This window comes from Bubalus bubalis, chromosome 4 (assembly GCF_019923935.1).
Source record: "Bubalus bubalis isolate 160015118507 breed Murrah chromosome 4, NDDB_SH_1, whole genome shotgun sequence".
Classification (NCBI taxonomy): domain Eukaryota; kingdom Metazoa; phylum Chordata; class Mammalia; order Artiodactyla; family Bovidae; genus Bubalus; species Bubalus bubalis.
The window spans coordinates 100,411,424-100,483,512 of NC_059160.1; the positions used below are offsets into that span (position 1 = coordinate 100,411,424).

At 39.7% G+C, this 72,089-nt stretch overlaps 1 long non-coding RNA gene across 2 annotated transcripts; it reads right to left on the bottom strand.

Moving 5' to 3' along the window:
- Positions 1–9,409: 9,409 nt before the first annotated feature.
- LOC112584635 lies at positions 9,410–53,363 on the bottom strand. Of its 2 annotated transcripts, XR_003108961.3 has the most exons (3): positions 52,924–53,363; positions 17,378–17,495; positions 9,410–10,539 (listed from the first exon to the last, which is right to left on the bottom strand). It is a non-coding gene; the product is annotated as an uncharacterized LOC112584635 (long non-coding RNA). The 2 variants fall into 2 exon arrangements; XR_003108962.3 differs by lacking the exon at positions 17,378–17,495.
- Positions 53,364–72,089: the final 18,726 nt, after the last annotated feature.

Sequence of the window (72,089 nt, forward strand, 5' to 3'; positions counted from 1 at the left end):
CAAAGCCTTCGGAGTGCCATAAATAACTCCCACTGAAAGAAAGCTTTGTTCTTTCGTTAAGACTGATAAGAAAAGGTAGCCCTTGTTACAGTTGGGTAAACAGCAATCGCCTTGTTCCTTATCTTCCTCCCTCCTTTCACATTCATGCTGTGTGCTCTCTCTGGTATCTGCCTCCCCGGCAGCAAATGTGATGAAAACAGAGCTGGAGGATGCACAGTTGAACTGTGCCACTGTCTCTGCGTGGGGAGGGCTTTTCCGTGTGAGACAAAGGTCCATTTCAGAGAGGAGTCCTGCTTCTTCCACAAACTAACTCTGTGACGTTGGACAAGTCACTGAGCATTCTTAGGCCTAGTTTTCTCTTGTTAAAGTCCAGGTACTAGACTAGAGCCTGGAGAGAGAAATGGCAACCCACTCCAGTACTCTTGCCTGGAAAATCCCATGGACAGAGGAGCCTGGTGGAATACAGTCTGTGGGGTCAGAAAGAGTCAGGCACAACTGAGCACACATGCGTTAGAACTGTTGTTCAGTCGCTCTTTGCGACTCCATGGACTGCAGCACGCCAGGCTTCCCTGTCCTTCACCATCTCCCGGAGCTTGCTCAAACTCATGTGCATTGAGTCAGTGATGCCATGCAAACATCTCACCCAGGCGAAACATCCCCTTCGCCTCCTGCCTTCAATCTTTCCCAGCCTCAGGGTCTTTTCTAACAAGTCAGCTCTTCACATCAGGTAGCCAAAGTATTCGAGCTTCAGCTTCAGCGTCAGTCCTTCCAATGAATATTCAGGACTGATTTCCTTTAGGATGGACTGGTTGGATCTTCTTGCAGTCCAAGGGACTCTCAAGAGTCTTTTCCAACACCACAGTTCTTAAAAGCATCAATTCTTCAGTGCTCAGCCTTCTTTAGGGTCCAACTCTCACATCCATGCATGACTACTGGAAAAACCATAGCTTTGACTAGATGGACCTTTTTTGGCAAAATGATGTCTCTGCTTTTTAATATGCTGTGGGTCATAGCTTTTTTCTAAGGAGCAAGCATCTTTTAATTTCATGGCTGCAGTCACCATCTGCAGTGATTTTGGAGCCTAAGAAAATAAGCCTCCTCTCAGTCTTAAGCCTTCATATAATTAATGTAACACAAATAAGTAAAGACAGAGAAGTCAGAAAGTGGAGTAAAACGTCAAGAAGAAATTTGTGGACTTTAATCGATATTTATCAGTAGCAATGGAAGATCAGTAACCAGAGAGAAAATCAGTGTGTCCTCTAAAAAGTGACTTGAACAAGGTCACCCAGTGAACAGAGAATTTTTCCTGCAGTGCCTTGCCTTAGTTTTTAGCTAGGCTCAATCTATTACGTTTGGCAGTTTCTCAGCTGGACTTGTCCTATCTATATAAATTAGGCTACAGCTGTAGCCAGCTGTTTTGTCAGAAGTAACAGAATCTCCAAGCATATTTCCTATCAACCAATATAAAGGCTGAATCTGGTGTTTTCTAAAAACAGCTTTTTGCCCTGAAACCGCAGACCTAAGCTAACATTGCCATCCTTAAACAAAAACGGCAAACACACTGAAGACATTTACCCTGGAAATTTTGAGGGGTGTTACTGCTACACGATCCATATTATGATTAGTGACCCAAAGATTGGGTAAAAATATGTCAGGAAAATTTCTACATTTTTCCTTTCCTCCGCCCCCAAATTGGAAAATATTCGCATGGGGAATCCTTAGAAATGAAAAAAACAGTTTAAAAAATAACCTAATTTTTCCAGTCCTTCACATTTCTAATAATGGTGGGCCTGGCAGGTTCCACTAATGTTTTCCAAACACTACACAGACCACATAACCGATATAAATAGAACTAGGTCTAAACAACTCATGAAAATAGCACTCAGGGCTCCTGCAGAGGCCATCTGTGAGATGATCCTTTCCTAATGAACCTGTGACTTCAGGGAGTCACAGATTCACTCATTTTGATCCAGTCCTTTTGGGGGGATTGGACAACACATTTTTTTCTAGGGGAGGGGACCCAGCAGAATTAGAAGCAGGGGAAGGGATGAGGATTAGAGAGAATGACCAAAAGGGAGCTTGGGTCTAGTTTCCAAAAACTAAATCATTATCAGTGTTTGTGGTTGAATCCTTCTACCACTGAAAACACTCCATTCTTTGGTCTCTTCTCCCTGTAAATACTTGTAAATACTTGACATTTAAAACGTAGTGTTCATTAAGACATCCAGTATTTACTTAGCCATCCGCTCTGTTTATTAGGGACATTTCCTGATGGAATTGGCATAGCATTTTGCTTGCCAACACTGTTTATCATTTCTGGCCACTCAGTGATCAGAGAATAAACCTAAGACCCAAAGGAAGATGGGGGAAAAGAGAGGAGCAGCTGACAGTCTGCGGGTGAAGAGTAATGGGGAAGAGAAGCCACTCAGTTGTGTCTGACTCTTTTTGACCCCATGGACTGTAGCTGACCAGGCTCTTCCATCCATGGGATTTTCCAGGCAAGAATACTGGAGTGGGTTGCCATTTCCTTCTCCAGGGGATCTTCCCAACCCAGGGATTGAACCCAGGTCTCCTGCATTGCAGGCAGACTCCTTACCGTCTGAGCCACAAGGGAAGTCTGAAGCCAGGGAAGGGCTGCTTAAAATGGAGGTTCTCTCCTACAAATTTGAATGGCCAGATCAATGGAGTCACTCAAAGCTAAAAGTAAACACTTGAGTCATCTTCACGGCTGAATCACTATTTTAACCGTTTCGTATTTCTTCATGCATTTGGTTACTCTGTAAACTCTGAGAATTCATTATAAACAATCTCATATCAAATAACTAAATTTATTAATTCCTCTGAAAATGCTGAGTACTTAAAATATCCTTAAACAAGTGTGTTTAATTTCAGTCTTGTTAAATGTTTCTGAAAATTAAACATTTGCTTCTAAATAATATCAAGATGGAACTGTCTGTGGGCATTTCCATAAGGTTTTGAAACTATACACTCAGAGGCACATGGCACTGATTACGGCACCTACTTTATAGTAACATACATTTAAAAACCTAAAATTTTAAAAACTATAGCAAAATCTGGAAAATGGATGAAGAATCAATGAGATGTGCACATACACAGAAATAAATCTGAATTCTCACTACCTTGAAAGGTATTAATAGGAAAGGGAGCCACAGAATTCTGTTATAAACCCACATCCATAAATGTTAATCATTTAAAACCTGAAAAGAAAAACATGGATTCTCAGGAAAAAGGCGCTACACAGACCACTTCAGTATTTTTACGTCTTTTTTAAAATTTTTTTCAAAATTTAAAAATTATATATGATGCTTTTGAACTGTGGTGTTGGAGAAGACTCTTGAGAGTGCCTTGGACTGCAAGGAGATCCAATCAGTCCATTCTAAAGGAGATCAGTCCTGGGTGTTCTTTGGGAGGAATGATGCTAAAGCTGAAACTCTAATAGTTTGGCCACCTCATGCAAAGAGTTGACTCATTGGAAAAGACTCTGATGCTGGGAGGGATTGGGGGCAGGAGGAGAAGGGGACGACAGAGGATGAGATGGCTGGATGGCATCACTGACTCGATGAACGTGAGTCTGGGTGAACTCCAGGAGTTGGTGATGGACAAGGAGGCCTAGCGTGCTGCGATTCATGGGGTCGCAAAGAGTCGGACACGACTGAGCTACTGAACTGAACTGAAAAACTGATTGTATTATAGTAAATTCAACATTATTCAAAACTCTTCCCATTAGAATTATTAAGGAGCCAGGTGGCGCAAAAATGTCAAAATAGAAAACTCTGTGTAGGACTTTCTCTTAATTCTTGTTCAGTCATCCCTTTATAGCTCAATGCCCTCCAACCACTGAAGCACTCTTCCCATCCAGGGGAGGCTTGCCCCCCACTACCTCTGCACTAGCCACATTGCCTTAAGAAATGTGGGGAGGGTCTAGGCAAGCCCAGCATGCCGTCTCAGGTGATTTTGATCTGTAGTCTCAGTTGAACACAATTATATTAATATATGAAAAAGTTCCCTCCACAAATAAGTTTGAGAAATGTTCAATGCTAGTTCTCTTTGATTTGCATAATACACATTGCGAGCATATGACACATTCTAGGGAATTCTGCTTCAATACACTTCTTTAACTTTGATGGTTTTGTACATTGCTTTAGAAAATTTTTAGAAAGTTTAGAATTTTTATCACTTCAGAAAATGTATATGCATTTTTTCAGCCAACCTTTGACATAGGATTAAGAACACTGAGATATAGAAAAATTAGGTGATTGCCTAAGATCTCTGATAGTAAATGGCAGAGTGGTCCAGAACACAATTCTTTTGACTCCATTTTGTCAAAAGATCCCATTGGTCTCATTGCCCCATAGCAGTGATTCAGGCAATATAAGAACCACATAAAAATGCAACAAAGAATTCCATTGTTTCTTTTGTAGTTGTTTGTGTTTTTCTTTTGAAATATTTCCTTTGAACTGATTTCTCTACCACTATGAAGAGGAAGGGGAGGGTAACACCCCAGAACAGGTGTTTGTCATAATGGCAGCTTCCCACCACCAGATGACCCTTATCATCTCCCATCTGTCACAGACCTCATTCAGAGAGAAGGAGAAATAACACATTCTAGAAAAAATTCCTTCTATGTGATATGTTCTGTTGCCTTACTTTATAGACACTTTAATCTGCATTTTTAATAACTGTATAATCTAGATGGTGTCATACAATAATAACTCCAAAACAATTTTAATGGATGCCAAATAGACAGGGGCACAACTCTACATGCAATACTTCAACTCAACGATAAAGCCCTGTGAAATGGACACCACAATGCGCTTCACCTTCTGGCCACCTCTGTGACAGTCATGCAGGCCGGGTATAATTATTAAACCCATTTAAAGGAGGTAGGAGAGTAATTTAAGTGGTTAGTTTTAAAGGAACCAGTTAGTAGCAGGTCTCGTTACAAGCTAGCTAATCAAATAACTTCAGTTGTTTTCAAAACATTTATAATAAATATAGTCTTTTCCAGGAGAAAAAAAAAATCTTTCATATATATATCGTCTCACAATAACCCCGTGAAAATTAAATAAGAGACCCAAAGAAACTCAGTGTCTAGAAATAACTGGTACATCAATACTTAATGCAAGTTCACCCAACTTCTGTCTCTACATTCTTTTATCCCTAGAAGACAGACAAGAACAAGATACCCGATTATTTCAATGCAGATTATTTAGAAATTTGGTGGAGAAGAGAACATTTTTTATAAACATATTTTTATTATGTGTCTCCTAATATTTTGTATACTTGTAAAATATTTTTGATATGTGTCTCACTATTAATACATTTAAAAGAGAGTAAGCCTATTTTGTCCTGTCTCTTATTTGGGGGCTTCAATGACTTCATGTCAAAGAAATCTCCTGTGTTATTATGCTCAGTTTTCACCAGATATAGTGTTCTAAATATGGTCATGCAAAGATATGCTCTTTGAAAGTTTTTGGAAACTTTCAGAAAACTGGATCATATTACAAAGTGCTCTAAAAATGTTTGGTATGAAAAGGAGACTGGTGATCACTGATTTTATAAAGCAATATGTCCTGTTTTTTTTCTGAGAGGTTCTGCAAGACTGACAGCAGTGTGGGGATTACCGAGGGTGTTGTCAGAAGCAGATACAATACAGGGCATGGCATCAGGTTAGCAGAAAAAGAAAGTCAGATAAGCCAATGCTCGTTCCTTGTGAAGCCCAGAGAATGGACCTCACACAAGAGGACAGATAAGGAAAAGAAAGAATTCATCAGTAAGATGAAAGATCTAGCCTCTATTTATTCATCAAGTACTTATTAAGAACATACTGTGTTTTTAGTGGGCGTCCCAGGTGGCACTAGCAGTAAAGAACCTGCCTGCCAGTGTAGAGCCCTAAGAGACTCAGGTTCAATCCTTGGGTTGGAAAAGTCCCCTGAAGGAGGGCATGGCAACCCACTCCAGTATTCTTGCCTGGAGAATCCCATGGACAGAGGAGCCTGACAGGCTACAGTCCATAGAGTTACACAGAATCAGACATGGCTGAAGCATGTATGCACACACGTTTTTGGTAGTGGGCACAGACTACTAGATGTAGAAATAAAGCTGTGAACAAGAGAAAAACAGAAGTTCTGACTTCATGGAAATTACTGTCTTATCCAGTGTTTTTCAGATTTGGAAAACATAAAGATCTCCTTTTTATGGGTAAAAATAAATCCTTCCAGACACCTAGTGTTGATTTAAATTAATTACATTACAATGTTGTATAAAAATATATAAATATAAAACCAGATATGAATGCATTTTGCTCCTGACTCATGCATTTACAAAAATACATCAAAATTACAACATTAATGGAGGCAGAATTTCAACACCAGTAAAATTCAAATTAGTATCAGTGAGTACCCTAAGAGCCACTCTTTTGAAACCAGGAGTGACTCAAGTGGGCTCCAGCACCATAAACAAGTGTGCTCTTTCCCACACATGCTCTCTGCATGAACACCTATGAATCTTTAGGTGGCATAAATGTGAAGCTATTTGATCATTACTTGGCACAAATATTGGGATGTACATGTTGTGATCACCTCTCTTCTACTGTCATTAACCCATGTCAACTCAAGGGCCATTATTTGTTGTCAACATAATTGGAAATATATATATATATATATATATATATATACACACACACACACATATCTGCATATGTATGTGTGTATGGTTATAATCATACGAAAATACAAAATTTAACTAATCATGATAAAAACTGATAGACACCCCCCCCCCCAAAGAATACATCCATTCATCAAAGAAGAGGTAGGATGAGGAACGTAATTAAAAGGATATTGTTCTGATGAGGGTGACAGCCCCTAAGCTGTTAGGGACATGATGGGCTTCACTCACAGGGACAGTATTATGAGGACATTCAGAGAGAACACTAGCCAGGCCCTCAGTGGACGGGAACCTTTTGAAGAAGTAACAGTTAAACTGAGACTCAAAAAAAGAATTTTAACTTAACTGGGAAGAGAGTCGAGAAGAAGAGAGGTCTAATTTTCAACCTGTTAACACTAGGATATCTGTGTACCACTTCAGATCTGTCACTGATCTGGTGGGACTAGTTGTTAAATAATTTGCATTTTCCCATCCACCAAATCTTCATATATGAGAAAAGGGATTATAATACCAATGGCATCACATTCTTGGGCGCATTCAGTGAGTTACATGACGCTGGTACTTGGTATAGTGCCTGGTGTGGAGTAAGCACCTTTAGTTTGGAATTGCAGTCATGTTGCTGACCATAATTAGAATGATCCTTAGTAATTTACTTAGAAGTATATATTGGTAACGGAGAAGGCAATGGCAACCCACTCCAGTGTTCTTGCCTGGAAAATCCCATGGACGGAGGAGCCTGGTAGGCTGCAGTTCATGGGATCGTTGAGTCAGACATGACTGAGCAACTTCACTTTGACTTTTCACTTTCATGCATTGGAGAAGGAAATGGCAACCCACTCCAGTGTTCTTGCCTGGAGAATCCCAGGGACAGGGGAGCCTGGTGGGCTGCCGTCTATGGGGTCGCACAAGAGTCGGACACGACTGAAGTGACTTAGCAGCAGCAGCAACAGCAGCAGCATATATTGCTAAAACTGATGGTATATTTGTTAACTATAAAAGCAAAGTTTAGTCTGTGTCCAGGGCCTGTTGTTCCATCTTCTCCATGAATGAGAAGAGGAAACTGAGGCCACTATTTCAATACACGTCTCAGAACACTCTTATGCAGAATTTGGGAGAGAAAAGTAGAATACGTTTTTGTCTCTTGGAAAACAAGTAGCAACCAGTACATAGGACAATATATTTCTTAATCTATATAAAACAGTTGCCCTTTGTGTTCCCTGTCTGTCTCAAGGGAACTACTAAAGAACTCTGATGGATCAGGACCTCTGTCCTACAGATAACATGTGTCTTTTAGCTAAAGATCCACAATCCTTTACCCTCAAACAAGTCCCTACATGCTGACTGCCAAGAGACAGAGTTGAGGTTCATATACTCAGATCCCCCAGTTTTGGTAGATCTCACCCCTCTGACCCACACTCATGGCAGCCCTCCCTCGTTTTGGTTCATAAAGGATGGTTCAAGGACTCTATGCCCAGATTCTAACCCACACTTAAGAATCCTGGTCTTGAGTGAGGACAAGAGTTGTTTCCACATTTCTAATGCCAATAACATTAGACTGTTTCCTATAGACTGAAGGTTGACAGTCAAATTAATCATGAAAATAAACTCTGACTTCTAAGTTCAACACTAAAAATGAATAAATAAATAAGCATGTAGACGTCATCAGTGGTTGTGATTCCATGGACTGTAGCCCGCCAGGCTCCTCTGTCCATGGAATTTTCCAGGCAAGAATACTGGAGTGGGTTGCCATTTCCTTCTCCAGGGGATCTTCCCGACCCAGAGACTGAACCTGGGTCTCCCGTACTGCAAGCAGATTCTCTCCCATCTGAGCTACCAGGGAAGCATGTAGACGCATAGCTAAATGGGGTTTTAGATATAGGAAGATTTCAGTAACAGCAAAGATGGGACTCTGTTTAGAATCTGAATATGCGATCTATAGTCTATTCATCCCAGAAGCTCATCCTTGGGGAGCACAGCACAGATTCTAATAGTAAATGGGTACTCAAAGTCAGTTGTTATGCAACTATTTGATTGTACCAATCCTTTCATTCTGCCATTGATTTCTTGGTACAAAATGACCTACTAAAGGTCAGTAAGCTAGTCAGCTTCTATACTAGGTTTATATTACAGCTTTTTTGATTCTCAATCCAGTAATCTTTCTGATGCTTATTGTTGCTCCTTGCTTTCCCACATGATTTGACTATAGATAATATTTTAAAATCTTCCATGATTTGTACCAATTTGCATCCAGGAATCTTTCTAAGTTCTGCTACCCAAAACTGAACTCTCTCTATTGCCGTTCCTTCATGACTGGTTACATTCTTGCTTTCTGCCTGCTTTCTTCTGTCTGACACATCACACCTCCCTTTATTACCTGTTTTATCCACCCAGTACTTTAGCATCAGTCCTCTTGGCTCAATGCTCAAAAGCCAAGCACCCTTTTACTTCTAAGCAGGCACAAAAATAACATCCTACACTTTCTAGCCCATTTCTTCCCCCAGAATTTAACTGCTTCATCATAGGATAAATAGGAAACTCAGAGCCCTAAAATTCAATACCAGCCTGAATGGTTCTGGTCAAATTCTTGGCCTTGTACCTAATGTCTGCATCCCATGGTGAACTCTGCCCGTTTCCACTAGAGTTGATTCCATGTCCATTGTCTCCTGACCTTGACTCGGTTCTGACTTCTGCTACTTCCTTGGCAACCTGTCCTCTCCAGAAGGGACATGGCTATCAGAGGAGCCCAAAAGCAGCTGGCACCTGACCCAGGCTCTTGGCAAATGCATTTTCTACTGGCCCACCACACTGGTGCACAAAGAAGCATCTTGGGAGGAGAATGAGGTGGCATTCACAAATGTAAATGTAAGTTATGTGAGTTTGGCAGGCCTTATGCTTCTAAAACACAGACTTCTGTGATAGAATTAGATAAAGTTTTATTTCAAACTTGCATAACTCAGCATTATGCCATGTAAGTCTTCATGCTTTTAATATCCTGCTAAATTTCACGGTCCAAAAAAATCAACAGATGCTGAAGAAAATTACGTTTATGTAAAAGAGCTTCAAATTCAATATGAAAATAATAAAAGAATGAAGATCTACTCAGGCAACTCAAAAAATCTGGGCAGAAGTTGGAAGTCCAGGAACTTCGCCCAGGGCATACTAGCCATGACAGTGACCACGTAATACTGCCGCAGCCCTCCCCCACACAGACACCTCTTCCCCAGCACCGCTCACTGTCTCCACAGCATTCTTCTTCACCCGTTTTCCAGTGATTTAAGTATGCATGGAGCTCTTCCCATCATGGCCCCAACTTTGATTTTTATCCACTCTCAGCAATTACATTTAAGAAAAAATATTTCAGAAACATAGCTACTCCACTGCCAGCCATCTTACAAATCAATGCCATTGGATGCAAAGCAAACTTGTAGAGTATTCATGTCTCTATGGGGTTTGATACATAACAGAGCACTCCAAACTCAGTGTTTAGAACAACCACAGTCATCATTTTCTCCTTAAAGATACTGTGAGTTAATTGCCTCAGCTAAGCGGTTCCTCCACTCCACATGCTGTCAGCTGGGGCTGCTCTCCAGGGACTGGCCTGGGCTGGAATCCAAGATGGCTCACTCACACACCGCTGGAGGCTCAGCTGGGGTCTGTGACTGAGCACCTGGGTCCTCCTCCACAAGATCTCTTCATGTTTCTTGGGCTTCTTATAGAGTTCCAAGAGGTATCATTACACAGCATCACTTCCACCACATTCTGTCACCAAAATATATCAAGATGAACTCAATTCAAGGAGAAGGGGGAAAGGCTCTCTTTTCATGATCCATCACAGTACCAAATTCACCAGATCTATAGAGGAGAAATAAATCAAAGTTTTTATTGTTGGGGCACTAATTCCATTGTTTACAAAGCCACTTCCCTCAGTAGATTCAATCCCTCTAGAAACCAGAGGACCTGACTCCCTGCTTTTGGATCTTCTTCAAGGCAGGAAAAGAGTGAGAACTTATCAGATGCTCAGGTTGGATTCTAACTTCAAGGTGGCCTAGGGTGCCTTGGGACTATTTAAAGATCAGGGGGCTATGTAGGTTTGAAAATACCTGTGGTTTATAACCCTACCAGGGATTTACCTTTAACTATATAAATGTCAAAATAACATAAATAATTTTCCAACAGATTCTTCCAAATGAAAGAATTGTGGGTCTCTTAGGTATAGTTGTTAAGAGAGAGAGGATTGATGTCTCTGTCAAAGGGTTAAAGTTAAACATGATTTCTAAATCCACCACTCATTGATATTGCTCTTATATTTTACTGGAATGATGACTAGAGAGGACAAGATTGTGGATTCAGTTCCCGTGAGAAAGGTCAATCTCTGTTTTCACTATACCTCTAAGGCAAACTGGCCACAGTGAAAACCTGCACCTTGATTCAGAGAAGGCCATGGCACCCTACTCCAGCACTCTTGCCTGGAAAATCCCACAGACGGAGGAGCCTGGTGGGCTGCAGTCCGTAGGTCGCTGAGGGTCGGACACGACTGAGCGACTTCACTTTCACTTTTCACTTTCATGCATTGGAGAAGGAAATGGCAACCCACTCACAGTGTTCTTGCCTGGAGAATCCCAGGGATAGGGGAGCCTGGTGGGCTGTCATCTATGGGGTCACACAGAGTAGGACACAGTTGAAGTGACTTAGCAGCAGCAGCACCTTGATTTACCAATAGATCTGAAAGGAAGAGTGCAGATCAGTGTAACCCCTTCCTTGACCCTGAGAACACCTCAAACCACGGGGCCTTTCCTTGAATGCCACTTAACTTCTTCCTACTTCTCTTTATCCTAACCCCCCTTCCCCATTAAAAATAAAGAAAGGAATTAATCATTATTGAGCACTTATTACACGTCACCCCGTACTACAATTTTTTTTCTTTTCTTTTTTATTAAACTAATATTGTGTCATTCAATCATTATCATACAGGATTTTGCACACTACCATCATTTAATAAATAGTTCTCATTTGACTTGCTGAGATAAGTTATGAGGCTGGTGACCAACCATGACGTTAGCAATGTTTCACTGGATGAAAAATCTCACACATTTTTAGGGACAGCCTCCCTTGGTTCTCAAGTAAAGAAGCTGCATATCCTTGCCAGGCCTAGAGGTATATTATTTTTGGCTAATATTAGCATGGTATATGATATTAATTTACAAAATGTGGTAATAAAACTGTGAAGAAATAGAAGACATTTTCATAATTGTGCTTTAACCTACGTGAGATATTTCATCATGAAATATCTGAACAAAATGCCATTCAACCATGATTTGGAGATGTTGCTTATTGCAAGCATTTTACAAGCTAATTTTGGATGAACCTACTACTTTAGCAAATTTGCAGTTCTCAAAAATAGGAATTCCATCCAGAATGGAATGGCAATTTTCCCTCGGGGCATGAATGATCATTCTCATTTTGTTGAAATATTTCAATATGCTAAATTTAATCAAAGTGGTTTTAATTATCCCCTTCCTCTGCCCCCACTTCCAGTTCTGCCTTCACCCCTAAATCCCAGATTGTCTTTAGCTGAGTTTAATATTCACACATTTTTTTTTTCTTCAGTTACTGCCAATTTAGTCTACCCTTGAGTTTCTGAGAAGTTGAGAAGGATTTTCAAATTAGGATGAATCATCTTTAGAAATCAAAATACATTTTAATGACAGGATGACTTACCCGGCCTTTGGAAAATTTCTTATATTAAAGAAATCTATTGATCAAGAAGACAGAATGGAAGCATTGAAAGGGTATTTATCCCCAATATCAGGATGTAAGTCAAGATAACATGTGAAGAGAGAAAAGGATGAATAAAATATCAAATTACAGAAAGACTTGTTAGAGGTTATCACAAAAACAAGAAATTTGAACCTAATCTTATCTTGGATAAAACATTAACATTATTTGCTTACTTGAATCAAGCTTTTCTTCATAAAGAATTCTGTTGTCTCACTTTTGCGTTTAACAGTATCCTGTCCTCTAAACTAAACCATATATTCTGATTAATATGGATTTTATTTGCTAGGTTTATTATGTATTATTCCTAGGTGATTGCCAAGTGCATGAAGATATTAAATTTACCTCAAATATATGAATATTTTCTAAACAAAAAATATTGCACATGGTGTGTGTGTGTGTATGTATTTATAGTATATCTGAGCTTCTCAGGTGGCGCTAGTGGTAAAGAACCCACCTGCCAATGCAGCAGATGTAAGAGACACAGCTTCAATCACTGGGTCGGGAAGATCCCCTGGAGGAGGGCATGGTAACCCACTCCAGTATTCTTGCCTGGAGAATCCCATGAACAGAGAAGCCTGGCAGGCTACAGTCCATGGGGTTGCAAAGAGTCGGACATGACTGAAGCAACTTAGCACATAGTATATTTCCTGGTTAAGAGTGTTTGAGGGTTGTGTCTCCTTTAAGGGTCTTCCAGCTTTTAATTCAGTATTCTAAACATTCCAGAAAAGTTATCCAGCTGTCCACTCTATCTGTGTCTACAAAAGGTGCTGAATGTCATACCCTGTAACAAGGTGGAACTATCAAATAAGTGACTGAATCGCTATTCAAAGTTGTCTTGCCTCCCAGAATCTGACTTCTCCTGTCATATACTGACACAGGTACATGCCCTGCCACCTGACCGGTGATATTCAAAGTCAGTTAAATTTCCAAGTCCCTTTGCAAAATAGTGTACTTTGAACCCAGCCTATACAACCTGCACATGTGAGTCTACTGAATTTTCAATCAGTTCAGTTCAGTCACGCAGTCCTGTCCGACTCTTTGCAATGCCATGGACTGCAACATGCCAGGCCTCCCTATCCATCACCAAGTCCTGGAATTTACTCAAACTCATGTCCATTGAGTCAGTGATGCCATCCAACCATCTCATCTTCTGTTGTCCCCTTCTCCTCCTGCCTTCAATCTTTCCCAGCATCAGGGTCTTTTCAAATGAGTCAGCTCTTCGCATCAGGTGGCCAAAGTACTGGAGTTTCAGCTTCAACATCAGTCCTTGCAATGAATATTTAGGACCGATTTCCTTTAGTATGTACTGGTTGGATCTCCTTGCAGTCCAAGAGACTCCCAAGAGTCTTCTCCAACACCACAGTTCAAAAGCATCAGTTCTTCAGCACTCAGCTTTCTTTATAGTCCAACTCTCACATCCATACATGACTACTGGAAAAACCATAGCCTTGTCTAGACAGACCTTGGTTGACAAACTAATGCCTCTGCTTTTTAATAAGCCCCAAAAAATAAAGTCTATCACTGTTTCCCCATCTATTTGCCATGAAGTGATGGGACTAGATTCCATGATCTTTGTTTTCTGAATGTTGAGTTTTAAGCCAACTTTTTCACTCTCCTCTTTCATTTCATCAAGAGGCTCTTTAGTTCTTCACTTTCTGCCATAATGGTGGTGTCATCTGCATATCTGAGGTTATTGATATTTCTCCCAGCAATTGTGATTCCAACTTGTGCTTCATCCATCCCAGCGTTTCTCATGATGTATTCTGCATATAAGTTAAATAAGCAGAGTAACAATACACAGCCTTGACATACTCCTTTCCCTATTTGGAACCAGTCTGCTGTTCCATGTCCAGTTCTAGCTGTTGCTTCCTGACCAGCATACAGGTTTCTCAAGAGGCAGGTCAGGTGGTCTGGTATTCCCATCTTTCTGTTTGTGGTGATCCACACAGTGAAAGGCAGAAGTAGATGTTTTTCTGGAACTCTCTCGCTTGATGACCCAATGACTGTTTGCCATTTGATCTCTGGTTCCTCTGCCTTTTCTAAAACCAGCTTGAACATCTGGAAGTTTGTGGTTCACATATTGTTGAAGCCTGGCTTGGAGAATTTTGAGCATTGCTTTACTAGCGTGTGAGATGAGTGCAATTGTGTGGTAGTTTGATCATTCTTTGGCATTGCCTTTCTTTGGGATTGGAATGAAAACTGATCTTTTCCAGTCCTGTGGCCACTGCTGAGTTTTCCAAATTTGCTGGCATATTGAATGCAGCACTTTCACAGCATCATCTTTGAGGATTTGAAATAGCTCAACTGAAATTCCATCACCTCCATTAGCTTTGTTCGTAGTGATGCTTCCTAAGGCCCACTTGACTTCGCATTCCAGGATGTGTGGCTCTAGGTGAGTGATCACCCCATCGTGAATATCTGGGTCATGAATATCTTTTTTGTATAGTTCTTCTGTGTATTCTTGCCACCTCTTCTTAATATCTTCTGCTTCTGTTAGGTCCATACCATTTCTGTCCTTTACTGAGCCCATCTTCACATGAAATGTTTACTTGGTATCTCTAATTTTCTGGAAGAGATCTCTAAGTGTTTTCCATTCTATTGTTTTCCTCTATTTCTCTGCATTGATCACTGAGGAAGGCTTTCTTATCTCTCCTTGCTATTCTTTGAAACTGCATTCAAATGGATATATCTTTCCTTTTCTCCTTTGCCTTCCACATCTTTTCTATTCACAGTTCTTTGTAAGGCCTCCTCAGACAACCATTTTGTTTTTTTGTATTTCTTTTGCTTGGGGATAGTCTTGATCCCTGTCTCCTGTACAATGTCATGAACCTCCATCCATAGTTCATCAGGCACTCTATCTATCAGATCTAGGCCCTTAAATCTATTTCTCACTGCCACTGTATAATCAGAAGGGATTTGATTTAGGTCATACCTGAATGGTCTAGTGGTTTTCCCTACTTTCTTCAATTTAAGTCTGAATTTGGCAATAAGGAGCTCATGGTCTTTGCCACAGTCAGCTCCTGGTGTTGTTTTGCTGTATAGAGCGTCTGCATTTTTGGCTGCAAAGAATATAATCAATCTGATTTCGGTGTTGACTATCTGGTGATGTCCATGTATAGAGTCTTCTCTTGTGTTGTTGGAAGAGGGTATTTGCTGTGACCAGTGCATTCCTTTGGCAAAACTCTCTTAGCCTTTGCCCTGCTTCATTCTGTACTCCAAGGCCAAATTTGCCTGTTACTCCAGATGTTTCTTGACTCCCTACTTTTGCATTCCAGTCCCTGATAATGAAAAGGACATCTTTTTTGGGTATTAGTTCTAGAAGGTCTTGTAGGTCTTCAAAGAACTATTCCACTTCAGTTTCTTCAGCCTTACTGGTCAGGGCATAGAGTTGGATTACTGTGATGTTGAATGGTTTGCCTTGAAATGAACAGAGATCATTCTGTCATTTTTGAGTTGCATCCAAGTATTGCATTTTGGACTCTTTTGTTGACTATGATGGCTACTCCATTTCTTCTAAGGGATTCTTGCCCACAGTAGTAGATATAATGGTCATCTGAGTTAAATTCACCCAATTCCAGTCCATTTTAGTTCGCTGATTCCTAAAATGTCAACGTTCACTCTTGCCATCTTCTGTTTGATCACCTCCAATTTGCCTTGATTCATGGACCTAATGTTCCAGGATCCTATTCAATATTGCTCTTTACAGCATCAGACCTTGCTTCCATCACCAATCGTATCCACAACTGGGTGTTGTTTTTGCTTTCTCTCTGTGTCTTCATTCTTTTTGGAGTTATTTCTCCACTCTTCTCCAGTAGCATATTGGGCACCTACCGACCTGGGGTATCCAATTTTCAGTGTCCTATCTTTTTGCCTTTTCATACTGTTCATGGGGTTCTCAAGGCAAGAATACTGAAGTGGTTTGCCATTCTGTCCTCCAGTGGACCACATTTTGTCAGAACTCTCCACCATGACCTGTCCATCTTGGGTGGCCCTACACGGCATGGCTCATAGTTTCATTAAGTTAGACAAGGCTGTGATCCATGTGATTAGATCTTCATTACCTTCACCTATAGTTTAAGTGAAGTGAGTGAAGTTGCTCAGTTGTGTCCGACTCTTTGCAGTGCCATGGAGTGCAAGAGTACTGGAGTGGGTTGCCATTTCCTTCTCCAGGGGATGTTCCCAACCTAGGGATTGAACCCGTGTCTCCCACATTGTTTGCAGACACTTTATCAGTCTGAGCTAACAAGGAAGCCTCTAGTTTGGCCCTAGGTAAATAGCAGGGAGGGAACACAACTCCATCCATCAACATAAAATTGGATTAAAGATTTACTGAGCATGGCCCCACCCATCAAAACAAGACCCAGTTTCCCCCTCAGTCAGTCTCGCCCATCAGGAAGCTTCCTAAAGCCTCTTGTCCTTCTCTATCAGAGGGCAGACAGACTGAAAACCACAATCACAGAAATTTGAAATGGTATGTTATAATACAATATCTTGCAATGGTGAAACAATGTTCAAGGTAGTGCTTAATAAGTGTTTTCAGTCCTTTAACTTGAATCTTATTTCTGAAAGTTCAGAATTGAAATCCATCATCTAAGAATTATGGGGAACTTCATAGATGTCTACACAGTAACTACAACTCAGTCCTTGAGGCCTCCTAAAAATAGGTATTTAGGTGCCAGGAGTAGCTCATGCAGGCATTCTGTGATGACTCTAACCAGGCCAAAGAATGCCTACATTTGTCCTCAATCTATTTTTAGAAACCAATTGTCAAAACGGCCCACAATGTGTGGATCTGCCAGTGAACTCTGCAAACAGATGTTGCTTTATTTCTCTATCTTGACAAATATGTCAAGTACCATGTGCTAGCTACCAGAGAGATTACATAGAAGTAATAAGAAATAGGTTAGCCTACCCTTAGCTTGGTGTTCAAAATGAATCAACTTTTCAGAGCATCCCATTTACTCCATTCTTCATATCACATTGCCTCTACTTCTTCGTGGAAAATTTGTGGTCAAGATTTAAAGGCAGCCCTAGAGAAGATTAACGAGCTCACATGAAAATGAGTCCATTGCCATGTCTATTACCAATTTTTCTCCACTGTCTATCCCTATAATGTACAATGGAACCCTGTAGACGGTCTCTTCTACTCTCTTACCTTCTGCCTTTGATTTGCCATGTACCGACATTTCATTTGTATAACAGGCTGAAAGGATGTATGGTTTTATGAATGGCTGCCACATTTCTTCTCAGCAGAGTTCTACTCTGTTTCAACAGGCAGAGCAGCTCTCTTTTATTGATGGGGTCAAAATAGGCACATCACCAAAGAGGTGAAATATGTGTGGTACAAGCTTTAGATTAATCTCATTTTTAATCAGTTCCCATACTCCAAGGGGAAGATGGTCTCTGAAGCCAGCTCATGGCTCCAGTAGGATCTCTACCTGCCCCATAAAAAGCTCCCAGATGATGGTCTAAAAAGCTTTATAAACAGATCCCCAGGTCCCCAGAAAAACAATGTGAAATCATCTATACAAGATACTAGGTTATAACAAAACAAAAGATAGTACAAAAAAATATATTCTCCAGTGTTTTCTAAGGTCTGACAGGAAATCATAAATGACCACTATTTTTGATAGTTAGTAGACTTGGATTTCCATATCCTAACAGAAACAAATCTCTTAGTTATGTTTATACGCTGAAAGAGGTAATGCAAAAGACAGTGTTTTCCTGAAATCTTATATATCACCAGTAAGGCTAAAATCAGATATCTTTTCATTCCCTCTCTTCAATTGTATTCAGGATTGCAAAAACATTTAAGCTGCAGATAAAAGAGAATAGATAAGTATTTTGCAGCATAACAATGAACTGCCTAGTAAGTATGATCTCATAAGCAGTATAAAATTTCTATAAGCTGGTATACGAGTTACATGTGGTTCAAAGACAGTCCTTCATTTTCCCCCAATCTGGTTTTAACCTGCTGTTCAAAGGCCATAAACTCTCAAAGGGAAGTCCTCTGTAATTTTATACGGAATTTGATGACTTCGAGGCCCATGGCAGGAATTATGGAGAGAGAGTTTTCTCAACTCTAAAGCTCTGATAGAGACTAAAGCTCATTATCTGAATCTTTGACTAGTTCATTTTACAAAGCCACAAAAGAGCATAAGCTTTCTTAACTCCTTCAGTTTCATTCTTTGGGTAATATATTCTATTCACATTCCTAGAAATGTGTGTTAGAGGCAACTGGATAGAGGGGAAGAAAGGCTAAGTGTGCCCAGAATATTGGAAGGACCTATAGTGGGAAATCAGAAGTTAGAAGACTGGCCTAGTTTTTCTTGAAGACAATCCTTCAAGCTTTCCCAGGAAATAAAAGGCTTCTAGTGAGAAGAAACAATAGACCTGAACAGCAGGAGTGTTTGGGATGGGAGCCAGAGAGCAAGAGTCACTAACAGAGAGTGGTAATTCGGAATGAATTGCTGTTTTGTGTTGTGAAGCACCAGGACACAGCTGGTGTACTGGCTAACCTGAGGATTTGTAGTGACTGCATTGAAATGGTAATGAAGTTTTTATTTTATGATTGCAGATGTTTGTGGATTATTGTTATTAAGCTTATTAGTGTAACAGTACAAATATGAGATTTTTATTTACTTGGTCTCTTATTTATGGGCGCTTTGTTAAAGTCTTTTTAACTGAAGTCAAAGAAACAAAAGCCATGCAATAACCATAATGTGCTGAACCATCAGGCAGGCCCTGCCACGTGTGCGGTGCACTCAGCCTAGGATTCTGCTACGCTGGAGACAAAGCTCGATGTTCCCATTGTAGTTGTGCCTTGGGTCATGTTGTCACGTAATCTGCTCATAGGTAAAGCAATCAACCAGGATATTAACCGTGGTTACTATCACTAATTCTGGAGTTGAATTCCCTAGTCCTACTCTGCCACTGGCAAGTGTGTCACATTAGGCACTTAACTAACTTCCACGTGCCTTAGTTTCCTCCTCTGTGAAGTGAGGTTTAAAACAAAATCTTACCTTTTTCATTAAGTCATTGTGAGGATTAAATGACATTATATGAATAGAGCATTTATCAATTAATAACTATTTATCAATTAGCAATTTTTTTCAAGTAGTCATGTACGGATGTGAGAGTTGGACCCTAAAGAAGGCTGAGCACTGAAGAATTGATACTTTCAAACTGTGGTGCTGGAGAAGACTCTTTAGAGTCCTTTGGACTGCAAAGAGATCAAACCAGTCAATCCTAATGAAAATCAGTCCTGAATATTCATTGGAAGGACTGATGCTAAAGCTGAAGCTCCAATACTTTAGCCACATGATACAAAGAGACCCTGATGCTGGGAAAGATTGAGGGCAGGAGGAGAAGGGGATAACAGAAGATAAGATAGTTGGATGGCACCACCAACTCAATGGGCATGAGTTTGAGCAAGCTCCAGGAGATAGTGAAGGACAGGGAAGCCTGGCGTGCTGCAGTCTGTGGGGTCATAAAGAGTCAGACACAACTTCATGACTGAAAAACAAATTAGATGTTCCCAAAAAGATATTTTGATATAGAAGAACACATAAACCTTTTATTCAAAAGCTTCGAGACAGAGAATTGTGTTGGAAACTCTACTATGTTTCAGAGTGATCTGTTTAATTAAACAATTCAAAGAAGTTACACATATGATGCTAATATGGATAACTAGCTTTCAAGCAATATTATAAATAATATTTAGTTGTTAGGTTTTTGTTAGGCATACTAGGATCTCTTTTGATGATTCAGAAACTGTTAAAGAATCTTCAAATTTCTCAAGATATTGTCACCAGAGAACATTGAACAGTGTCATGGAATAGATTGAACAGTGTTCATGGTTCCAGCTATAAAAATTCCAGGTGGTTTCCCTTCATTATAGTGCTCTTCCTACCTAACTATAAAGACACAGTAAATATATAGGAAAAGTAACGAGTGTCTCCAAGGAATTCAGTTTCTAACTTGCTGAAATAATTTCCTTAGGTTAGAAATATCAAAATACCTCAAAATATCCCATATATAAAAATAGAGTCATTACCATTATGCACTTCAAAATTAAAATGATTACTAGTTGACCAATTAAAGAGAAGCTTCTTTCATATTGACTATTCAGCAATTCCTACCAGTGTCGAGATATGATGTTTATGATTTAGAGCCAATTTGAGACACTAATGAAGAATCCTGTGATTCACAGTTGAATATATCTGCAGTCTAGTCATAAATTTACAGTAAAGTTGACAACTGATGAAAGTTTTCAAATGGGCATATCTTCTGTAGTTGTTTTCTTTGTTTAACAATGCAATTAAAATAGGTTCATGGTTGGAGATTATAGAGTAATATAAGAATAACAGCTTAAGATTTTTTCAAGGTTCCACTTTAAATACTGTAGTGTGTAGTTATTAAACTGTCACCTCCCTGATGGCTCACTGGTTAAGATCTCACCTGCAACGCAGGAGACGCAGGAGACACGGGTTTGATCCCTGGGTCAGGAAGATCCCCTGGAGGAGAGAATGGCAACTCACTCCAGTATTCTTGCCTGAAAAATCCCATCAGAGGCTCCTGGCAGGCTACAGTCCACGGGATCAAAAAGAATTGGGCTTGACAGCACACACACAACAACAACAAATGATTACCTTAATGTGTTGATAACCTACTTCGTTAAACCAAGGTGTTTCCAAATGATGTTGGAAGCAATGAGAAAACACTGTATAGATTATTAAGCAGTATTTTGGGGATGTGAGACTGTTAGGGAATTGGTAAGCAATTGCTGAGTTCACAAGCACATTCATTCCTCTGAGGGACAGCTTCCATCAGGAACTGTCATAGTATCAGCATGCACCAATACCATAGGCTGTCATCAAGAAGATTTTTATGCAAAAACAAGGTCTTCAGAAATTATATTTTATATCTCATAATTATAAATTCATTGCTCCTGGTATAAATACTTCTCAATTAAAAAATAATTCACTTAAGTTCTATTCTCTATGGCAATTTTTTCCAAAGTGGAATGTGTAACTTTAGGTGTTGGAGAAGGCTCTTGAGAGTCCCTTGGACTGCAAGGAGATCCAACCAGTCCATTCTAAAGGAGATCAGTCCTGGGTGTTCTTTGGAAGGAATGATGCTAAATGATGCTCCAGTACTTTGGCCACCTTATGCGAAGAGTTGACTCATTATAAAAGACCCTGATGCTGGGAGGGATTAGGGGCAGGACGAGAAGGGGACGACAGAGGATGAGATGGGTGGATGGCATCACTGACTCGATGGACATGAGTTTGAGTGAACTCCGGGAGTTGGTGGTGGACAGGGAGGCCTGGCGTTCTGCAATTCATGGGGTCACAAAGAGTCGGACACGACTGAGTGACTGAACTGAACTGAACTGAACCTAGAGCTGCACAGAGACAGACTTCATGAGAACAAAGCTAACCCAGAGAAGAGCTGAGCCAAGGGATGGAAAGAGACAGACACTGGTGACATCATTTGAGGCCTCCAGATTCAACCATGTCTATGATTCAACCTTGGTTCTATGAGCCAATAAGTTCCCAGTATGGCTTATGCCTATCAAAGCTGGACCTCTGTAACTTAAAAACTAACAGTATCCTAACTAATACAAGGGTCAAAAGTTTTTGGAAGATGCTTCAGATATATCCGTTTCTAGCAGATTCACAATGTGCACTGATGTATCGAAAGATATGAGAAAACCTGGTATAAAGAAACTCATTTATCTTTGTTAACCTACTGTTTCTAAACCTGGCTGTCAGTAAAACCCCTTTTTACCCAACAGAATATCTCTTGTGGCTCAGCTGGTAAAGAATCTGCCTGCAATGCAGGAGACTTGGGTTTGATTCCTGGGTTTGGAAGATCCCCTGGAGAAGGGAAAGACTACCCACTCCAGTATTCTGGCCTGGAGAATTCCATAGACTGTATAGTCCATGGGGTTACAAAGAGTTGGACACAACTGAGTGACTTTCACACTTCACTATGAATTCCACTGAGCACATTTTGGTAGATGATGCTCTCCTAGGGCAAAAAGGAAAGAGAATTGTCAAAACTGTATAGGGACTACTTTGACCTCAGCAGTACTCCAGAGATGCATTGAAAAGAAATCCACTCAGTGAAAGAGCCTCTTTATAGATGAGCAAGTCTCAGTGGGTGGCACCAGGGTGGAGATATGGAGACCTCCATCATCTCTTTAAATGGCACATCATGAGGTACTCACTGTGACTGCTGGTCCTTCCTCTGCCATTTGCCAACATTTTGGTAAATTCCACTTCATTTCCAGAATGAAGTGGAAATGAACCTGTAAGATGAGTCATGCTAGGCCATTTGGAACTTCTTTATTTAAAGTGGCAACGATCCTCATTTTCCAGGTTTCCATCACAGTTCCCAACCCTGCACTTGCCAGCTTCAACTTCTGAAATGAGTCTCAGCTCTCTTAACTTCTGCCAGGTAATGACCATCTTTTCCACAACCCCATTCAAATCTGAAGACCTGAGAACCAGAAGAGCTGACGGTGTAAGTTTTCTAGTTCAAGTACAGAAGAAAGCAAGTGTCTCAGCTTGAAAATAGAGAATTCTCCAGTACCCTCCCTCTTGTTCTACTCAGGCCTCTGAGGAATTGGACAAAACCCATTCACATTGAGGAACACAGTCTGCTTTGCTCAGTCTATTGACTCAAGCTAATCTCATTCAGAAACCCTCACAGACGTACCTAGAATAATGTTTAACCAAATATCTGAACATGAATCAAGGCAAATTGGAGGTGATCAAACAGGAAATGGCAAGAGTGAACGTTGACATTTTAGGAATCAGTGAATTAAAGTGGACTGGAATGGGTGAATTTAACTCAGATGATCATTGTATCTACTACTGTGGGCAAGAATCCCTTAGAAGAAATGGAGTAGCCATCATAGTCAACAAAAGAGTCCAAAATGCAGTACTTGTATGCAGTCTCAAAAACAACAGAATGATCTCTGTTCATTTCTAAGGCAAACCATTCAATATCACAGTAATCCAAGTCTATGCCCTGACCCGTAAGGCTGAAGAAACTGAAGTGGAATAGTTCTCTGAAGACCTACAAGACCTTCTAGAACTAATACCCAAAAAAGATGTCCTTTTCATTATCAGGGACTGGAATGCAAAAGTAGGGAGTCAAGAAACACCTGGAGTAACAGGCAAATTTGGCCTTGGAGTACAGAATGAAGCAGGGCAAAGGCTAAGAGAGTTTTGCCAAAGGAATGCACTGGTCACAGCAAACACCCTCTTCCAACAACACAAGAGAAAACTCTACCCATGGACATCACCAGATGGTCAACACCGAAATCAGATTGATTATACTCTTTGCAGCCAAAGATGGAGAAGTTCTATACAGTCAGCAAAAATAAGACCAGGAGCTGACTGTGGCTCAGATCATGAACTCCTTATTGCCAAATTCAGACTTAAATTGAAGAAAGTAGGGAAAACCACTAGACCATTCAGGTAAGACCTAAGTCAAATCCCTTACGATTATACAGTGGAAGTGACAAATAGATTCAAGGGATTAGATCTGATAGAGTATCTGAAGAACTGTGGATGGAGGTTCATGACATTGTACAGGAGGCAGGGATAAAGACCATTCCCAAGGAAAAGAAATGCAAAAAGGCAAAACGGTTGTCTGAGGAGGCCTTACAAATAGCTGTGAATAGAAGAGAAGCGAAAGGCAAAGGAGAAAAGGAAAGATATACCCATTTGAATGCAGAGTTCCAAAAGAATAACAAGGAGAGAGAAGAAAGTCTTCCTCAGCGATCAATGCAAAGAAATAGAGGAAGACAATAGAATGGGAAAGACTAGAGATCTCTTCAAGAAAATTAGAGATACCAAGGGAACATTTCATGCAAAGATAAGCTCAATAAAGGACAGAAATCGTATTGACTGTGTGGATCACAATAAACTGTGGAAAATTCTGAAAGAGATGGGAATACCAGACCACCTGACCTGCCTCTTGAGAAATTTGTATGCAGGTCAGGAAGCAATAGTTAGAACTGGACATGGAACAACAGACTGGTTCCAAATAGGAAAAGGAGTACGTCAAGGCTGTATACTGTCACCCTGCTTATTTAACTTATGTGCAGAGTACATCATGAGAAACACTGGACTGGAAGAAACACAAGCTGGAATCAAGATTGCCGGGAGAAATATCAATAACCTCAGATATGCAGATGACACCACCCTTATGGCAGAAAGTGAAGAGGAACTCAAAAGCCTCTTGATGAAAGTGAAAGTGGAGAGTGAAAAGGTTGGCTTAAAGCTCAACATTCAGAAAACGAAGATCATGGCATCTGGTACCATCACTTCATGGGAAATAGATGGGGAAACAGGGGAAACAGTGGAAACAGTGTCGGACTTTATTTTTCTGGGCTTCACAATCACTGCAGATGGTGACTGCAGCCATGAAATTAAAAGACGCTTACTCCTTGGAAGGAAAGTTATGACCAACCTAGATAGCATATTGAAAAGCAGAGACATTACTTTGCCAACAAAGGTCCGTCTAGTCAAGGCTATGGTTTTTCCTGTGGTCATGTATGGATGTGAGAGTTGGACTGTGAAGAAGGCTGCGCGCCGAAGAATTGATGCTTTTGAACTGTGGTGTTGGAGAAGACTCTTGAGAGTCCCTTGGACTGCAAGGAGATCCAACCAGTCCATTCTGAAGGAGATCAGCCCTGGGATTTCTTTGGAAGGAATGATGCTAAAGCTGAAACTCCAGTACTTTGGCTACCTCATGCGAAGAGTTGACTCATTGGAAAAGACCCTGATGCTGGGAGGGATTGGGGGCAGGAGGAGAAAGGGACAACAGAGGATGAGATGGCTGGATGGCATCACTAACTCGATGGACGTGAGTCTGAGTGAACTCCGGGAGTTGGTGATGGACAGGGAGGCCTGGCGTGCTGCGATTCATGGGGTTGCAAAGAGTCAGACATGACTGAGCGACTGAACTGAACTGAACTGAACAGAAGCAGAAGAGGTGGCAAGAATACACAGAAGAACTATACAAAAAAAGATCTTCATGACCCAGATACTCACAATGGGGTGATCCTTTACCTAGAGCCAGATATGCTGGAATGTGAAGTCAAGTGGACCTTAGGAAGCATCACTATGAACAAAGCTAATGGAGGTGATGGAATTCCAGTTGAGCTATTTCAAATCCTGAAAGATGATGCTGTGATAGTGCTGCCCTCAATATGCCAACAAATGTGGAAAACTCAGCACAGGACTGGAAAAGGTCAGTTTTCATTCCAATCCCAAAGAAAGGCAATGCCAAAGAATGCTCAAGCTACCAGACAATTGCACTCATCTCTCATGCTGGTAAAGTAATGCTCAAAATTCTCCAAGTCAGGCTTCAACAGTACATGAACTGTGAACTTCCAGATGTTCAAGCTGGATTAGAAAATACAGAGGAACCAGAGATCAAATGGCCAACATGAGTTGGATCATTGAAAAAGCAAGAGGGTTCCAGAAAAACATCTACTTCTGCATTATTGACTACAGCAAAGCCTTTGACTGTGTGGATCACAACACACTGTGGAAAATTCTTTAAGAGATGAAAATACCAGACCACCTGACCTGCCTCTGGAGAAGTCTGTATGCAAATCAGGAAGCAACAGTTAGAACTGGTCATGGATCAACAGACTGGTTTCAAATAGGGAAAGGAAAATGTCAAGGTTGTATATTGTCACCCTGCTTATTTAACTTATATGCAGAGTACATCTTGATAAACCCTGGGCTGGATGAAGCAGAAGCTGGAATCACAATTGCCGGGAGAAATATCAATAACCTCAGATATGCAGATGACACCACCCTTATGGCAGAAAGTGAAGAAGAACTAAAGAGCCTCTTGATGACAGTGAAAGAGGAGAGTGAAAAAGTTGGCTTAAAGCTCAACATTCAGAAAACAAAGATCATGGCATCTGGTCCCATCGCTTCATGGGAAATAGATGGGGAAACAGTGGAAACAGTGTCAGACTTAATTTTTTTGGTCTCCAAAATCACTGCAGATGGTGATTGCAGCCACGAAATTAAAAGATGCTTATTCCTTGCAAGAAAAGCTATGACCAACCTAGACAGCATATTTAAAAGCAGAAACATTACTTTACCAGCAAAGTTCTGTCTAGTCAAAGCTATGGATTTTCCACCTTGCAGTGCATGGGTTGCAGGTTCGATCCCTTCACGGGGAACTAAAACCCCACATGCCGCAGAGCAACTAAGCCCACACAAGGCAAGTAGAGAATCTATGCACCGCAATAAAAGGTCCCACATGATGCATCAAAGATCTGCATGCCATGCCTCAGTCTCAAAGCAGCCAAATAAATATTTTTAAAAAATTTTATTAAAGTAAAAATCATATTCACAGGAGCTTCAGATACTTTTACGAAATTTGCAGTGTCCCTGTCCCACATCCCTATTCAACATAATCGGCACTAAATATATGACTCTAATTTTAAAATGATATATAATTTACTTAGTACTTGTACTTTTTCGAGGTAAAAACCCTTCAATAATTTCTTATTTGTTTGCATCCCGAGAGTAAGAATAAGAACACTAGACATTTACATAATCTAAATTTGAGAACTCTTCAATAATTCCCCATTCAATTTATTTTATCTTTAGATAAAAGGTGAATCAATGTTAAGTGTTTTAATCAGCTGTTCAGAAAGGCATCATATGACTCATCTTCTGAGTGACATAGAAAATAAATATTTGGCTGGCATTTATAGTCCTGAAGATTGTTATTTAAGAGCCGTATGCAGTTCATTCTTTGGGTTTTCAATAAATGCTTGCTGCCTGATTGATTTTGAGGGGAAGAAATGTTCTCTTACTAGTGAGAAATTCTACAATTTGTTGTCACAAAATTTGTGTTCTGCTTTTTATTCCCTTTTTTTCTGAAAAGCCTCCTTATATTTGCTAGTACCAGCAATAGAAGCAACACAAGTTCAGGTCTGGAAATATGAGTCCTTAAGATGCACATTAAAAAAAAGTGTTACAAATGGCATGTGGTGTGAGTGTATGATAGAGAGTCAAAATTAGTGAAACAATACTAGTCAAAAATTCACTACACCCCCTAAAACCTGGAGAATCTAGGGCATATAGCTCCTAATTAATAAATGTATTCTTGTGGCAACAGTCACCTGAATGATTTTTACTAATCTGCAATTTATGGGTGGTAGTGAAATGTCAGAAGATGATCAGCACTTCCTTAGGCTCAATAAAGAAATCCAATTTGAAGTATCCGTAAAGACACAAGTCTTACTCAAAAGTGGCAGTTATTCATGGGCTTTGTTAGACTCTGGGTGGTTTTTTAAGACATAAACATCTTGGTAGATGTTGCAGGAGATCTCTGTTTCTAAGCAAGGTTTCCACATTGTTGATCCTTGGCTTTTTATCTCTTCTAATCCAAGAACCAATTTACTTTCTTTTTTCCTCCTCTGTCTCCTCTCCCTTCTCTTGCCCTTCCCCACCGCCCCCCCCCCCACCCCAATCTCTCACACTCCTCCTTCTCTTCTCTCCACAAGAATTTCTTCAGTCTCCACAGTAGATCCATGTTGAATCTTAAAGACACAATGATGAATACTATAGTGTCCCTAAATTTAAGATGCTTATGCTATGCTAAGCTAAGTCACTTCAGTCGTGTCCGACTCTGTGTGACCCCGTAGACGGCAACCCACCAGGCTCCCCCGTCCCTGGGATTCTCCAGGCAAGAACACTGGAGTGGGTTGCCATTTCCTTCTCCAATGCATGAAAGTGAAAAGTAAAAGTGAAGTCGCTCAGTCATGTCTGACTCCTAGCGACCCCATGGACTGCAGCCTACCAGGCTCCTCTGTCCATGGGATTTTCCAGACAAGAGTACTGGAGTGGGGTGATAGAATGTCTTAAACACAGCATAAAAAGAGATGGAATTCAGAGTGTAAGTCACTGATTACCTAGGCAAATTAAAGCAGGTTATAAAATTTATCAGAATGGAAAAAAATTCAAGTTTCAGTGATAGCAAAAAGTAAAGAAATTTATTCTAAAGTTGAAATTATATATGTTCAAATAAATTGAGGCTGATCAATGTCAATCACTTATTGAAACTGCTCAATTTCTAAGGCTTGACTATTTTATAATGGGAGAAAATCATAAAGCATGTATTCATAATACCCAAATTCCTGATATATGTTATATTTGACTATCAGAAATACTTTATTATTTAAAATATAGCAAAGAATTTTACTACTACTTTGAATGTGTAACCTTATTTGAGTAACATTCATTTTTTAAAACTAAAATGTATGAATTTATAACTATGCTTTTATTATATATTCAAGAAATTTTTTCCCGTGGTTAGTTTATTTAACAAATATTTATTGAATATCTCCTATCTGCCAAGCACTGTGTCTGCAATAAAATTAATAAAAAGACATGGTCTCAGTCCTCATAAGACTTGTATACTGGTAAATAGTCTCAAATAGTGTAATATAAATCATTGGCAAAATAGAGTTCCCTTCAGAAAAAAAATGCATTTTATAACAAACTTGGCTGAAATGCAAATATCCCAGTAAATAGGGCATGACTGCCTCTGCTGTTTTAGAACCGCAGTTCTGAAACCACAAAACACAGGCTTACAGTGAAATGGACTCAGTGCAAATCCAGCTCTGTACCTTCTTGAATCTCTGACTCCATCTTTAGAAACAGAATAATAATCTCAACTTCACAGGCCTATTATGAAAATTACATGGCACGTGTACAAGGATGATCTGATACTCAAAAAGTGGTAGCTCACGATACAGCTGCTACTTCTGCTTGTGTTTTGTTTTGTAACCAAACCAGAAGATTGAATTGAGGTCAAATAAAACCTCAGTTCTTGCAAAGTGGTATGTCCTGGTATATTTGTGTGCTTATGATTGACTGAGGGATATCTGGATTTTTTTTAATTTTAATACCTTTGTTTGTTAAGTCTTTCTAAGCTGTAAGAACCATTAGTCTTTAATACATTTAAGTATAGTCTGAGAATAATGTGGTATTTTCACGTATAAGAAACTCTGGACCCTAAATTAAAGGATGCTGGATTAGTAATACTTGAACCTATGACTTCTGGTGTGTTTGTGTGTGTGTAATGGTGTGTGTGTATAAGGGTGTGTGTGTGTTTGAGGACCTCTCAGTGCCTCTGTGCCTGGATCATTATGATGAATTAATGGATTAGTAACAAAAATGTTGATACAGCAAGAGTCAAGCTGAAAATGAATTCTCAGGAACATACTCTGATATCTGTAATAGTTTTTAGAACAAATAGGAAGTGTTCCATGCATCTGTTGATGATAGTAAAATCCCTTATTTTACTTCTTCCCATTCATCAAAGACATCATCAGTTCAGTTCAGTTCAGTTGCTCAGTTGTGTCCAACTCTTTGTGACCCCATGAATTGCAGCACGCCAGGCCTCCCTGTCCATCACCAACTCCCGGAGTTCACTCAGACTCACGTTCATCAAGTCGGTGATGCCATCCAGCCATCTCATTCTCTGTCGTCCCCTTTTCCTCCTGCCCCCAACGCCTCCCAGCATCAAAGTCTTTTCCAATGAGTCAACTCTCCGCATGAGGTGGCCAAAGTACTGGAGTTTCAGCTTTAGCATCATTCCTTCCAAAGAACACCCAGCCGATTAAAAATTGTGAGTTCCTATGGTCCAGTTGAGATTCTTCTCAGTTCAGTTCAGTTCAGTCGCTCAGTCGTGTCCGACTCTTTGCGACCCCACAAATCATAGCACGCCAGGCCTCCCTGTCCATCACCAACTCCCGGAGTTCACCCAGACTCACGTCCATCGAGTCAATGATGCCATCCAGCCATCTCATCCTCTGTCGTCCCCTTCTCCTCCTGCCCCCAATCCCTCCCAAATAGGAAAAGGAGTATGTCAAGGCTGTATGTTGTCACCCTGCTTATTTAACTTATATGCAGAGTACATCATGAGAAACGCTGGACTGGAAGAAACACAAGCTGGAATCAAGATTGCGGGGAGAAATATCAATAACCTCAGATATGCAGGTGACACCACCCTTATGGCAGAAGGTGAAGAGGAACTAAAAAGCCTCTTGATGAAAGTGAAAGTGGAGAGTGAAAAAGTTGGCTTAAAGCTCAACATTCAGAAAATGAAGATCATGGCATCCGGTCCCATCACTTCATGGGAAATAGATGGGGAAACAGTGCGAACAGTGAGAGACTTTATTTTTGGGGCTCCAAAATCACTGCAGATGGTGACTGCAGACATGACATTAAAAGACGCTTACTCCTTGGAAGGAAAGTTATGTCCAACCTAAATAGCATATTCAAAAGCAGAGACATTACTTTGCCAACAAAGGTCCATCTAGTCAAGGCTATGGTTTTTCCAGTGGTCAGGTATGGATGTGAGAGTTGGACTGTGAAGAAATCTGAGCACCAAAGAATTGATGCTTTTGAACTGTGGTGTTGGAGAAGACTCTTGAGAGTCCCTTGGACTGCAAGGAGATCCAACCAGTCCATTCTAAAGGAGATCAGTCCTGGGATTTCTTTGGAAGGAATGATGCTAAAGCTGAAACTTCAGTACTTTGGCCACCTCGTGCAAAGAGTTGAGATTCTTCTAACTAACACAAATTAACAACTTGCTCCTCTCCTTCCCAAATCATTTGACTTGCATCACCAAATGTTTGATGAGGATATTTAGAAGATGTTTGTTACTTCTGATAGTGGTAAAAGGATCACTCAAAATTAGAATTTAGGAGTGTCTCATTCACTTGAAAAGAAATTTAGTCTTAAAGCATTTAAGATTAAATTATTTGGAAATCACCTAGAAAAGACTAATAAGTGGTAACTTTTTCATTAGTTTGTACTACAGAATTTACTATTTTTTGTATATATGCTCACATATTCCTTTGTCTTTATTCCAATAAAATGTGTTAATTGTAACAAAGTTAATCAATTGTAAAATTGATCAAACTAAAATTTCTAAAATGAAACTTTACATATTCTTTCTACAAAAAAAAAACAGTAACAAATCTTTAAAATCACATATAAGAACCAATTTTCAAACAATAGTATTTCTTTTTCCATTACATTTCCTAGTCAGAGCAGCCACATGTCATTATTTATTCATTTTTGCAAGACGCACGTTCACAGATGTTCATAGACTCTTTTATCCTTAAACAGCTTTATCAAAAGATCTAGTATGTGTAAATCTGTATCATAAAAAAAAATCTTTTACTTTCTTGACCTGATCTTTTCCCACCCTCACTTCCTTCATAAAGAAATTTTTAAGGAAAAAGGGTCACAGGAAATAATTGCGGGGCTATCTCAAAAAAATAAAAAAGCAGTTCATCTAGCCATTGAAGGTTGCTTATTTAGCATATCGGTGACCAGACTCTATCTAGACATCTATCTCTTACCACTGTCTAACACTTAGGATGATTTCAAGGGAGTACCTCATAGATGAGAGCTGTTATTTGTCCTTGAGGAGCTCATCCTGTTTTACAGGGCTTTTTTTTTTTTTTTTTTAATAACTACTGCAAAAGAAAGCACAAATGCAATATCTCTTTTTTAAAAGGCTGGAAGTCAGGAGGGGGTGTGAAAGTATATGAAGAGGCCAAGTCAAAGAACATGCTTACAGACTCAGCCCTGGAACTATGATGCTGCTGTGTGTCTGCATGTGTATGTAGTTGGATGTCCATTTCTGTCTTTGCATCTCTGTTTCAGGAGTCCACTGTTCTGTGCCTCTCTACCTGATTTCTTTTAGTCACTTCACCAAGCAATTCTTGGTAAAGCTAATGTCCCCTTCTCTTGCCTTGTACTTCTGAGGTGGTCTTTACCAATTTATCTTGTACAAGCCATGGATTTCTTCCTTGTCCTGAATCTTGGATTCTGCTTCACTAAAATATTGCAGACTTGAGTGAACAGATTTGGTCTGATTGTTCAAAATGCCTTGACAGGCATGGCAGCTTGACAGTAACTTCAAGAGGGTAGTGAGAGGGGAGACATCTGATGAAGAATGCAAAGATGCCATAGATATGTGGTAGTAGCTTTTATAGTCACTCTGACATGAACCATCTAATTTCTACCATGACCAAGGCAAAGGCCAAAAGGATAATACTGCCCCCTCATCCGCTACATAGTCAACAAACCCTTACTGAGTACCACTGACCAGATACTGTGCTGAACCATATGCTTGCGTGTCTGCTAAGTCACTTTGGTCACGTCCGATTTTTTGCAACCCTATGGACTATAGACCACCAGGCTCCTCTGTCCAAGGGATTCTCCAGGCAAGAATCCTGGAGTGGGTTGACATGTCCTCCTCAAGGCTGAATACTATACAGAATAAAAAAGCAAAAGAGGCCATGTTCCACCTTCTTGAATTTGAAGTGCTGCTCAGCAGAAGAGGTAAGCATCCAAACATCCCCAGTTATAAAGGCAAATATGTTATAGTAACTACAAGTTTCTTAAATGGTTATGAGAGTATAGCTGCTGCTGCTGCTAAGTCACTTCAGTTGTGTCTGACTCTGTGCAACCCCATAGACAGCAGCCCACCAGGCTTCCCCATCCCTGGGATTCTCCAGGCAAGAACACTGGAGTAGGTTGCCATTTCCTTCTCCAATGCATGAAAGGGAAAAGTGAAAGTGAAGTGGTTCAGTCATGTCTGACTCTTCCCAACCCCATGGACTGTAGCCTACCAGGCTCCTCCATCCATGGGATTTTCCTGGCAAGAGTACTGGAGTGGGTTGCCATTGCCTTCTCCAATGAGAGTATAGAGAATCAAATAATCCCATTCATTCATATATGTGATTTATTCCTCCTTCTCCCCGTTTTGGGCTGCCTGAAGGTATTGTCTAATCTGATGTCATCTGTGTAAAAATCTCAGTTCATGGAAGACAGCAAGAAGAGTCATAAAATATCATTTTCTCTGGATCATTCCTTTCCACTCAATAAGGCCCCCTCATTTGAAGGGCCCCTTGCCCTGTTGCCTGATGGCTAGTGTTTCCCAAATCTGGAAACTCTCACTAGAACACTAGTACTTGTGGGCAGACTGAGCCAGAAGAATCACAACCTTCTCAACAAACACCTTGACAAGTCTTAATTTTGGGGAGGAGATAGAGCTCCGGATATCATTGACAAAGATAAAGTACTAGCTCCTAGGGGGGCAGAGTTTGTGGGTTGGTAGTTCCCATCTATGAGTAGTCATTTCAGTGAAAAGATAGATTTGATTTATTAGAAAGAAAAGTGACTGGCAAAGTTTACCAATAATGTATTAGCATAAAATAACAATCCTCAATTTGTAAGTGATGTATCTGAAAAGTGACAGATGATTAATCCTGACTTGGTCAGCAATACTTGAGTAATCAAAAGTTGGGAGATATTCTGAAATACCCACTCATGGATGGTAGGCAATTTAAACATCTCTCAATGTTCTTGGAGTATGTTCACTCAGACTTGTGCATCTGTCAAACTGGTTGGTAACATGCCAAAGTCAGAATGGATTGATACCAGTAAAGCACTGGGAACTAAGATGGTTTGGTTTTGTTTTTTTATAGTTCATAGATACCAATTTGGTATTGTACAACCAGTAAGAGATGAAAGGAAAAGAGAATTTTATCAGCCAAAGGAAAGAGAATTTCATCAGCTCTTGCAAATTGTGGTACCAAGAATGATGCTGGATAACTTTAATTTCATTTCTTTTCCAAAGAAGCTTTCCATCCTTCAGAGGCAAGTTTTTTACTCTTTTGGCTGATTTTCTAATTCTGAAAGTTCACAAAAGATTTGAAATCACGTTATCTACAGAAGGACCCAGAAAAGACTAGGATAAGTCTTTCTTGTAAAGTTTAATAAGTAGGCAATTTGAGGGAAGATAAATTAGTGAGCCATTATGGAAAACAGTATGAGGTTTTCTCAAAAACCTAACAATAGAACTACCATGAAGTGAAAAAAGTGAAAGTGTTAGTCGCTCAGTTGTGTCTGACTCTTTGCAACCCTGTGGACTGTAGCCTACCACACTCCTCTGTCCATGGAACTCTTCCAGGCAAGAATACTGAAGTTGGTAGTCATTCCCTTCTCCAGGACATCTTCCCAACCCAGGGATCGAACCTGGGTCTCCTGCATTGCAAGCAGAATCTTTACCATCTGAGCCACCAAGGAAGCCCAAGAACTATCATATGACCTAGCAATTCCACTCCTAGGTACATATCTGGAAAAAAAAAAAAAAACACTAATCTGAAAACATGGACCCCAATGTTCATAAAGTGTTATTTACAGTTGCCAGGATATAGATGCAACCTCAGTGTCCATCAACAGATGAATGGATAAAAAAGATGTGGTATATATATTCAATGGAATACTATATGGAATACCCAGCTCTCTCTCTCTCGCTCTCTCTCTCTCTCTCTATATATATATATATATATATATATATATATATACATACATATATATATAAAGAATGAAATTTCATTATTTACAAAAACGTAGATGAATTTGGAGGGTATTATGCTAAGTGAAATAAGTCAGGCAAAGAAAAATACTGTATGATATCACTTAACATGGAATCTAAAAAATACAACAAATTAGTGAATATAGCAAAAACCATTGGAGAAGGCGATGGCACCCCACTCCAGTACTCTTGCCTGGAAAATCCCATGGATAGAGGAGCCTGGTGGGCTGCAGTCCATGGGGTCGCAAAGAGTCGGACATGACTGAGCAACTTCACTTTGACTTTTCACTTTCATGCATTGGAGAAGGAAATGGCAACCCACTCCAGTGTTCTTGCCTGGAGAATCCCAGGGATGGGGGAGCCTGGTGGGCTGCCATCTATGGGGTCACACAGAGTCGGACACAACTGAAGCGACTTAGCAGCAGCAGCCAAAAAGCAGACTCACAGATATAGAGAGCAAACTAGTGATTACCAGTTGGAAGAGGGAAGGAGGGAGGGGCAAGATAGGAGTAGGAGATTAAGAGGTACAAACTACTAGGTATAGAATAAATAAGTTACAAGGATACAGCATACAACACATGGAATACAGACAATATTCTGTAATAACTATAAATAGAGTATGACCTTTAAAATTTGGGAATCGCTATTCTATACACCCTATAACTTGTGTAATATCCTATATCAACAATTTTAAAAAGTGAATAGTTGATCTGATATCCCAAGAAGTGGTAAATTACCATGGCTTTAAATTTGTAAACACTAAGTAGAGTTTCCCCTGATCAATATACAAATTAATACATTCCTCTTGAGTTCCAACAGTGTTCATTATGGCAATAATGAGAGGGCACTCCTTGATAATGGAGGCTTCTCCTGTGGCTCAGCTGGTGAAGAATCCACCTGCAATGCAGGAGACCTGGTTTTGATCCATGGGTTGGGAAGATCCCCTGGAGAAGGGCTAGGCTACTCACTCCAATATCTCCAATATTCTTGCCTGGAGAACCCCCATGGACAGAGGAGCCTGGTGGGCTCCATGGGGTTGCAAAGAGTTAGACACAACTGAGAGACTAAGCAGAGCATACAGTACCCATAGCTGAAAACTGCATCCTTCCTTGCAGCATATCTCTTCTTTAGAGTCATTTGTCCATATCAGTTGCAAGAAAAAGTATTCACAGTATGAGTAAAGCAAATACACACACACACACACACACATATACACACTTGGTTTATTGAAATTAAGTTGACCCTGACAAAAGAAGAAATTTTCATATTTTTGAATATTTCACTAATAGATACCTGCACACTAATCAAACCTTTGGTAAAATTCATTTCTTGCATTAGAAATGTGTCTGTGAAGGACTTTATGTATTCAGTGATCTAGTTTTTTCTTTTTGTCTAATGACCAAAATCTCATATTCCCAATCATTGAATAGTCTGTGCTCTCTCAAGGGTTGCTGCTGCTGCTGCTGCTAAGTCACTTCAGTCGTGTCCGACTCTGTGCGACCCCATAGATAGCAGCCCAACAGGCTTCCCCGTCCCTGGGATTCTCCAGGCAAGAACACTGGAGTGGGTTGCCATTGCCTTCTCCAACGCATGAAAGTGAAAAGTGAAAGTGAAATCGCTCAGTCATGTCCTACTCCTAGCGACCCCATGGACCACAGCCCACTAGGCTCCTCCATCCATGGGATTTTCCAGGCAAGAGTACTGGAGTGGGGTGCCATTGCCTTCTCCTCTCAAGGGTTATGGATCTATATATAAGAAAGGAAACACTCAGCATAGTGGTGGTATATTAGGGTTCTCCAGGGGAACAGAACCAACAGCAGATACAGATTGATAGACAGACAAATAGATGTATCAGTTCAGTCGCTCAGTCGTGTCCAACTCTTTGCAACCCCATGAATCGCAGCACGCCAGGCCTCCCTGTCCATCACCAACTCCCGGAGTTCACTCAAACCCACGTCCATCAAGTGAATGATGCCATCCACCATCTCATCCTCAGTCGTCCCCTTCTCCTCCTGCCCCCAATCCCTCCCAGCATCAGAGTCTTTTCCAATGAGTCAACTCTTCGCATGAGGTGGCCAAAGTACTGGAGTTTCAGCTTTAGCATTATTCCTTCCAAAGAAATCCCAGGGCTGATCTCCTTCAGAATGGACTGGTTGGGTCTCCTTGCAGTCCAAAGGACTCTCAAGAGTCTTCTCCAACACCACATTTCAAAAGCATCAATTCTTCGGTGCTCAGCCTTCTTCACAGTCCAACTCTCACATCCATACATGACCACAGGAAAAACCATAGCCTTGACTAGACGAACCTTTGTTGGCAAAGTAATGTCTCTGCTTTTGAATATGCTATCTAGGTTGGTCATAACTTTCCTTCCAAGGAGTAAGCGTCTTTTAATTTCATGGCTGCAGTCACCATCTGCATACCTACACATATGAAGTGGCTCACACAGTTGTGGAGCCTAAGAAGCACCACAATCTGCCATTAGTAAGCAAGAGACCCAGAAAAACCTGTGGTGTATTTTGGTCTAAGTTCATATGTTCAAGAACAAGGAGTGAAGACATCTGAGGGCGGGAGAAAAATAGGTGTCCAAGCTCAAGGAAAGAACAGATTCTCCCATCCTTCATCTGTTTGTTCTATTCAAACCTTCAATAGATTGTATGATACCCACCCACATTGCTAAGGGCAATCCTGTGTACCTAGTCTACCAATTCAAATGCCAATGTCTTCTGAAAACACCCTCATAGATACACCCACTAGTAAAGCTTTATCAGCTAACTGGGCATTCCTTAGCAAAGTGGACACATAAAATTACCCATTACAGGTGGTGTTATCAGCATCATTAACAACATCACTTCTGACACTCACAGCCTTTTATGTGGCTGACAATATGCTAAGCATTTCATTGGCATGATCTCAGTTAGTCCTCTCAACAATTCAGTGTGACAAGTGCTACATAATGATTATTTCCATTCTTTAGATTAGGAAATTGAGGCTTAGAGAAATTCAGTAGCTTGTCTGCTATCTTAGGGTCAGTGCCAGCATTGAACATGCAGGTGTGTCTGACATCTAAAGACCACACCCACACCCTTCATCCTCTAACTTACCCATGTCAAACTAGAAAATAGGTGCTTAGTTATTTTCAACCATCCTACACGTATAAAACACATGTGAAAGTCAAGTGATACTAACCTTATTTGGTTAAATAAACAACATGATTTTTAGACTTTGTCCAATAGAAAGCTTTCTTTACTTATTATTTATACCTCATTTTGTCATAGAGATAAAACCAAGATTTAATACCAAAAAATACATCTTCATAAAAATCAGCTGGTCAGAAACCAATATGGCTTAAGCAGAAGATGTTTGAAGCAGAGTTACACAGACTGTCATGCACTTGTGTCATTAGAAGCCTTCTTTCTTCCCAGCGCCTAATGGGAAAGCATTAAGTTGACCTCAGCTCCAAGTTCCCCGGGGTTTGGCAAGCCATCTCTTCCTAAGGGCTGGTATGACCACACAAGCAGTTCCAACAGCTGCCCTGGGACTAGGCCACTTCGGGTGTGGCCGTTGAGACCAGCGTGGGTGGTTGCACTTAGCAGACCACAGGGCCAGGTTCCTGCAATGGTCCTCTCAGAACCCAGATGGCCAAGAGGGCTCTCTTCCACTCCTTCCACACACCCTACTTCATCCAGAAAAGTTGGTTGGAGAGAGGGAGGCCTCCATTCCAGCTAGAAGAACAAGTTGAGGAGAAAATTCCACCCAGTGTAGGGGCGTGCCAGCCTTCCAAGCAACCTGCCTGCTGATTCCCAGAAGCGTCTGTCAATATCCGTGTCAGCCATCCTCCCACGGTGGTGACTCAGCCAGGACTTGCTCTGCTGTGGTGGTGGGCCTGTCCTTTTCATTCCTCCAAGGGTTTCCTAGGAGTCGAAGGAGCATGTGCAGATGGCAGGGAAGGTTTCACAGCCAGCAAAGAATGGAGCACTCTTGTTTTTATCAGGAGAGACGAGTCAAAATGCAGCTCTTATCACAGGAGCCTCACTGGGGAAGTCAGAAAGTGAAGCACATGGGCTTTCACATTAGGGGGGAAAGGGTCCACAGAGCTGTTCGAAAACCCGGAGGGAGACAGAAGCTGAAGAAGGTTTTCTACTTACACACTAGTCATATTTACCTGTAGAGATGACTTCTGGTACTTTCTATATTATTTAGGGGCCTTAAAATCTCAGATAATTCATTAAAAATGTATTTCATATTCGAAGTTTCAGAATAGTAACTCAAAACATTTCCGAAATTACTCTTTTTACTTACACGATGTTTTGCCTGTACCACAAAGTGAACAGTCCAGATACAGTAACCCTCCTAAAATAATTGACTCCTACCTCCAACCCTGCTTTGAATATTCCGACGCACAGCTGCGGGAGTGAAGTGAGAGGCAGGAAACCTGACAGTGAAAAAATTCTGTTTTACATCAACTCAGGCACTCTGGGGGTTGGGAGATGTGTTTTCCAGAGTGTTAGACATACTTCTTCAGTCCTAATTGAGAGGGTTGTTATCAGCATCTTGTAATTGCGAATGCCAAATTTAAACATAAATTTAAATTAAACAGGAACGAAGAAAGAAAAATACAAACACACTCGGTAGAAGAACTTCAATTTCCTAGATTTATCTGCATTGATTTATGTGGGTAGTGATCTAGGTCCATATATGGATATTGCATTTTCAACAGTAAAAGAATAATGTGAACGTTAGAATCATAAAGATCAGAGTCAGATCTAGATCCTGTGACACTAAAGCACTTCAAATGACCTTGGATGAATCACTTATGTACTTGAAGTCATGGGTCCTCACCTAAAAAATGAGGAAGAAGAACACCTACAGGTAGGTATTATTGTAATATCTAATACAGTTAGAAAATGTAAGCTCCCACCAGTTTGTATATTTCGTGAGAGCAGATAATCTGAGGTTTTTGGGTTTCTCCCCCTCCAGTTGCTATGTCTTCTTCAGTACCTAAGACATTGCCCAGCATTCAAATACTTGTTGAATGAATGAATACTAAACACACACAAAAAAAGAGATTCTATATGTGAAAACTCTGTCCCCTATTTAACTAATAAATGTTTTTTTTCTTTCATTCATCTCCACCTGGCTCCATCTTCATTCCTATCATACTAATTCAAATGTTTAAGTCTGAATTATTTTGATTCAATTCATATAATAAATTTATGTTCAGCTATTCTTACAGATTTAAACTAAGAATTATAATTTAGTCTTTCTTTTCTATTATTCCTCTTAATAAATTAATTAGCAGGTTTATTTTTTGTTTCTTTGCTTCAGACTATTTTGTGATAGGCATACAAAACAACACTTTTTTTTAACAGTTCAATTTTTCTCTTTGTTGTATACACTCAAACCTTAGTTCTCTATACCAGGGTTTGGTGAACTTTTTCTGTAATGGGCCAGAAATATGTACTTTATATTTTGATGGTCATACAGTCTGAGTTATCATTATCATTCCTGTTAACTTTAATAGGAATATTAATTTAACCTCCAGAATATGTCACAGATTCATCCACTTTTGTCCACCTCCACTGTCATTATCTAATCTGAGCTGCAATACCCAAATGAACTCCTGCAATAAATAACCTTCTAACTGGTGTTTCCCATTTTGCTGTGCCCTTGCAATCCATAGCTGGATCTCAAGTGTCATCTTTGCTATTTTCTTCTCTCTTTCGCATGCTCCAACCATCCAGACTTCCTTTCTGTTCCTCACATTTCAAGCTCTTTCTGGTCTCAGGCTTCATCCTTGTTATTCATCCTGCCTAGGAGTGCTTTCACTCTGGCTCTTGTGCAGTTCCGGCATATGCACCCGCTCAAACACACCTCTTCAGAGATGCTTTCCCTGTTTACCACTTTTTCCCTACACATTTCTTCATATTTTTATTTGTTCACTGATTTAACTTAGGCTAAACCTGGCTCCACCACTTACCCACTTGAGAACTTAGACAATGGACTTGGGATCTTCATCTGTAAGATAAGGGTAATAATCAGATCGATCTCACAGAGCTATGAAGAATAAATGAGATATTGGGTGAGAAAAGCTCTGAACATTACCTAGAACATGTACTTTCTCAATATCGATTATATCCATTATTTCTATTATCATATTCACCTGAAAGAACATATGGTCCTTGAGGTCAGGGACTGCATCTGTTTTTCATCATTGCTTTGCTAGTCCCTAGAGCTGTGCTGGCACTAAGTCATCAGTAAATGTCTGCTAAACAAATAAGTGCTACCTAAATGGGCACATGCATTTCAGCAGAAGAGTTTCTTATAAATACACATGCATGTAGAAATGGTGCTGGTGGTTTAGGTGCTAAGTCCTGTCCACCTCTTTCCAACACTGTGAACTATAGCCCACAAAGCTCCTCTGTCCATGGGATTTCCCAGCAACAATACCGGAGTGGGTTGCCATTTCCTTCTCCAGGGACTTCCTTCCCAACCCAGGGATCTAAACAGAGTCTCCTGCATTGAAGGCAGATTCTTTACCAATTGAGTCACCAGTGAAACCCTGACCCTGTTTAAATATGCTTAATTAGCTGCAATAACTACCTGATGTTAAGAAAGACAAGAGAAATTGCTCTTTGACAACTTCTCACCAGCTCCACCACTACTACTGTGGCCAAGCCACTGGGATTATCTCAGTTCGGTTAGGTTAAGTTGTTCAGTCATGTCCAACTCTTTGTGACCCCATGGACTATAGCACACCAGGCCTCCCTGTCCATCACCAACTCCTGGAGCTTACTCAAACTCATGTCCATTGAGTTGGTGATGCCATCCAACCATCTCATTGTCTGCCGTCCCCTTCTCCTCCTGCTTTCAATCTTTCCCAGCATCAGCGTCTTTTCAAATGAGTCAGCTCTTCACATCAAGTGGCCAAATTATTGGAGCATCAGCTTCAACATCAGTCCTTCCAATGAACATTCAGGACTGATATCCTTTAGGATGGACTGGTTGGATCTCCTTGCAGTCCAAGGGATTCTCAACAGTCTTCTCCAACACCATAGTTCAAAAGCATTAATCCTTCAGCACTCAGCTTTCTTTATAGTCCAACTCTCACATCCATACATGACTACTGGAAAAATCATAGCCTTGACTAGACAGACCTTTGTTGGCAAAGTAATGTCTCTGCTTTTTAACATGCTGTCTAGGCTGGTCATAACTTTCCTTCCAAGGAGTAAGCGTCTTTTTATTTCATGGCTTCAGTCATCATCTGCAGTGATTTTGGAGCCCCCAAAAATAAAGTCTTTCACTATTTCCACTGTTTCTCCATCTATTTGTCATGAAGTGATGGGACTGAATGCCATGATCTTTGTTTTCTGAATGTTGAGCTTTAAGCCACCTTTTTCACTCTCCTCTTTTACCTTCATCAAGAGGCTCTTTAGTTCTTCTTCACTTTCTGCCATAAGGGTGATGTCATCTGCATATCTGATGTTATTGATATTTCTCCCAACAGTCTTTGGGCCATTTCTTTGAGGCCAATTCTTGGAATCATGGCAGCTTATGTCATGGCTACAGTCTGGTCATCATGTAGTTAGCTTCTTCCACTTATTGGGGGTTTCAGTACCTATAAGACAGCTCCCAGGTTATGGCTCAAAATGTTATTTATGGCCCTTGAGGAGGAACTAAAAGGTCCTTGACTTTGCTTAATGACTAAACTACTATTATTTTATCTCCTTAGGCTGTTTTCCTTTGTTTCTGCATTTTCTCACTTCCCTGCTTAAACTTACTGTTTTGCTAAAGTTTTCCCACAGACGAAAGGCAGGTTGAGAATACGGTAGTGACCATTGAATGTGTTTAACTCTACAGTTAAGACTAACACAAGCTGCAGGTTATGGTGAAGGAACATAGTACAAATTGTATATGCCTGACAATAAAATAATAACTTTTTTTTTAATAGATGGGAAGAGGGAAAGAATATGAGTAGAATTGTAAACTCTTCCATCTGCAATAGCCAAGAGCCAAATGCTATAATTTAAAACTGACTTTTAAGCATATGTAACCCTATAAAGCAGAATATTAAGAAAAATAATTGATTAAAATTAGACAGTGAAAGAGAGAGAAACAAGAAAATAATAGTAAAAAAAAAAAAAAAAAAACTATCTTTATCATCCAAAAAGGAAACTAATGCAGTCCATTTGAAGAAGATTAGGACCAATGACATTATGAAAGTGAAAGTGAAGTTGCTCAGTCATGCCCGACTCTTTGCGACCCCATGGATAATAGCCTGCACCAAGCTCCTCCGTCCATAGGATTTTCAAGGCAAGAGTACTGGAGTGGGTTGCCATTTCCTTCTCCAGGGAATCTTCCCAACCCAGGGATTGAATCCAGGTCTTTCACATTGTAGATAGACACTTTACCATCTGAGCCATCAGGGAAGTTCAATGACTTTATATAAAGATATAATTATGAAAATATTAAGATAAAAACATAGACCTTAAATGTCTGTAAAATTTCACATTGAAAATACATAGCAGACAAAAAAAAAATCACACAGTAATAGACTTTTTTTAAAGGTATAAAAGAAAAACATGATATAATAACAAAGCTAAGATCCAACACTTCCATCAAATCAATAAATGTAAATTGTCTTGATTCAATTTCTACAGATTAAATCACAATTTAATCTAATTTACTCCATTCCAGACACAAGGAAAAAACTTAAATTTTGTTAAAAGCGAAATCTAAGGTCTCCCAAACAAAAATAATAATATAAAGCAGAAATCAAAATCTTAATATCAAACAAGATGAAAGTCAGAACAAACAGTTTTAACTAAGACACGGAAAAGAACTTAATAATGCCAAAGTGTTAAATTTCCAGTAAAGATACTACAATTAAGTATATCTATGCAAGAAATAACAGCATCCATTGAGCAGAAATTACAGGAGATCTAAAGACAGATAAACACAAACATGCTAATATTGGGAGACTCCCAATTCATCTCTCCAGTGCATGATTAATCAGGTGGAAAAAAGTTACTAAGGATACAATGACCTAAATTTCACAATTGATATAATACAAATGATTGCTACATTATAAGCATCATAACCTGAAAATAGAGAATACAGTTCTTTTCCCCAAAATGTCCAGTAGAAAAATTTAATAAAATCTAAAAAATATAATCACAGAAATAACATTCTTTGATCACACTAACTAGAAACTAGTCACACTATTGATAATGGTGCAGATACTCTAAATAATATATTAGCAAAAGAGTCTAGGAGCTGACTTTAAAAAGCAAAAACAAACAAACAAACAAAAAAGTGTTACCAAAATGATCAGAATGGTTCAATACTAGAAACTCTGCTGACCAATCTAAAGAAAAAAATTATAGGATATCTCCATAGATGCTGAAAAAGCATTGGACAAAATTCATCAGCCTTTCCTGACACAACAGACAGACAGAACAACCAACAAAATATTGAAATAGAAGCAGGAGGCTATCTTGTCACAGCGAAATGTATTTACTTCACAACAAAGCATCATAATGCTTCTGACTTTAATGGAGATGTCTGCACTGTGTCGGCTAGTATCCACTAACATCACTGCTACGTAACATTGTGCTGGAACTTTTAGTCAACACCATTATCCAGGAGAAAAAGATCATAAATATAAAAACTGAAAGAGATGAGTTAAAAATATTACTAATTGTAGATGACATGGTAGTATGATTAGAAGATTTAAGAGCTTTTATTAAAAGCTGTAACAAGCAATACGAGAATTCAGCAAGAATGAAGTGCAAAATCAGTCGTTTTTATATATTCAAACAGCCAATTAGAAGATTTAATTGGAGAAAAGAGTTCATATATAACAGCAACAGAAAAGATAAAATACATAAACATAATATCAGCATAAATGTGAAACCTGTTAAAAATTTAAAAATAATACTGAAGGCCACAAAATAGCCTTTCTATAAATAGGAAGACCATGGTGTTGGGTAAGAAGCCCCAATATCATAAATGTGTTAATTTTTTTCAAATTAATCTGTAAATGTAACATGATCTCAATGAAAGCCCAAAAGTTTGAAGCTAAATTTCATAAGAAAAATAAACATAGAAGAGAACAGCCCTCAAAGACATTAAAACATTTTTAATAGCCCAAATAATTGAGCAGTGTAGTGGTTTATTAGCAAAGCAGAAATTCCAGAAGTATCAGATACATACAGGAATTAAGTGTATAAAAAAGATGCTGTATCAAGTCTTTAGGAAGAAAAGCAACTGGTCAATAATGGCTTAGGGATAAATTAAATAATATCCATATATTGCTTCATATGGCAGAACATATCCCAAAGGTACCAGAGATTTAAATGTTTTAACATAACCATAAAACAGTAAGAAGGAAAGTTGGAACAATTACTTTTAAGTTTAGGGTTAGGAAGATCTGTCTAAACTTTTGTGACTCAAAATCCCCAAGTCATAAATTATTTTATTGGTAAATTTGGACATACAAGAATTTTTTTTTTTAATTAGAAGGAAAAAAGTATGAACAAAGTTTAAAAATAAACGAATTATGGCAAAAAGTTATAACTTGTCACAGACAAAGGGCTAGATTCTCTAATATACAATTTGATAAGATCATTACCCATTTCAAATATAGAAAAAGAAATGAAATTTGCTCTTAACTAGGTGACAAGGTAATCAACCTCCCCTGTAAAAAAGAATGTAAATTAAAACCACGCAGAATATCATTTTCTACCTCTCTGTTGGCAAAAATCCAAAGTTAGGTAACATAATCTGTTCAAAGACTCTGAGGGGAAGAAAAGCATTTTCTCATGCCTGGCTGATGGGAGTATAAACTGGGCAATGTGCTAATATCTATTCAACTTACATTTTCACTGCTAGGAAAACCCAGATACTGCTAGTGATATATAGAATGCTACCTGTACAAGATTAGTCTTTGCAACAAAAATTTTGGAAATATACTAATGTCTATTAATACATAATCAGCTAAATAGTGATATGTTCATACAATTGAATTATCAGTTCAGTTCAGTTCAGTTGCTCAGTCGTGTCCGACCTTTTGCAACCCCATGAATCTCAGCACGCCAGGCCTCCCTGTCCATCACCAACTCCTGGAGTTCACTCAAACTCATGTCCATCGAGTCGGTGATGCCATCCAGCCATCTCATCCTCTGTCATCCCCTTCTCCTCCTGCCCCAATCCCTCCCAGCATCAGAGTCTTTTTCAATGAGTCAACTCTTCACATGAGGTGGCCAAAGTACTGGAGTTTCAGCTTTAGCATCATTCCTTCCAAAGAAATCCCAGGGCTGATCTCCTTCAGAATGGACTGGTTGGATCTCCTTGCAGTCCAAGGGATTCTCAAAAGTCTTCTCCAACACCACAGATCAAAAGCATCAATTCTTCAGTGCTCAGCTTTCTTCACGGTCCAACTCTCACATCCATACATGACTACTGGAAAAACCATAGCCTTGACTAGATGGACCTTTGTTGGCAAAGTAATGTCTCTGCTTTTGAATATGCTATCTAGGCTGGTCATAACTTTCCTTCCAAGGAGTAAGCATCTTTTAATTTCATGGCTGCAGTCACCATCTGCAGTGATTTTGGAGCCCAAAAAAATAAAGTCTGACACTGTTTCCCCTGTTTCCCCATCTATTTGCCATGAAGTGATGGGACCAGATAGGTAGCTATTAAAAACTGAAAACAAAACTCTCTGTGTACTAATATCAAGTCTTATCCAAGGTATATTAGGAGAAAATAGTGTAATTAAGCAAAAGTTGAATAGTGTTCATTAAGTGAAAAGAGAATAGAGTGTGTAGTATGTCATCTTTGGGGTAAAAAGGAGAGAAATAATGTATTTATATTTTCTTGTATATGCATAAGGTAATTTTAAATGAAATATTTGTAACATTACTACAAAGCTAGTGGAGGTGTTGGAATCCCACTTGAGCTATTTCAAATCCTAAAAGATGATGCTTTTAAAGTGCTGCAGTCAAATTTGGAAAACTCAGCAGTGGCCACAGGACTGGAAAAGGTCAGCTTTAATCCCAATCCCAAAGAAGGCCAATGCCAAAGAATGTTCAAACTAATATACAATTGCATTCATTTCACATGCTGGCAAGATGATGCTCAAAATACTTCAAGATAGTCTTCAACAGTACATGAATTGAGAACTTCCAGATATACAAGCTGGATTTAGAAAAGGCAGAGGAACCAGAGATCAAATTGCCAACATCTGTTAGCTCATAGAAGAAGCAAAGGAATTCCAGAAAAACATCTACTTCTGCTACATTGACTATGCTAAAGCCTTTGGTATGTGGATCACAACAAACTATGGAAAATTCCTAAAGAGATGGGAATACCAGACCATCTTACCTGCCTCCTGAGAAACATGTATTCAGGGCAAGAAGCAACATTTAGAACCAGTCATGGAACAATGGACTGGTTCAAAACTGAGAAAGGAGTATGTCAAGGCTTATATTGTCAACCTGCTTATTTAACTTCTATGCAGAATACATCATGCGAAATGCTGGGCTAGATGAATCACAAGCTGGAATCAAGATTGCCAGAAATATCAACAGCCTGATATGCGGATAATACCACTCTTATATTAGGCAGAAAGCAAAGAGAAGCTAAAGACTCTCTTGATGAGGGTGAAAGAGGAGAGTGAAAAGCTGGCTTAAAACTCAAATTAAGATCATGGCATCCAGCCCCATCACTTCATGGCAAATAGAAGGAGAAAAAGTTTCAAAACAGTGATAGATTTTATTTTCTTGGGCTCCAAAATAACTGTCGGCAGTAACTGCAACCACGAAGTTAAAAGATGGTTGCTTCTTGGAAGAAAAGCTATGACAAACCTAGACAGCATATTAAAAAACAGAGGCATCACTTTGCCAACAAAGTATAGTCAAGGCAATGGTTTTTCCAATAGTCATGTATGGATGTGAGAGTAGGACCATAAAGAAGGCTGAGCGCTGAAGAATTGATGCTTTCAAATAATGGTGCTGGAGAAGACTCTTGAGAGTCCCTTGGACTACAAGGAAATCCAACCAGTCAATCCTAAAAGAAATCAGTCTTGAATATTTATTGGAAGGACTGATGCTGAAGCTGAATCTCCAATACTTTGGCCACCTAATGAGAAGAGCCAACACATTGGAAAAGACCCTGATGCTAGGAAAGATTGAGGGCAGGAGGAGAAGGGGGCCAAAGAGAATGAGATGGTTGGATAGCATCACCAACTCAATGGACATGAGTCTGAGCAAACTCTGAGACAGTGAAGTACAGGGAAACCTGGCTTCCTGCAGTCCCTGGGGTTGCAAAGAATCAGATATGACTTGGGACTGAACAACAACAAATGAATACTCTAGGTTTAATAACAACTGTTATACAGAGAATTAGACCTAGAGGGCAAACTGAAAAATTAAAGACATAGATCTAAAGGGTACTTTTCACTTTATAACTTCTTACGTTTTTCTGAAGCACAAGGAAGCATTATCTATTCAAAATTAAATGTAAAGGACGTAAATAAAAAAGGAAAAAAATGTTATGAGGCTAATACTGTCCTATGTTTTACTTAATTTTCAAAATTTAATTCATTTAATTTCTTAATTTTTAAATTTAATTCATTTTCTTAATTTTTTGAATTATTGATAAAATTTCAAAGGCATTAATTGTCATCTAACTGTACACTATTTCCTTTTTAATAAAATTTTAGCATTTCCATAATCCTAAATATTCCCATTAGGAAGGGACTTAGTAGAGCCAGGCTATAAAACTGATAATTTTTCAACTATAAATGTTTCACCCCTCTCGAAGGGTTTGCTGAATATATAGTTTCCTTGTCATTTTTTCTGATTGGCAGAATTCTTATGATCAACGTATCTTTAATAATAAATAAAAGCTCACTTAGAACACATCTATTGACAATAAAGTTCAAAGGCAGTGAAATCTATAGCTGTGCAAAGATTCCCATGTTGTGATATGTTGCCAGTTTTTAATTACTCAGTGTATATGTCTAGTGTATTAAATGTAAGAAATGGTATTTTTATCATTCATCCCAAATGTGTTCAGGAAATTTCGTTGTAAATAGTCAGAGGTGGTCAATTCCTACTGCCCCATTCATGCATACACTGTCTTCCCAGCTCCTAACAAACCACTGGCACCACCTTCTCCTCTCACAAGTTCTGCAAGTCAGTGGAGACACTTCAGTTCCTACGTCCTATGGCTCAACCAAAGGCTGGAGCCAGTTCTATCCCCTTCTGATTAAAATAAGAATATATAGTCAAATCACAACATAGTGATTTGATATTTCTGTACATTTCAAAATGATCACCATGATAAGTCTAGTTTCCATCTGTACCAAACAAAGATAGTATTGTAGGTCAATTATACTTCAAAACCAAACAAACTCATAAAAAAGCAATCACGAGAGGCAGGAGGTGGGTGCAGCAAGAAGAAAGTGGATGAAGGCAGTGAAAATGTACAAGTTTCCAATTAAAAGGTAAATAAGTACTAGGATGTAAGTATGATATGATAAATTAATTAACATTGCTATACTTAGTACATGAAAGTTGTCAAGAGAATAAATTCTAAGTAGTCTCATCACAAGGAAAACAAATTTTGTATTTGTTTAATTGTGATGATGGATCTATATGTGATAATGGGGGTTCACTAAAATTATTGTGATTATCATTTCATGATGTATGTCAAACCATTATGCTGTATACCTTAGACTTATACAGTGCTATATGTTAATTATATCTCAAAACTAGAAGAAAAAATTTAAAAATACAATAACCAAAAGAAGGCATTCCTATTTTTATCATTATTATATCTGTACTTTAACTTCAGAATCAATATTCAAATAGATAAAAATAATAATTCTATGGTAAAGATGAGAAGGGCTGTGAAGATTAAGCCATGGCATTCAAGTTTTTATAGCAATACGATATAAATATTCAATACTTTGTTTAGCCAAATAATGCCTGTCAATGTTTCAAAAACCACCTGCAAAATCTAGCTTTAAGACTAGCATCCAGGGACTAAGTGATACATGGCCATGGTGAGCATATACTGAAGCCTGATGTGCTGCAGTCCATGGGGTCGCAAAGAATCGGACACGACTTAGCGACTGAACGACAAATGGTGAGCACCATTTGCAAAGGGATTAGTAACATACCCCCAGCTACTTTCGATTCTGCTTAAATTTCAGTCTGAACTTGAGCAGCATCATGCTGACACAACACATTCATAACAAGAGAGGAGTTTCCTGTTCTTTTTATGAAGATTTATAACCTTGGTTTCTGGGACTCCTTGTTTTGGAAAAAACAAAAATCACTTCCTGATAAATTCTCTGTTGAAGAAAAAACTAATTAAAAGAATAATTGGGAAATGAACATACATAAAGATACACAAGTGATCTTTTTTTTGTTATGCTTTTAATTCAACTTAAAATCTGACTACACATTATTTTTCTCTATAAGTATACACAAGAGGGAAAAAAAAAAGTAAACCACTTCTGCTTGCTGGGTGCTCCTAATAGGTGTTCGGTATCACAAAGACCACAGAAACCACATGATTATGACAATTACTATGGCAACTAACAAAATTTTCAAACTGAAATACCCACAGTCCGGGGTGCCCACACAGAGCTGAGATCTAACACCCATTTCCACTTCAATGTACAGTGTGCAAATTTGGAAGCCCCTGTCATCTTGTAACCACAGTGAAAAAAACTGCCTGCATTAACCCTGCTACTTTATTTGTAGATGACTGTTCCATACATCAGGGAGCATCTCTTGCAGCACTCCATTAAAAAATGGAGAAAGTTGGCTGCCCACCTAGAAAACTGCGCAGAAAGCCTGAAGCACACACAGAACTAAATTAGCAATATCATCCATATGTTTTCTCCTCTGTGTGCTTGGTGCCATGAAAATAAGCTCATTAAAAATAGCTTCCATCACATAGTGTATCTTTTTCTTCTCCTGACTCAGATCGTCATTTTAATGTCTGATTTAATTATATAAAACCAAGCCCCTCATATCAGAGAGGGCCTCTCCTCAAATAAATATCACACAGGAAAGCTGGTATGTAATAAGATTGCAAACGGTTTGGTCAGAATGTTCTGTGTTGTGTTCAGAGACAACAGAATTTCAGGAATCTTTTGGCTCGTTATCATGTAGCGATGAGGAAAGGCTCAATATGGACATCAAAGCCATCCAGGAAAAGGCTGAAAAGACGAGGAACGTGAAAATAATCCCTGTACTGGCAGCACACCCTTTCAATTGGCGGTGGGGGCGGGCGGAAAGCCATGGGACCGAATTCTACTGTGATCAGCAAACGTCACTGTGTGACTTTTTCTTCCTGCTTCTACTTCAAAAGAAAAAGGACACAGGAAGTTTTAGGGCAAGAAAGCCAGAGGAAATGATGTGCCTCTTAGCAGGACAAGCAAACAAGCAAGACAAATGGAGCGCTCTTCTCCTAGGACCTATGAAATCAAGACATACAAATCCACTACGGAGACAGAAATTTTCCTTTTGGCCCCAAAGACATTGTGGTCATCATCATCATCATATCAGCAACCCAACACCCCCTGAGTGCTTATATATATCAGGCATTGTTTAGAGGGTTTTACGTGGATAGGCTCTTCTAAGCCTCATTTTCAGTAGACGACTACTGTCCCCCATTGCCCAAGTCATAAGATGTAGAGTGGCGCCAGTACATAAATCCAGGCAATCTGTTTTCAAGTTTTAAAGCCTCAAGAGCAAAATAGGTGTCTGGAAACATCTATAATAGCTCCCCTTAGAGCCTGTTGCCTTTTAAAGTCTGCACACAAAAATGACAATTTACAACAGTGTTGTTGGATGGGACCAGTGTTTACTGAGAAGATATAACTACAGTTTTTTTTTTTGTTTGTTTTGTTTTTTATTTATTTATTTATTTTTTAAATTTTATTTTATTTTTAAACTTAACATAACTGTATTAGATTCGCCAAATATCAAAATGAATCCGCCACAGGTACACATGTGTTCCCCGTCCCGAACCCTCCTCCCTCCTCCCTCCCCACTCCATCCCTCTGGGTCGTCCCAGTGCACCAGCCCCAAGCATCCAGTATCGTGCATCGAACCTGGACTGGCAACTCATTTCATACATGATATTTTACATGTTTCAATGCCAGTCTCCCAAATCTTCCCACCCTCTCCCTCTCTCACAGAGTCCATAAGACTGTTCTATACATCGGTGTCTCTTTTGCTGTCTCGTACACAGGGTTATTGTTACCATCTTTCTAAATTCCATATATATGCGTTAGTATACTGTATTGGTGTTTTTCTTTCTGGCTTATTTCACTCTGGATAATAGGCTCCAGTTTCATCCACCTCATTAGAACTGATTCAAATGTATTCTTTTTAATGGCTGAATAATACTCCATTGTGTATATGTACCACAGCTTTCTTATCCATTCATCTGCTGATGGACATCTAGGTTGCTTCCATGTCCTGGCTATTATAAACAGTGCTGCGATGAACATTGGGGTACTCGTGTCTCTTTCCCTTCTGGTTTTCTCAGTGTGTATGCCCAGCAGTGGGATTGCTGGATCATAAGGCATGTCTATTTCCAGTTTTTTAACTACAGTTTTAAAATGTCACCTGGCTATGGTCTTGAGTCAGGGATCAGGAGAACTAGGCTTCCATAACCAGCCTATGGCCCCAAACTTTTGTGTCCAGAGCAGCATTTTAAAAGAGGAATAAGTCTAAAGTTAGTAAAATGGAAGTAAATGGAAGCAAAAATACAATCATCTCTTGATTGTGATTTATGGCTGGGAAATATAGGTCATTCAAACAGCTACTTTAGCTGATAAGTTTGACTTTCTGCCCATGAAAACCTTCAGTTTTTATTACTGCTATAACAAATAACCACAAATTTGGTAGCATAAAACAACACAAATTAAGTATCTCATAGTTTAGTAGGTCAGCATTCCAGTGTAGGTCTTACCAGACTACAAACCAGGTATCTGCAGGCTGTATTTCTCTTCTGGACATTTTAAGGGAAAATCTGTTCCTTGCTCATTTGGGTTACTTGCAGAATTTAGTTCTCTGTGATGGAAGGAGGACTGAAGTCTTGCCTTCTTGCTTCCTGTAAACTGAGGCCCATTCCCAACTTCTAGAGGCCACCACATTCCTCGGATCATGGCCCCCTCCCTGACCTTCAGAGCCAGCGAGGACAAGTTGAGTCCTTCAAATCTCACCTCCTTCCCCTTCCATTTCATATTTCTGACTCACCCAGGAAAGTTTCTTCCCTTTTTAGGACTCACGTGATTCACTGTGTCTGTGTGATTAACCAAAGATAATCTCCTGACCTCAAGGTCCATACCTTTGATTACACCTGCAAAGCTCCCTTGCCAAGTAAAGTAAAACATTCATAGTCTTACCCGCTTCCAGATGCTCACATCCCCAGGTCCAGAGATAAAGCAAGTAACACCTTTGGAGGACATTATTCTGCAATTTCCTTTAGGAATAGAAAGCACAGAAGGTTTTGTTTGTTCCTCTTTTTCTCTTTAACAGCTGTATTGCGGTATAATTTATGTACATTGAACTGTACATCTTTAAAGTGTACAATTTTATGAGTTTTGACATTGGCATACAGTATACAGCCATAAATCTATCACTGTAATCAATATTAATATACCCATTATCCCTAAAAGTTTCCTTGTGCCCCTTTGTAACCCATCCCTCCCTCCTCATCTCATCCCAGGCAACCACTGATCTGCTTTCTGTTGTTATAGATGTGTGTATATTTTCTAGAATTTTATAAAAATGGAATTACACAGTATGTACTTGGGGGCAGGCAGTGGTCTGCCTTTTTTCATTCAGTGTGATGATTTTAAGATTTGTCTATATTTTGGCATGAATCAATAATACTGCATGACCTAGCCATTCTGCTCCTATATACTACTTTTATTATTTCTGCCTGGTACAGTGTGTTAAGAAGAGAAAAGTGACTGAGAAAAATCAGAGCTTTTCTAATCTCCCGTCCAGCTCAGACACATGAAATCTTTGATGCTGCTGCTGCTGCTGCTAAGTCTCTTCAGTCATGTCCGACTCTGTGCGACCCCATAGACGGCAGCCCACCAGGCTTCCCCGTCCCTGGGATTCTCCAGGCAAGAACACTGGAGTGGGCTGCCATTTCCTCCTCCAATGCATGAAAAGTGAAAAGTGAAAGTGAAGTTGCTCAGTCATGTCCGACTCTTCATGACCCCATGGACTGCAGCCCACCAGGCTCCTCCGCCCATGGGATTCTCCAGGCAAGAGTACTGGAGTGGGTTGCCATTGCCTTCTCCGAAATCTCTGATACTCAGACACTATTCTACTCTATCCGTTAGTTTCTGCTATGTAAGAAACCACTCCCAAAACGAATTGATTTAAAACAGTATCACTTCTCTGTGAATCAGTGATTTAAGTTAGCATTTGCTGGTCATTCTGCTAGGCTTGGCTAGGCTCACTCTGGTGCTAACGTCAGTGGGTAGATTGGCTAAGGGCTGATTCAGTGTCTCACTCAGCATCTGATGGCTGGTGCCAGTTGTCAGTTGATGTTGGCTCCCAGTTGGGTGATGAAGATGACAGGCCACAGGTCTCCAGCAAATCACTCCAGGTTTATATTTACCTGGTTGCAGCCACAGGGTACTTACGAGCAGCAAGAGAGGCAAGCCCCAGTGTTTAAGGACTTTTTGAGCTTCTATTTGCATCATGTTTGCTAGTCATAGCAAGTCACATAACTAAGCCCAGATGAAGGGGTGAAAAAACAGACTCCACCTCCTGATGGGATTAACGATAAAGAAATACTGCAAAGGGACATGCATTCAGGTAGGGGAAGATTGTGTAACCATGTTTCTGCAGTCCAGCACATCCACCTCTTTTCTTCCTTCATTGCCTCCACTTCCTCACTACCCATTCATGCCTCAAACCATACCTGAAGTTCAGTTTCCTTCCCCATCACTCAGCAGAGTCTATTCTCTCCTAAGTTACCAATGAACTTGTTTCTTGTTAAATCTGGGAAGCCCGTTTCACTCATCATTTCATTTGACATCTTGGCATCATTTGATACAATCTTCTCCGCTGGCTTTGATAACACTACTGTTTTCCTTACAGCCCTCTTTTTAGCTATTTCTTCACAGTCTCCTTTGTGGAAAAAGTGTGTAGCATGGTGTCTTGTGTAAAATAAGCATTTAAATGGTTTTTTGAATGAATTCTTGAATCCATGAATGAATGAACAAATAGAACAGGATTTTGTTCCCCTACCCACCAATTAAATGTTGGATTTTTGCCAAGCTTTGGTTACTACCTGTGCACAGATGACTTCCGGTTTTGTCTCCAGCCCAAATCTCTCTCCTCTACTTCAGGCATATACATATGGAATCTCTGGCTGAACTTTCTCCCCACTGACACTCATACTCAACCTGTTCAAATCTGATCCCATTAACCTCACTGCCAGACTTACTTTTCTTCCACAATCTGCCCAGTCACCCAAGCCAGAAATCTGAGTGTCATCCTTGGCTCCATCCTGTCAGTCACTAAGTCCTATTACATCTTCCTTTTGAAATCAGCCCGCTGGTTTCCAACGATGTTGTTTCTACTACTTTTGTTTAGATCCTCCCTAGTCCTCATCTATAAGTCTCCAACTACTACCCAATGCAGTGTCTGCAAAATCTCTGTGAAGACAAAAATCATTTGAAGACAGGAAGCATATGCTTTTATGCTTGTTAAAAATATAGATTACCAGACCTGCCCCAGATCTTCTGCGTTGTAATATCCCAGAAAGCAGCCTGGAAATAGGCATGTTTTAAAAGCACCCCAGGAAATATGGGAAAACATTTTTCTGCCTCTCATACACCAGAGTTGCCACCTACTTTACCATCCACTCTCCACAGCATTGCCAGAGTGACCTGTTTAAAACAGAAATCTCATCTTATCAGTACATCCCATGATTCTTCATGGTGTCTAGGATAAATATACACATTCTTTAATAAGAGACTCTTTGTATCTCTCTGGCCTTATCTTTCAACTCTTTTCGGTATGGAGCCTACACTCTATTCTTAACTCTTTCCTAAAAGCAGCATGCATGCCCTTTCAGGCCACTGCACCAGCTCTCCTACTACCTAGGGCACTTAACACCTTTATTCATCACACACTTACATAACACTTCGGTGAGACACAGGCTCTGTTCTGAGTGCTTTGGAATGTTAAGTCATACAGTCATCCTTACAACTCTGGGATGGATAAGTAGATGGTGGATACAGTTGTTATCCCCACTCATGGAGAAAAGTGAGGGACATTTGCCTGAAGTCATGTTAGTTTTTGGCAAAACTAAGACTTGAACCCAGACAGCTTGGCTGTAGAACCTGTGCATTTAGCACCCATGCTTTAGTGCCTTGCCTTCATCTGATTAAAATCATTTTTATTCAAAGCGCAGCTCATGCATTAATACTTCCTGGAAGGCTTCTTCAATCCCCTAGTCTGAATTAACATTCTGGGCTTATTTTTTGTCACTGCTCTCATAGCACTGTACAGCTATACAGTCTATTTTCTTGTTTTACAAATCAGACTGTAAGTTCTTTAACAGAGGGAAACACATTTTTTTGTATCCCCCAAACCTAGCAATGCTCAGCATGAAGTATGAACTATCTGTTGAGTTTTTTTAAAAAAGAAATAAATGAATGAGTGAAAAAATGCATACATTAACTTATAAAGAAGCAGCAGGGAACGACAGATGATCTGAACATTCTGCCCTGAATCGTCAAGTCATCTGTACACAGTTTTAGAAGGCTTTTCAATTTGAGGCAGACGAGATGGCCTACCTTGTATCAAAAATAAACTTTGGAGTCTTCTGACAAATTCTACAGATTTTCATGAGGCCTCAAATTAAATGCATGATTGAACATCTATTTGTTTAATCTACTCAGTAGATTTCTTTTTTTTCTCTGTATCAGGCAAGAACATTAAAACGATCTCTAGGCCTTTCACCTTACCTCAACTTTCCCCTTAATTTCCTCACTCCAAAATGTTGAACAAAACAGGACCCTTTTTGTGGTTGGAAAGTTTGGCTTTACATAGAACCTTTCAGCACACAACTGTCAGCACCTGATTATGGGTCATTTTTTAGCCTCTGACTTTCACTTCCTTCCTTAAATAGGTCTTTCAGATGAATCATCTTCAGCCACTCTGTGATCATGCAGGGAACACATGCAGTATACACATGAGCAGGATGCACTCAGCCCCCTCCTACCTGATATTCTCTGTGCTCTGATTTGGGGGTTTTCATTTTTCATTCAGTAAAAATTTGAGTGACAACGATGTGCTAGATTTTGTGTAAGCCCTCAGTTCATTAACACTTCCTGCAAGAAAAAGAGGAACAAAGAGCTGGGGAAAGCTCATATCTCCATTTCTGGTTTGGAGACGAGTTTAATGGAAAAGGACTTGGATAAAATACTTTATAATACATGTGTAATTATTTTTCTATTCAGCCTCATGTCATTATTAAAACAATTGGGTGTGTATATAGTGTTTTATATATATATATATGTGTATATATATATAAGTAATCTGTCAATCAGCACATTAGTAGAGCCTTCTACTACTGTAAATTTATCCCTCCGTCCATAACCCATGAATGCTTTATCAGGTTCATTCCTATAATACATATGCTGAAATCATAACTATTCAGTACTTATTGGATCAACTTTGGAAAATAATACATTTTGGTAAATAATCTCTTTAATTCAGTTAAGTTCAGTCGCTCAGTCATGTCCGGCTCCTTGCCACCCCATGGACTGCAGCACACCAGGCTTCCCTGTCCATCACAAATCCTGGAGCTTGCTCAAACTCATGTCCATCGAGTTGGTGATACCATCCAACCATCTCATCCTCTGTCATCCCCTTCTCCTGCCTTCAATCTTCCCCAGTATCAGGGTCTTTTCCAATGAGTCATTTCTTCACAAATAATCTTTTTAATGATGGTTTATTGATTGTTTCATAACATGCACTTAGTTCTATGAATATTAATATGGAAGAATCCACTCTTTTTTCCATTTGAAAAAATGGAAAAAGTTCAATGAAAGTACCAAGGCATCCAGTATTGGAAAATACCAGCATGAATTAAGGAAAGAGGAAGTTTACAATAGGCATTTTTGTCTTTTATCTTCCATATGAATGACATCCTACATATGTATGATCCTGACCTACATTTCTACAGTTGAAGGCTGTTTCCTGAGTGAATCACAGCTGCAATGAAATGTGCAGCTTCAGAGGTATGAAAGGATATCGACAACAGCAGTCTGACAAACCCATTCTATAGGCAAGGGATTAAAGGACTCGTGTAGGACCTAGGATGGGGTAGGTTTAGAGAAGATTTTGACCTTCCATAAGAATGCAAAAACTACTTGTTTAAGAGTCTTTTCAGGCCACTAAAGAAGATTCTGACTTTGTGCTGCTTCTTTCCCTTCTTCATCTTCTGAGAAGAGATGTGAAAAGAAAGTAATGCTTTGGGCATTGGTAATGGAGAATCATCAGAGAACGAACAGAGAGCAGTGTCTGTGAGGTGGTAGGAAGAGAGGAAGACATAACTGAGTCAATGATGATAAAGAGCCAGAGAGGGTGGGGAGAGAAAAATAAAAACAGCCCAAACTGGGGGCAGAGGAAATGGCTCAGAAAAGAAGCAAGGAGTGAGAATAGCTGTGGGGTGTGATGGCAGCTTGTGGGAAAGAGAAAAGGGGAAATTTGAGGAAATTTTTCTGAGAGATATTTGTACCCTTCATAGGACTTGAGAAACACAAGTGCAGTGTTTGAGACGCTCTGAGATTACTTTTGGTAACTGAGTTTGTCAGGGTACAGTCCTGCCCCAGGACAGAACTGCATGGTTCATAGCTTTATAAACATCACACACCTTAAGGTGAAATATTATGAAAACCACCTTCACCATCATCTGGCCAGCATGATTTGCTGCCCCTAGATGAACTGATAAAACCCATATAGACTGACACATTCTATACTCAGAGCACATCGCCTCTTCTCCTTTCCCCATCTTCACTTACTGTTATTTGTGTCCTCGTTGATATACAAATAATGTGCTAGACTTTAACATCCTTGATGCCAGGAACTCTGTCTTTTTTATCTTGGTATTTTTGAGTTATATCTGGCAGAACACCCGGGACATGATCATACATTCAGTTAGTTAACTAATCAATCAATTCATTCTAGGATACACATAAAGGGTTGAAAAATAAAAGGAGTAAAAATTCAGGAAGAGAAAGCCAAGTAGCTTTGGTTTTGTTGGTGGTATTTTAAACATTATCATGTTTGTTGATCTTTGACATATTCTGATTCATCAATATATTGGAATCTAAGAGCTATCATGTACATTAGTCAGTGGTGATTTAATTACTACAACTTTGCTTACTGACCTTACCAAAACCTTCTCATTTCAGCAATACATCTGAAACTCAACGGTTATTGCTACCTTTTAACACTTCAAAAAATATCACTAATTTAAGAAACCATTTTGCTAGGAAGTAGTTATATAAGTAGTATTAATAACACATGTCTTTTCCACCATTCTTGTCTAAAAATGAGCTACAAAATTGGCCAGTTTTAATTCTCTCAATTTTGTGAAGGTACACGTGAGATCGTAGCTATTGCTCCCACACTAATTGTTTTGATTGTCTGCAAGTCTTTGTTGTCTCATTAGCTATTATCCACCTGCATAAAGTCCAAACATAATGAAATTCATCAAACCATCTCTGGATCCACAATTGCAGTGTGCCATGAGTATGAGTATTTAATAGCTAGGTGGAAGCACCCATTGAGAATCTAGATTGAAGGCATTGTATACTGTTAACTGTAGGGAGTTAAAAAGGAACAAAAATATTTGTCCTCTGACAACAAGGAACTTATATACAACATACACAAAATAAATTTCTGTGCTGTGAAATGACAAGCTTTAAAAAATATATGTACACATACTTTCCTGTCATGCATTCACAAACTTACATTGTCGGTTATGTGGTTGCTCTCTCAGTATCCACACGTTGCTAGACAGATGTGTTTATGACCAGGTAAAGTGGAAGAGTCCAATCGGGAAAACAAGCTTGGAAGAGGAAGCCCTTGCTAGCTGTGTGCCCTGTGTAAGTCTTAGAGCTTCATATGTAATTAGGAGCGAACATCTACCTATTGAGTGGGGTCTAAAGAGAAAATGAGGTCACTCATGGAAGGGCCTACTGTAGAGCACCCCACAACCACCCATTCTCTCTCCACATGGCATTTTATTTTGATTTCTGACTACTAACTCGGGGTAAAACCTGCACCTCCTTAGCAGTTCTGCTTTGTAGACACCAAGATTAAACAAACAAAAAACCAGAAGTGCCCTTCTGATGACTGTATACCAAGCAAATGTTTACTACAAAAGAAGCATGAGACTATTTACACAAAGAAATAGCATTAAATATATTACTGTGAAAGTTGTTTAGATATACATAAATGCTTGGCTATTTAAAATATATAAAGGGCAATTAATATAAAGGAGAGGAGATTTCCAGGAATATTGTAGAGCAAGAAACTGTCACTTGAAAGGGTGTTATAAGTAAGACCTGATCAAGGAAAATTTTATTGTGCTTGCTTTTTATGATACAATGCACATTTTAAAATTTGAAAAATTTTTTTAAAAACATAAACTCAGCCACAAAGTCAGTCAGTTCATGTTTTATCAGATATAAACACTGTTAACTTTTGGTGTTTCCTCCCCATGTTTTTCTTCATATGTAATCTATGTTTTTGCCTATTTTAAATTATACAAATTGTGTGGTTTTGCACCTTGGGTTTTCTTCCTCTTAGATTATGTAATAAGCATTTTCCATGCTACTAAACATTTTCTGAAATCGTGATTTTTAATGGTTGTCTGTTATCCATAAGATACATGCGTAATAACTGAATTTCACCCCTTACCTATTCTTACTCCTTTATATTTATACTCATAGTTTTTCACTTTTAGAAGAACTTTAGCCAATGAGAATGATGTATTTTAGTGAAAAGTAACATTTTGACCAACATGACATAAACTTACAGACTGGATAATGAGGAGAAAGAGATGAAGGGAAACAGCTCAGAATACAGGGCCAGCATGGAATCGTGTTATCTCTATATGCTGTCAGACAATATAACAATGCAGTTGTACTTCTAAGTAAGTTAAAAACATCTTAAGGAAGTCAGAGAGTGTTTACTCATTTGAAGGAATGGACAGGAATTAAACAGAGAAAAAGGTTATATTCTTTCCAAAATAGTGATGTATGTGAGACCTGAACCAACTTTTGCTGTCACACTTGGTCTCTGGAAAGTGTCCTCTATAATGACAAGATGCCATACTTAATAAACATCAAATGGCAGGATGACATCTGAGTAATAAAGCAGATAAGGAGTCCATCTCATTCCCAGGTTGAGCTCAAGTGAGCTCCGGCATAACCATCAAAGAGCGCAAGGAAGGTGGGCAGAAAGGGCAAGGACAGTAGGGAAGATTTCTTCCCTTCAGAACCACACAATTCTGTCTCATCAGGTCTTTCCTGAATGATCCCCTTTTCCACTGCCTCCCCCCATCACAAGTTCTACACACACTGTCAGTTCATGGACTCAACTAAGTCATAGCAGTGTTAAGGACACATAGAAGAAATTCAGTATTCAGGATGATCAGCCTGTGTTCCTCTTTTGTCCAACACTGAAGAGTCTGTTCCGAGGTTCCATAGACCCTCTTTCTTCGTTCACTGACACTTGAGCAACAGCGGATTGTGAAATGAAGGATTATAAACCAGGGCCAGGAAAACTATAGCAGAAAAGGAACCAAGGAAGAAGCTGGAACCAGATTATAAGAACACACTGAACAGACATTCTGGAGACAGAGATATATAAAAACCAAAAGATAGAAGTAACTGTGGAGTCAAAGTCAGACAAAGAACCTGAAACCCGAGAGATCAGGTCAGGATAAGACACTACTGAAGAAACGAGACCTGCCTCAAATGGAAGGATACTGCTTATTCCTCCTGATGACTCAAGATCCACAGATTGGCATCTTGGACATAGATCCAAGAGATTAAGATGAATGCATTAGGTGGGAGGGGAGTTTGGGTGGGGGTGGGGGTGGGGGGGTGTGGGCGTGGGGAATGGATGCATGTATATGTATGGCTGAGTCTGAAACTCACACCTGAAACTACCACAACATTGTTAATTGGCTATACCCCAATACAAAATAAAAAGTTTTTTAAAAAGATGAAGGCACTGGATTTGGTAAAACAGCACGTCTCATTCAACTCCCTGAGAAACCAGCAACTTTTCTGATCTTGGAGTTGGTTCTTTCTCTCCTATCTACTCTACCTCCCATTCTCTAGTTTCACAGCAAGTCAGATGCCCTTTTGGTTAATAAGTTTGACTTACGTTATATTCTTCATAGAATCCTTGGATTTCTGGTTGAAACTACCATATCCAAGGCCACCTCCTCACTTATGCAAGAGATATCTCACTCCTTTCCATCTTATATGTCCTCAGCTCATTTTAAACAAGAACATTCTTTCCCAGGTTTGAAAGTGGCAAGATATGTTTGAGCAGCTCAAAATCCTTTCTGTTTCCTTTGGAGTTGAGGAAGAAGGGGATTCAGAAAACAATATGGAGAAAACAGTACCCTCAGGGACGCCCAGAAGTACTGAAAGCTCCTGTAACAGAGTAGAACCCTAAGGGGCCTTCCCAGGACAGGGCACACTCCCCACTCCCCATTTGCTCTACCTGCCTCTTGTCTGTAGAAAAACCTTAAAGAGTAAATTTAATCAAAGAAGTGAAAAAATGCAGAAACAAAGGAAAATAGTCAAGCAACGAAAATCATAATCATTTAGCATTAAACAAAGTCAGGGACCTTTTGGTTCCTCGTCAAGGGCTATAGATAATATTCTAAGCCATATCCTTTGAGCTGTTTTACAAATACTGAAATTCCCACTAAGTAGAGGGGACTTCCCAGGTGGTGCTAGTGGTAAAGAACCTGCCTGTCAATACAGAAGACGTAAGAGACGTGGGTTCCATCCCTGGGTCAGGAAGATCCCCTGGAGGACAGCATGGCAACCCACTGCAGTATTCTTGCCTGGGAAATCCCATGGATAGAGGAGCCTGGCAGGCTACAATCTATAGTGTTACAAAGAGTTGGGCAGAACTGGAGCAGTTTAGCACGCATGCACCACCAGATGGAAGTTAACCACATGATGACCAGATTATAGCCATGGCAAGTGCTCCATCTTACACAATGTCAAGAACTGTCCTCAAAGAAATGCAAACAAACCAGCCCCAGAACTAAAGATGAACTGAACTTAAAACAGTCAAGATAATGCTGATTAGACCACCACATAACCAAGATGATTGTTGGAGCTGACTGTGCTATTCTTCATGTTGCACTCTCCCTCCACTTATACACCCCTGACCCTGAAATTCCTCTTTACTAATTTTTTTTTTTTTTTTTCGGTCACACCAGGCAGCATGTGGGATATTAGTTCCCCAACCAGGGATCAAACCCCCACCATCTTGCCTTGAAAGCACGAAGTCTTAACCACTTGACTACCAGGGAAATCCTTGAAATTCCCCTTAAAAAGCAGTTGGGAGTTGACCTTGTACAGGAGTCCACCTTTCCCCAGGTTGCTGGCCCCCAGAACAAAGCAGACTTTCCTTTCCTCCTCACACTTGTCTCTAGAGGATGGGCTTACAAGCAGCAAAAAGTTGAACCTGAATTCAGTTAACACTCCTTCCAAAAGATGGCCCCCACAGCACGACTGCACCATCCCACATGCGCCCTGGGCTCACATCCAATGCATCAGCTTTTCCTCAGCCTGTCCTCTCTAGGTAACCCTTTCTCAGGAACTCAGAACCTGATCTGCTCATTCTTTCTCTAACCTTTTCTTTATGCCAGAAAGCCCTTTTGATCACTTTCTATTCTCCAGGCATAATTGAAACCTTCCTTCTCATACAATTTCTTTTTATTTAAAAATTTCTCGTGCTCTCTTCAGCAGAACATATACTAAAAATTTCTCATTTTGTGGATTCACATATTCACATGTGAAAAGCAGCCTCAAGGGGATTCTGGCACATATGTAGAGCCCTGAAAGAGAAGTATTTACATTTTAAAATGAATAATAATATAGCTTATATTATTGTTTCCTTAGTAGGCACCAGAGATTCTGCTAAGTGGTTTATATTATAAATTATATATAACTGATTTATCTAATATTTTCAACATACTGTGAGTCCTTTCAGTGTACGTCTTATTTCCATTTTACAGAAGAAAAAATAGAGGATCACAAACAGCACGTGATGGGAGTCGGGACTCAAGACCAAATCCATATGACCACACCATTCGTTCTCTGGTCAGTATTCTGCATGGTTTCTTGCTTTGAATAATTCTGGCCTTGCTGTCTTTGGCATTTACTTGGCAAGAAGTGTGGCACTTTCCACCATCCTGCAACAAAGACATAGTTACTGCACAGTCTTGGTCACAGAATCATTTAACTGCTCTGAAACGGTTGTGTATAAGGCTTGTTAGACTCATAAATTTCCATACTGATCACCTTTTGAGGTGGGAGTAGAAAGGAAAAACTACACAATCACGCTGGGACTGCCATCGTGGAAAATAAAATGCAAGGCTCGCCTCCAGCGGAACCTCCCTGTAAAGGGTCACTCTACTGCTCTCCGCCGCCTCCCTTCCCACCCACTCTTATCAGCCCTTCACTCAGCACCCTCTGTAGTCACACTTACTTCATCAGTGTCCTACTTTGTAAATGGTCTGAGGCCCATTTTATATTCATGGATTGTGTGTCTCCCGTGCCATAAAGTAAGGTCTCTGGGGATAAAGCTTCTATTTTTCATCTAGTAGAGGAGTTAACTGAATGGATACTGGCTTGAAGAAGTAAAGATTGGTGCCTGGCACAAGTAAGCATCCATGTATTATAACTCCCATACTAATAGTAATAATTCTTGTGTTTGGTGCTCTGGTTCATAGAAATATGTATACCTATTTAAGGTCTTGAAATATCCTGACAACTCTCGTACCTTGAGCACATGACGAGACAGGAAGCCAGAGAAGGTTAGTTCACTTTATAGCGGTGATTATCGAGTAGAGACACATATCTGGAGACAGATTTGGTTATCACAATTTGAGGGGTCAGGAATGTTACTGGTATGTACTGGACAGATGCCAGGAAGGCTACCTAAACACCTTACACACCCAAACACAGGAGAGTTCCCCCGACAACCACAGCAAAGAAGTACCCATTTCAAAATGTTAGTAGCACTAAAGTTGAGAAATCCTGGTTCAGGAAAAAAGTTATTCTGAGGTCAGATTATCAGCATTGCCTGCGTTATTTGTGGTTGGTTTTTTTTTGCCAATTTATTATCTGAGGCAAAGTATAGATTTTATTTTTAAGATTGAGAATACCATCATTTACATACCGGTCATATTAGCTAAATACACTGTAACACAGTTTGCTTCACCTTACATTCAAAATTACCATCTCAACTTTTAAAATTATTATTTAAATAATCTTAATTATTTAAATTATTATTTTAACTATTTTACAGTATTATTAATTATTACTATTATTTTCCATTTTTGTATGCAATATAAATCCATTTCCATAAAATCTCTAGATTGGATGGGAGAAGGCAATGGCACCCCACTCCAGTACTCTTGCCTGGAAAATCCCATGGACGGAGGAGCCTGGTGGGCTGCAGTTCATGGGGTCGCTAAGAGTCGGGACTCGACTGAGCGACTTCACTTTCACTTTTCACCTTCATGCATTGGAGAAGGAAATGGCAACCCACTCCAGTACTCTTGCCTGGAGAATCCCAGGGACGGTGGAGCCCAGTGGGCTGCCGTCTATGGGGTCACACAGAGTCGGACACAACTGAAGCGACTTAGCAGCAGCAGCTAGATTAGAAGAGATGTTAGGGATTACCTGGCCCAACCTTTTCATTTTACACATGAAGAAAGTGAGACCTAAAGTGGTCCAGGGACTTTGTAATGACAGGAGTAGACTGGATCCTACATCTCCTGACTGGTATTCCAGTGCTTCTTTACAGCATCACACAATGCAACCATTATGTAAATAAGAAGGACTCAATTCATCTTTGGCAGAGTCTTTGTAAGGACAAACTTCAGCCTTTCTATATCTAGCGACTGTGCTAACCAGTTTCACTAAATCATAAGGTAGAAAATAATTGCTACAGTAATATATGATGAAACACTTGTCCTCTGAGGCAGACAAGATCAAACACTAAAATTCCGTTTTGGAAACGGGAATTCTAAAGCCACCTGGCATTTTTTACTTTTAAGTTCTTTTAGATAATACATTTCAGAATATTATCATTGTTGCTTCAAATAATTATGTTAAGACTTTGTCTTGGTAAACAGATTATTATAATAGACATTTAGATGAGGAAATCTTAAACTCTCTCAAGAATAATCTTAATAAGTATTTTTGTTCTATGCAGTAACTTTGGTGTTCCCTTCATTGACAAAAGAATTACTGGAATGGAGAGTTTAATTAACTTATTTGTAATCATGCAGTACACTAGTGGTAAAGAAAGGATTCCAGTACTCAGTTTTTTTTTGTTTTGTTTGAATTTGGTTTTGTTTGCTTTTATTTTGCAAAGCAAATGCTTTTAAACTATGCATTAGTTTTAATGCCAAGTTTGTTGTTCAGCCTACATCCACCCTAGGAGGGCATGCTTCTGAGCTCTCAGATAACGTGAAAGAAATGAGTAAAAAAAGCTGATATTACCATTTCTTAATATTTTCTATTGGGCTAAGTTGATTTAAACATTTATGATATGAAGATTACAGATCAGTTTGCACCTTTAGCCTCCACTACTCAAATTTGAGTTTGTGTCATTTGTCCCAAAGAAGACTCAGTGGAAATGCATGGAAAGATTAGCTTGAATCAAGCACTTCAACTCAAAGAACGATTTAAAACAAAGCCCCACTAATCATGGAAAATGTCACTAGTTCCTATTTTGATTAAAAATGAGGAACAGAAAGGAGGGTGAACAGACTGGAACTTCTTGCAATGACTTGTTTAGGATTTATAACAGAAGGAGGAAGTTACTCTCCAGAAGTTGTGTTTGAAGTAGAAAGAAATGTGTTACTGGCATATGAATACCAGTCAGGCTGACAGCACTATTAGAGGTAGGCATGATGTGCAGAATAAATAGCCACTAAATGTAGTGACAACTTTGAGTGACAGATGAAGAATAAAAATGAACAATTTTTCTGATAATGTGTCAGGAAACAAATGCCTCTTTCTTTCAGAAGAAAAAGATATATATGGTTGTAAATTCTAGCAGCCTCCCATCTGGTGAACTCTTTCTTCCTTAACAAAACTATCATTTTGGCCCCAAACAGAGCAATTTCTTGGTGGAAATTGTTACTTCTTAGTTCATTGAAGGTTTACAACAGTTCATTCTGACTGTTTCTGTTCAGCTTTAACCATGTGTTTTACACTAACATTGTCTGTCTGCTGCATAATAAAAGATCTAAGAATAGTTTAGGCATTTTGTGCTCTGCAGGGCAAATGCCATCGTAAGTTCAGATGTACTCAGTTCAGTTCAGTTCAGTTCAGTCGCTCAGTCGTGTCCAACTCTTTGTGACCCCATGAACTGCAGCACGCCAGGCCTCCCTGTCCATCACCAACTCCCGAAGTTTACCCAAACTCATGTCCATCGAGTCAGTGATGCCATCCAGCCATCTCATCCTCTGTCATCCCCTTCTTCTCCTGCCCCCAATCCCTCCCAGCATCAGAGTCTTTTCCAATGAGTCAACTCTTCGCATGAGGTGGCCAAAGTACTGGAGTTTCAGCTTTAGCATCATTCCTTCCAAAGAAATCCCAGGGCTGATCTCCTTTAGAATGGACTGGTTGGATCTCCTTGCAGTCCAAGGGACTCTCAAGAGTCTTCTCCAACACCTACTCAGAGCAAATTCACATGTGCTTTTTTGCACCAAAAATATGTAATGTTTTAGGAGTCACCTCTTTATAAAATAATAAGAAAATAAAATTTTGTATTAATTTTCCTTTGTCAAAAACAACTCAAGGAGATAATATGGAAAAAAATTTTAGAAATTATATACTACGTTTCTGTATCAATCATTACATCTTGTCTTTGCCAACAAAATGAATTTGAATATTATTTAAACCTCCCTCAAGAAATTTCTGGCATGGATCAAAAAGCAGAAAAGAAAATAATGGGCCTCGACCTCAGGCTACTGTGTGCACAGTTTCCCTGAATGATGGAAATCCCATGGTGACAGCCTTTCATCACAGCAATAGGTGTTTCCAAAGATACGGTTCTATAAAAGTCCCTCTGAACTTAAGAAAGAAAATATTAATTAGATAGTATGGTGTACTGTGTCACTTTTAATTCTTCTATGCCATCTAAGAAAGCTTGAATCTAATAGCAGACCAATATTTGGTTTCAACTAAGGAGAATAGTATCTGCTTGTATATCACAAGGATCTGTGAATCCAAAATAATGAAAGAAAGCTAAAGCACATTACGGAGTTATCTGTTTATTATAGGAATTCGTTAGCTATGCACAAAACAGTTTTGCCCTTTTTAATTTCCTTACATAATTTATTATGTTGAGGGTATTCTCACTTCTGCCCAGAAATTTCAAGATAGAAGTTGAAACGTTACTTTCATATGTTGTTAAAGTCCGTTATTTCTGCATGGAGGTCTCATATTATGCATCATGGCAATTGTTTCCACTTCGTGAAATGATCAGAAATTCACTTTTCCCAAATTTCAGTTTTGATCTTTGCATAATTTCAAAACTTCTCTTTGGAAAAAAATATAGCAGTTGGTTTTCCTTTTACATTTAGTATTCAAGTTAAGAGTGTACAATTTGTAAGGCAGATTTGTAAGGCCCTGACCAAGAACTCACCTCCCTGTCATCAGGATTTCCCTCAATGTCTCATCTTCTCAGCTACCGTGATTTCTCTTTGACGTCTCAGTGATTTCCCAGCTCCCACTCATTACTGTATGCTTAGCATTTGGAAGGACAAATTAATTGACATCACTCCATAGTTTTTTTTTAAATAGACTGATGATTGTTTTGCAATTTTGTTTGATTTCCGTCATACATCAACATGAATTAACCGTAGCAATATGCTTTTAAGGTTCTTCCACATTTTTGTGTCTTGATAGCTTGTTTGTTTTTCAGTTCAGTTCAGTTCTGTTCAGTCACTCAGTTGTGTCCGACTCTTTGCGACCCCACGATTCACAGCACACCAGGCCTCCCTGTCCATCACCAACTCCCAGAGTTCACTCAGACTCACGTCCATCGAGTAAGTGATGCCATCCAGCCATCTCATCCTCTGTCGTCCCCTTCTCCTCCTGCCCCCAATCCCGCCCAGCATCAGAGTCTTATCCAATGAGTCAACTCTTCACATGAGGTGGCCAAAGTACTGGGGTTTCAGCTTTAGCATAGTTTCTTCCAAAGAAATCCCAGGGCTGATCTCCTTCAGAATGGACTAGTTGGATCTCCTTGCAGTCCAAGGGACTCTCAAGAGTCTTCTCCAACACCACAGTTCAAAAGCATCAATTCTTCAGCGCTCAGCTTTCTTCACAGTCCAACTCTCACATCCATACATGACCACTGGAAAAACCATAGCCTTGACTGGATGGACCTTTGTTGGCAAAGTAATGCCTCTGCTTTTCAATATGCTATCTAGGTTTAGTACCTACTAATATTCCATGCTGTGGATGGTGCCACATTTTATTTATCTATTCACCCTTTGAATCATTTTTAATTTAACTCTCAGCACAAATCCTATGAGTTCTGGCTATTCCCTTTGACATATGAAGAAACTAAAATATAGAAGGTTCAAAAAAATAAATAAATAAATAAAATATAGAAGGTTCAGGGAACCTGCAGATAGAAGTTGCAGAGCCTGGATTCAAACCCAGGTCTGCTCATTTTTCAAAGAAAAGGAACGAACCACTCCCTCTCTTCCCCAATGCAGAATCTGAGAAGAACAAGAGGCAGTGGTTCAGCATTGAGTCGAATCTTTGCTAAACTCAGAGTCTCTAAGTTTCTCTTCGTATGACTGAGGAAGTGAGGCCTTAAGGGAAATGAGGCAGCAAAAGGTCCCTTCTTCTATTCTCAGAAAACACAAAGGGAGAAGAGGATAAGAAATGAATTAAAGAAACCAGACTTTACAAAATGTTGAGGATTACTGATTTTGTGGATGGAGAAACAATCTGAAGTTTTTTTTAATATATTTAATTAACACTTATTCCCCAATGGCTCAGGGGGCAAAGTATCTCCTTGCAATGCTGGAGATGTGGGTTCAATTCCTGATCCAGAAGATCCCCTGGAGAAGGGAATGGCTACCTACTCCAGTATTCTTGCCTGGGAAACCCCATGGACAAAGGAGCCTCCATAGTCTTATGGAGTCACAAAGAGTCAGACACAGCTTAGCGACTAAGCACATATAATGTAGCACAAAATGTATCTCAGACACTGTTCTAGGTAGTTCATAAATATCAGCTCATTCAATCCTTATACTAACCTATGAAATGGGTACTATTACTATCCTCATTTCAAAGATGAAGAAAACGAAATATAAAAACATTTACCTCTGGGCCCAGAAACCTGCTGTTAGTCAAGACAAGATTAAGATTTAAATGTAGACAGTTTGGCCTTAGACTGAGCTCTTCAGCACCATAACATGCTGCCCCTGATAGTTAGGAAAATATTTTGTTCCTTCTTATGGGCTTAGACCACTGTTTCTCAACCTGGAGTTCAAGATTCCCTGGATCCTTCAGATGTTTTTTAAAAGGCTCTGGGGTTCTCTTCAAGATTTTCATTTTATGTTTAGTTCTCAGCTTGCTCTGCAGCATGTGTTACCAAGTCACATCAGTCGTGTCCATCTCTTTGCGACCCCATGGACTATAGCCCACCAGGCTCCTCTGTCCATGGGATTCTCCAGGCAAGAATACTGGAGTAGGATGCCATGCCCTCTTCCAGGGGATCTCCCTGACCCAGGGATCCAACCCACAACTCTTAATTCCCCTGCATTAGCATGTGGGTTCTTTACCTCTAGCACCACCTGGGAAGCCCCATGCATGCTTAGTCACTCAATTGTGTCTGGCTCTTTGCAACCCCATAGACTGCCGCAGCCAGGCTCCTCTGTGGATGGGGATTCTCCAGGCAGGAATACTGGAGTGGGTTGCCATGCCCTTCTCCAGGGGATCTTCCCAACCCAGGGATGGAACCCAGGTCTCCTGCATTGCAGGCTGATTCTTTACCATCTGAGCCACCAGGGAAACACTGGGAAGCCCCAGTTCTCAACTTTAGTGAAGCTTAGGTTACAACTGACATAGTTTTCCCATTCTTTGGAAAAGCTGTTTGTTAAGAGGGGCTTCATGTTAGCAGGGGCCTCAAATTCAGGGCCTACCAACCAGAAATGAGAGAGCACAAGGAACTGTGGTGGGCAATAGGGTCTGACCCACTGCCCACCCATCAGGTTGTCTTCAGATATGGCTCCTGTCACCGAAACATCTCAGGACTCCCAACTGCATTTGCTCTCTGAAGCCCATTGTCTTTTGTATGTACCTCTCTTATTATCCTTCACTCATGATGACTACTATTATCATTCTCTTTATACTGGCCAACCAACTTCTATGTTGAAACTGCCTTGAGAGTTCTGTACAGACTGCTTGTTGCCCTCAGCAGCCACTCTCCCCTTCTTTTACTATAGAATCTTCCACTTTAGCTCGGTGCATTACCCAGCAGCTAAAACACGCCACCTCTCAATCTACCATAGATATATGAGTGTCCCATACAACTAAGCTCTCACCAAATGAGAGGTAAGCAGAAATGCTGACTGAGACTTCCAGAAAATGTCCTTAAAAATGAGGAGACAACAGAGCATGTTGATAACGCATGTGTGAGCACAGGAGATATATGCTAAATCTCTGTACCTTCTACTCAATTGTTCTGTGGACCTAAACGTGCTCTTACAAAAAAAAGAAAAAAGTCTAATTTTTTTTTTTTCTAATGAGGGCTGTGCCTGTCTCTGCCTCCTTTCTCTTTCCTGCT